Source organism: Pleurodeles waltl, chromosome 2_2 (assembly GCF_031143425.1).
Source record: "Pleurodeles waltl isolate 20211129_DDA chromosome 2_2, aPleWal1.hap1.20221129, whole genome shotgun sequence".
NCBI lineage: Eukaryota > Metazoa > Chordata > Amphibia > Caudata > Salamandridae > Pleurodeles > Pleurodeles waltl.
In genome coordinates this window covers 527017197-527089285 of record NC_090439.1, presented here as the reverse complement: position 1 = coordinate 527089285, position 72089 = coordinate 527017197, and positions in this window count along the sequence as shown.

Genomic DNA, 72089 nt, shown 5'->3' with positions numbered 1-72089 from the left:
CTGCTGCCCTCAGTGAGAAGGCTATTGATCTCCTGAGATCCCTCACTGTTGGGCAGTCAACCATACTGAATGCCATACAGGGTGTTGCAGGGCATTTGCAACAAACAAATGCATACCTGAAGGGCATTCACTCTGACGTGGCGGCCCAACAGAGAGCAATCCATGCTCTGGTCTCCGCACTGATGGCAGCCATTGTCCCTGTCTCCAGCCTCCCCCTCCAACTTCCTCTACCCAGTCCCAATCCCCTCAACCCCAACCTATCCCAAGCACACCTTCAGACCAGCAATCACCCAAACCAACACACAGAAGTGGCTCAGGCAAACACAAGCACCACACTTCATCTCACAGGCACTCACACAAACACCATCCCCATGCAGACACATCAACATACACTGCCTCCACTGTGTCCCCCTCTTCCTTCTCATCCGCCCCCCTACCAGTAGCATCTCCACTCACATCTGCATGCACTACATCCTCATCTACTACCTTCATCACCAGCACGCCTATCACTACACGCCCCTCACTGTCAGTCACCACCCCCACATCCATGCACACGTCACCTGTGTCCTCTCCCACTGTGTCTGTGACCCCTCCTCCCAAAGTACACAAACGCAAGCACACACCCACCCAACAGCCATCCACCTCACAACAGCATCCAGCTCATGCTCCTGTACCCAAACACAGCAGACCGACACCTCCTACAACCACTCCCTCTTCCTCCACTCCCAAACCTTCACCCTCTTCCCACCCCAGTGTCCCTAAAAATCCTTTCCTCGCCAACATTGACCTCTTCCCTACCCCTCCCCCCTGTCCTTCACCTCAGGCCAGGGTGGCCAGAACCCAGCCCAGCACCTCAGCCACCCAGTTCAAGGCCGCTGTGGTTTCTGCAGCTACGAGAGCCTCCAAGGAGGCACCCGTCAGCCCAGCAAGTGTGCCACCAACACCTGCCAAGAAGGGTTCATCACATGGCAAGGGCAAGAAGAGGACAGCATCCAGCAAGGCAAAGGAGGCACAACCAGCCAGCAAGGCCAAGTCAAAGACTCCAGCTGGCAGAAGCAAGGAGGCACCACCATCTGCCAAGGGCAGGAAGGGGCACAGAACACCAGCCATGGCACTTCAGCCGTCCGAGGTTGCAGGTGAAGGCATGGAGGCTACCACCACAACCGCCAGTATCACCACCTGCACCGCGGTCAGCACCGCCACCTTCACCGCCGCAAGCATCACCACTGCCAGCAGCAGCAGCCCCAGTGTGCAGCCATCCAAGACTGCAGGTGAATGCCTGGAGGATACCACCACCACTGCCAGCACCGCCGCTTGCAGCGCAACTGCGATTCACTGAGCATCCATCACTGCTGGAGATCTGTGTGTAGTGGTGACTACATGGGCTGCAGTGTGTCCTGGCCCCTGCAAAAGCTGTTGTTGTGACACCCAGGTGAGAGACTGTGACCTTGAACTTCAAAACCTCTGCATCACAGGGCGCAATGCCTCCTTCAGAACCAGTGGAAGAAGGCATTCACTCAGCCCCTCCTTGCCAGGATGAAGCACACTGGCCACAATGCCCCCTCCAGAACCAGTGGAAGAAGGCATTCACTCAGCCTCTGCTTGCCAGGATGAAGCACACTGGGCATAAGCCCCCCTCCAGAACCAGTGGAAGAAGGCATCCACTTGAGAGACTGTGGCTTTGCACTCCTCAGGACCAATAAGTGGGCAAACCACCCACTAGAGGGACTGTGGCTTTGCACTCCCCAGGACCAAGCAATGGGCAAACCACCCACTTGAGAGACTGTGGCTTTGCACTCCCCAGGGCCAAGCAGTGGTCAAACCACCCACTTGAGAGACTGTGGCCTTGCACTCCCCAGGACCAAGCAGTGAAAATGTAGCCCCCTCCAGGAGCAGCGGCGTTCTACCATCTTCCGCCTGAAGTGCCTCCCCATTTCCCATCCCCCTGAGGTGCCTGTGTGTTTTTGACCTGATACTCCTGCACTGTTCTCTCCGTATTGAGGCAGGAGTCAAGTGTGGCCTTGGCCTATGTGTTTTGGCCCAGTGGACCACGGACAATTTTTGAGTGGGCATTGTCCCGCCTTTTGTATATATTGTATATATTGTACATACTGTTTTTTCTTTATGAATGTATTTCTAAGTATTACTAATATTACACTCCTTTAACTCCATTCCTTTTGTCCTTGCGTTATTCCAGAGGGTTACGTGGTGTATATGTAATGATGTTGCATGTGTTTGTGTGTATAGTGTTGTGAGTGCGGGTGGGGATGGGGGTGTTGCGTTTTGCGTGTGTGTGTCACTCTCTTTTTCCTCCCCCCCCTTGTGTGCTACGTGCAGTACTCACCGTGGTCATTGTCGCCAGCCTTCATGTTGATGGTGTATGAGAAGATACACCAGCATGGGGAACACCTGCAGCTCGGGCTCCATGGCGTTGTGGTTCTTCCTTGAGTGTCGAGAGGTGAGTCGTTTCCCTTCAGATTACTGTTTCCGCTGGGCTTTTGATGGCGTTGGTACCGCCCTGGAAAAGCTGGCTGATGGGCGGGTTGTAATGGAGAGGGCGGTACATTGTCATGCGTCTGGATGTTAGTGGTTACCGCCACGGTGTCTGTTGCTACCGCCATGGTGGTCAGAGTGTTAAAGTGGCTCAATGTGTTGCCAGTTTCCGCCGTGGTCGTGATTCCATTTTTTTTACCACCCTCCTGTTGGCGGTGTTACCGCCACTTTAACACCAACCGCCAGGGTTGTAATGAGGGCCTTAGGTTTAAAAAAGTTTCACCACCATTCCGATTTTCAAAAGTCTCAAGATGGTACTTTTTCTAAATCACTTTCAAAGATGAATTGGCAACAGTTTATTCATCTGTGGACTACTGTATCCTCTTCGGACAGAGATGCAAGATGTGCCCATTCAAGTGAAGCATACTTTCTGTTCAGGATTGTCTTTTTCATTTTTTTTTTGGCAAAAGGTAATTCACTACCATTGTTCTCTGAAATGATTTAAATTATCTCTGTTTCTTCACTGTTTGCCTCTTATCTTTCTTTCTCCCATTGTCTTTCCTTGCATGTTCTCTTCACCGCCTTAAGCCGCTTGTCTCCTTGATGTAATCTCTCAATTCTTGTTACTTCACATTACTACTGCTGAAACATCTTCGCTCACAGTTAAACAGAATCTTCATCCTCACTTTCATTAACACTTTTACCCACTTCATCATTTTCAATATTCACTTCTCTAACTTCCTCCCCCCTCTGAATGCACGCTTCCAACTTGAGTTTGACTCTGTGAATCAGTAATTGTTTTCACCACCTCTTCATCTGATGTTGTAGAAAATTGGTTTACTGGTTGGAGGGGTGAAACCCTACTCAAGCAGCAGCCACAATCTCCATTAGGGTTAAACACAAGCAGACACCAAATTAACCTGTGCTTAATCCTCTGGTTGCTTGGTACAAAGCAAAAAGGCTTCACTTAGAGGTAAAGTGTGAAGTAATTATGCAGCACAACAAACAGTAATAGAGTGAAAACACAACTCAAGGAAAATCCAACACCAATTTAGAAAAAATAGAGTAAACTTTAGTGAATTATTTGAGACTGAAGTGATAAAAAAATCCGATCAGTGGAACTGGAGATATGCACTTTCAACGTTTTAGGTAAAATATAGTGCCTGAAGGCCAACTGCAATCTACATCAAGTCATGCGACTCAGGATACAGGCTTCAGGCACCAAATGGTTAGGAAAAGAAAATGCTAACATTTTAGAAGTGTCATTTTCAATTGTGACCTAAAATCTGACTTTACAATTAAACATGGTTTTAAATTATGAAAACTTAAACACCAAACTCAACATTCCAACTTCCTCCCAATTGAAAGTTGGCACTTATGAAATGCTATTAGGTACACAATGGTATCGTATGGGAGAGGTTGTCCTTGCAGTAGTGAAAAATGAATTTAGGTGTTTTTCACTACTAGGACAAGTCAAAGTTAAAATTACATGTCCAACCTTTTAAATACACTACACCCTGCCCCTGGGGTTGATTAGGGCCCTCCCTAGGGATGACATATATTTAAAAAGGAAGGTTTGGGACTGGATTTTTTTTTATTTTGCTGGGTCAAAACTGCAGTTTAGAACTTCACACACAAGCTAGAGTGACAAGCCTGAGACATCTTTCAGAGACTACATAAGTGCTTCAGACCCACCAGTAGCATTTACAGACCCTTCGCAGAGGTAGTACCACTTTACTAGGGGCTTCCAAGTAAGTTAAATGTGCCAATTAGGTGAAAGCCAATGTTACCATTTTCATAGGGGGAGAAGAAGCACTTTAGCATTGGTTTGCAGTGGTAAGGTGCACAGAGTACTAAAGCCAGTAAAAACAAAGCTAGCAAAAACAGGAGGATTCAAGGCAAAATGTTGGGGGACAACTACGCTAAGGATGTAAGGTCCAACAGCTGTATTTACTCTTCTCGTGTGAACTACATGGATCCACTGCAAAATTGCAGCACAATTTACAGCAGTGTTAGTCACAAGCATGACTTGATGTGACTCTTTTCAATGGTGCTCTTTGCAGCTTTTGTGAACATGCAGTCTCCTGGTTGCAGTGGATGGCACTGAGCTTCTTGTGTTGTGCTGTTGCCAAATTCAAAGACAGATTTCAACACATCAGCAAGACATTTTCTGTAATCTAATACATCAGGTATTGACACTAATGTTGCTGAAAGAATACAAGAAATCCTCATTGCTCTGCTCATTGATATTTCTGGGGCACTTCTAATGATCATGAGAACAAGGGGAAGAGCATCAATCCATTTCAGACTGTTGCAGGCACACCCTTTAGCCAGCTTGTTTTTGATGGCTCTGGTTCGCATAGGTTCTCATTTTGGTAATTAGGCTACTGGATTTGGGAAACAGGATCACATGGATTGTGGCTACTAAGTAGAATTCCACACCACATGACGCCTTTTGGCCGAGACCAGGTTCTCCAACTAACGAGCAGCGCCTCATCTCGAGCCGAGATGATTGTAGCAACCGGGCGCATGACAAGAAGACTCCTCAGGGGAATCGTGGTCGATCAGATCCCATCCCTTTCTCTCAGTTACCAAAAGTCTCATGTAGGCAAAGACGACAGAGGCAGTGTATAGTTCAATAGGAATTTATTGAAGTAACTGCATCTTAGATAAAAAGGCATGTATTGCAATAACTAGGATGATGAAACACAATGAAAGCAAACAGATTACTAACAGAGTAAAACACAAGAATAATATTCTCAAACTGTCATTAGGAGTGATGCTTATATTTCTCCTACCTACACTATTTCTGAGCACAGCGTAATAAGCCTAATCTGCCTTTTGGGTTTCCCCCCTTGGGGTACACATCCCTCATTCCTGGAGTAGAAGCCTGTGGTCTAGAGAGACACCGTCCCCATGTGGTTCAGGGGTCCGGCCGTCTGGGCAAGTGGCTGCAGCAAAGCAATCAGCATATAGTCATGGTCATCTGGCTGGAATTTCCCTCTACCGTGTCTAGAACAAAGGGGTGTTTTTATAATAAAACAGCTGACATTCTAAGAAAAGGTCCCCATGTATGAGTGTGTGTTTTCTGTGAATGTTGGAGACACAGCATACCACGTTTGTCGGCAACCCTATCTAACTGCAGCATTGGAAAAAGCACAAAGTGAAATAAATGTCCTTCTAAGAATGTGATGCTTTTCCTAGGCGAAAGTACAATGAAATAAAGAAAATACAACAAACAATGCTATTGCTAGAAAAATAAAGCAATTCTGAATAGAATGTAACAGGGCTGAAGTGCACAGCGGCAGGCCTAGTTATCTTAAAACCAACATGTCTAAAACATGGCTAACAGCTATACAACACCTTCCACTTGCCGGTCAAATGTGGTTTAAAAAGCTTAAGAAAAAGACAAAAAAAGAATAACTATTATGCTAAAAAAACCTCATATTTAAATAGTGACAAGTTAAGAGACACAGAGGCAGGAAAAGGACAATTATAATCAAGCCGAATTCAAGAGTCAGTGTCACTTTGGAAATCACCAATTACATCTGGGACAATTGAAGGCAAGAGATGTTCTTCTTCGGCAGGTGGTAAACTATCCAGATCATATCCAAGGAAAACCACAGAGCACTTGTGTTCCAAAGCCTGAGCAACAGCTGAGGCAGCAGCAATCGTTGTCATGCCCTCCACAGAGTTAAGAATCACGGAATCCATAAAAGGCAACTCATAAACAGCTTCCTGAGGCAAACGCACACTCAACGCGCTTGTCTGATAATGAGGCCTCATCGATAACATCAACAGTTCAGCGTCCAATGACAGTAAGCACTGCGTAGAAAGACAGACTTTCAGTGCACATTTGAAAAGGCACCGAAGGCATCGAAACACGGGCTGCACACAATCCAAAACTGGTCAGAATGACAAAGACCAGTCACACTCCAGTTGTTGCAGGAGTGGTGCCCTGAAATACTGCATCATGCGTTCATGACACAGTTGTGCAGGCAGTAGCGTTTTCAGTACTCCTTGCTGTGATGGACAGCCATTCTGCAGAAAAAGTAGCAACAGCAAAATGCCACCTATTATAGCCAAAGTAATCAGAAATCCCCCGAAAACACTTGAAAATATAGAATGTATGGCTGATGGTATTAAGCCAAAATAGAGGAGAAAGTGTGAACAAAACCAGAACCAACAGCCTTTAAAAAGTGGGCAATTCCAGTAGGACTGGATGCGTTAAATATTCATCCCACGAGTTCACCAAAGTGTCTCAGAAAGTTTGTAGTTAAAAGGGACTGAATCCCTGCCAATGACCTTGCAACCTGAAGCGCATAGGTCTTGCGTGCAGATGTAAGCGCTGCATGTTTTTGAAACAATAAAGCCTTTAGACTGCTCAACTTGACAAAATTCACATCAGAAATAGCAATATGAGGCCAAACCTCTGCTAGTCCTTGAAACTGCATAAGGGGAAAAAGGACATTCCCGCAACACGTAACAATTTGGGATACAGAAATGATGTAGGCCATTATGACTCACATCCCACAACAGCTCTCACTGTTAAGGAGCACATAGCTGCCATTGGAGAGCACCTGGAACACAGGTCTAATCAAGGGGACTGGGACTCCCTTCAGATAACAAGCTAAATTTGCTGCGGAGGCATTCAATTCCTCATGCAAGGACAGCTGTTTACGAACCATGAATTGCTCACAGAAGTCTTGCATTCTCTACCGCTAAGAAAGACCTCTTTCATGCCATTGAAACATTTGTAGGAGAAAGGAAGCTCCCACACTTCGTGTATATAACTATTTACCAGCCTTTCATATCTGCTCACTGGAGTGGGTTTCAAAAAGGATGGAAATTGAAACGTTGAAATGGGCACATTTATAACCCCATGTATTAGCCTTTCAGCAGATGGTATTTCAGCCACAGTAAAAGGCGACTTTTCTAATTTCTCAATATTTAATATGACACATGTTGCTTCCTTCTTAGCCATTATTTGTTGTTGTCGTGTTAAGTTAAATGTGGAAAAAATCTGTTTTGTTCTCACATGTTGCTAGGGAATGTGACCTGCTTTCAATGTTTACAGTGTCAAACCTAATTGCATAATAGATCTGACTTTGTCCATGTTGCAAAATGATACATCACTCTGTACTACATCAATTGCAGAGTATACAATATAATTTAAGGTGTAAATGTGTTCGGACAAGGTGTTAATCCCATTATCTACAACAGCTAATGCTTTCTGTAATTTTTCCTGATCTATTTGCCTTAACTGGGCAGTGGCCTCTTGTTGGGAAAGCTTCCATATTTCATTAAACGCAGCATATAAGAAATGTTTTCTGCATTGTCTTCTGGGGCCTAACAGTAAATCCTGTAAATCTGTGTTATTGGACAGGATACTTACATGTTCTTTGACAGCATCTAGTGAGGAGACTTTCATCCATTGCTGGCAAAGTTTCCCTACAATATGGGGGTCATTATGACCCCGGTGGTCAGTGGAAATGTGGCAGAAGTACGGGCAACAGGCTGGCAGTATATACAGCTACATTATGACAGTGGCCGGTTGGCTGAAGCCAACCCGCCAATATACCACACCGACCTCCATGGTGGTAGCAGCCGCTGGGCTGGAGATAACAATCTCCAACCCGGTGGCCGCTACTATACAGCCGGCGGCATTTTGACCATGCCTACCCCATGGTTTTCGTGTTGTTCGTTACACCACTAAAACCATGGCGGTAGGCCCTACCAGTGACAGGAAATTCCTTCCCTGTCACTGGTAGGAGGCCCACCCACCCCCCTAACACTCCCTAGACAACTCCCAACCTCCCTCCATCCACGCTCCCCCCTTTCAATCTACCCATTGCATGCACACACGCAGGCATACACCACACATTCACACACTCATCCATTCATTCACGCCCACATACGTACACACATTCACACTGACACGCAGACACGCATTCACATTTCCATTCATACATGCATTCTCACAAATGCACACACACATGCAAACAACACTACACACACATTCGCAGTCACACACACACTCACACATTCATGCACACCTTACAACCCCACCCCCACCCACAACACCCCACATCCCCCTCCCCTGTCTGAAAACTGACTTACCTGCATCCAGGGGTCTTCCGGCAGGGGACGGGGTACTGTCACCGCCAGCAGAGCCCGCCAGCAGAACACCGCCAGGCTGTATTATTTTACGTAATACGGCTGGTGGCGGTCTACTGGCGTGGCGCTGCTGATGGTAGCAGCACCACCTTAACACAGTCCACCAGCATGGCCACAGCCGGATTTCCGCCCTTCTTGTGGTGGATATCCGGCTGTGGTCATATTATGGCGCACAGATGTTAGCTGCGGCAACGGTCTTTTGGCTGCCTTCACCGTGGCAGTAGGCGGCATTTACTGCCATTGTCATAATTAGGACCTATATGTTGTCACTATACCCAAGTGTTTTGAGGACACATAGGCCCTCATTACAACCATGCCGGTCGGTCATAAAGAGGCGGTAGTAGCGCCAACAGTCCGGCAGTAACCAAAATGGAATTATGACCACGGCGAAAACCGCTCAGACAGACAGCCACTTTAACACACCGACTGCCACGGCGGAATCAACAAGCACCATGGCAGTAACCACCAACAGCCAGGCGGAAGACAATGTACCGCCCACACTATTATGACTGGCTTACCCGCCACCTTTTCCGGGGGGGGTACCAACAACATCAAAAGCCTGGCAGAAACACAGCACAGAAGTCAAAGGACTCACCTGTGGAGACTCAGGGAACAACCACGACGTCATGGAGCCTCAGCTGCAAATATTTCCGATGCTCGTCTACCTTCTGCTGCATTATGAAAATCAACACCGGCGAAGACGACCACGGTAAGTGCTGCCGCCCAACACACAAGGGAGGGGGGAGAAAAAAGAGAGTGACACACACACGCAGCATGCAACACCCCCACCCCAACACCATACACACATACAGCTGCACAAACATTACATATTCACCCCGTATACCTCAGGAATAACGCAAGGACAAAATGATTTGAAGAAAGTGAGTGTAATATGATATACTATGAATAAGTGCATCAAAATACAAATGTATGCACATTTTTACAAATGTAGGGACACTGTGTAGGAAAGTACCATCTTGTCTGGCATGTTACCCCCATTTTTACTTGTGTGTCAGTTTGTTTTTGCCTGTCTCACTGGGATCCTGCTAGCCAGGACCCCAGTGTTCACAGTTTGTGGCCTGAATGTGTTCCCTGTGTGGTGCCTAACTGTCTCACTGAGGCTCTGCTAACCAGAACCTCAGTGCTTATGTTCTCTCTGTCTTTAAAATTGTCACTGCATGCTAGTGACCATTTTTATCAATTCTACTTGGCACACTGGAACACCCTTATAATTCCCTAGTATATGGTACTTAGGTACCCAGTGTATTTGGGGTTCCAGAAGATCCCTATGGGCTGCAGCATTTCTTTTGCCGCCCATAGGGAGCTCAGACAATTCATACACAGGACTGCGACTGCAGCCTGAGTGAAATAACATCCACATTATTTCACATCCATTTTACACTGCACTTAAGTAACTTATAAGTCACCTATATGTCTAATTCTCACTTAGTGAAGGTTAGGTACAAAGTTACTAAGTGTAAGGGCACCCTGGCATTAGCCGAGGTGCCCCCACATAGTTCAGGGCAATTTCCCTGGACTTTGTGAGTGCGGGGACACCATTACACGTGTGCACTACATATAGGTCAATACCTATATGCAGCTTCACAATGGTAAATCTGAATATGGCCATGTAACATGTCTAAGATCATGGAATTGTCCCCCATGCCAAATCTGGTATGGGGTGGCAAGCTAATGCATCCCCGGAGCTCCAGCATGGACCCCAGGTACTGCCAAACCAGATCTCTGGGGTTTTCACTGCAGCTACCGCTGCTGCCAAACCACAGACAGGCTTCTGCCCTCCTGGGGTCTGGGCAGCCCAGTCCCAGGGAGGCAGAACAAAGGAATTCCTCTGAGAGAGGGTGTTACACCCTCTCCCTTTGGAAATAGGTGTTAAGGGCCTGAGAGGAGTAGCCTCTCCTGGCCTCTGAGAATGCTATGAAGGGCACAGATGGTGCCCTCCTTGTGTAAAGCAGTCTACACCGGTTCAGGGATCCCCCAGCCCCTGCACTGGTGCAAAACTGGACAAAGGAAAGGGAAGTGACCATTCCCCTGTCCATCACCACCCCAGGGGTGGTGCCCAGAGCTCCTCCAGTGTGTCCTAGACCTCTGCCATCTTGAATGCAGAGGTGTGAGGGCATAGTGGAGGCCTCTGAGTGGCTGGTGCCAGCAGGTGACGTCAGAGACCCCTCCTGATAGGTGCTTACCTGACTAGGTGGCCAATCCTCCTCTGAGGGCTATTTAGGGTCTCTCCTGTGGGCTTCTCTTCAGATAATGAATGCAAGAGCTCACTAGAGTTCCTCTGCATCTCTCTCTTTGACTTCTGCCAAGGATCGACCGCTGACTGCTCCAGGATGCCTGCAAAACTGCAACAAAGTAGCAAGAAGACTACCAGCAACATTGTAGCGCCTAATCCTGCTGGCTTTCTCAACTGTTTCCTGGTGGTGTATGCTCTGGGGGCTGTCTGCCTTCATCCTGCACTGGAAGCCAAGAAGAAATCTCCTGTGGGTCGACGGAATCTTCCCCATGCTAACGCAGGTACCAAACTTCTGCTTCACTGGTCCTCTGGGTCCCATCTCATCTTGACCAGCATGGTCCCTGGAACACAGGAGCTGGATCCAAGTGACCCCGACAGTCCAGTGGTCCATCTATCCAAATTTGGTAGGGGTAAGTCCTTGCCTCCCCACACCAGACAATAATCCTGTGTACTGCGTGAACTGCAGCTGCTAGGGCTTCTGTGCACTTTTGCAAGGAATCCTTCATGCACAGCACAGCCCAGGTCCCCAGCACTCTGTCCTGCATTTTTCAACTCGCTGAGTTGAACATCGGCTTCGTAGGACCCTCCTTTGTAGTGTTGAGATGACTGCCATGCTCAGTTTTCTTGAACCCATGTTCAAGTTCTTCTGCGGGTGTTGCCTTCTTCTGCGGGAGCTCTCTTTTTGCTGAGCTCCCCCTTCTGTGCACTTTTGCAAGGAATCCTTCATGCACAGCCCAGGTCCCCAGCACTCTGTCCTGCATTGCTCAACTCGCTGAGTTGAACACCGGCTTCGTAGGACCCTCCTTTGTAGTGTTGAGATGACTGCCATGCTCAGTTTTCTTGAACCCATGTTCAAGTTCTTCTGCGGGTGTTGCCTTCTTCTGCGGGAGCTCTCTTTTTGCTGAGCGCCCCCTCTGTCTCCTTCTCCAAGGGACGACCTCCTGGTCCTTCCTGGCCCAGGCAGCAACCATTTTCTTTAACTGCAACCCTTGCAGATATCAAGGCTTGTTTGCAGGTCTGTCTGCGTGGAAATGTCTCTGCATCCTCCAGCACACCGTGGGACATCTTCTGTGTCAAAGGAGAAGTTCCTGGCATCTTCCGTTGTTGCAGATGTTCAGCATCTTCCACCTGGAGGCAGCCATTTTGCACCTTCATCCGGGGTTTAGTAGGCTCCTGCCCCCCCTGGACACTTGTGTGACTCTTGGACTTGGTCCCCTTCCTTTGCAGGTCCTCAGATCCAGGAATCCGTCTTCAGTGCTTTGCAGTCAGTTGTTGTCTTTGCAGAATCCCCTATCTCGACTTTACCGTCTTTCTGGGGTAGTAGGGTAACTTTACTCCTACTTTTCACGGTCTTGGGGTGGGGTATCTTGGACACCCTTAGTGTTTTCTTACACTCCCAGCGACCCTCTACACACTATAGTAGGCCTGGGGTCAATTTGTGGTTCGCATTCCACTTTTGGAGTATATGGTTTGTGTTGCCCCTAGGCCTATTGTCTCCTATTGCATTCTATTGTGTTCTACAGTATTTGCACTACTGTGAGATCATCGTGGCATGCTGTATGTTGCACAACCTTGCCTTATGTCGCCAAGTGCCTTTTCTGCAGGAGGATGAGGCCAGAGATGGGCATGTGGCAGCAGTGGACCCTGTGGACAGTAAAGATGAGGAGGCAGAGGATGAGGATGAGGACAATAGAAGCACAATAATATGACAATACTTCCAATGACACACAGATAAGACACTGCAACTTCACTTTTCATTCACAGTTTTGGCATTGTCACTGGCAGGCTGATTTTCCCACTTCTATGGCCTTTTACTGTACACTTTGGCATCCCTATTTGCAGATATTTGTTCCCCACTCCTGGTGTGTTGACTGCAGCCAACCACAGGTCATTCCTATGTATGCATTACTGTACAGTTGTATTGCAGTGTTTAAAGCTTTTTAAATGAATACATATTTAAATCATTTGACAGACTCCATACTTGCATTTTTTGAAATGGTATTTATTTCAGTGCTAATAAGTAGAGTGGGATGTGCAAAATGCTGGGGTGATGATGGAGGAAAGTCCAGGATAGAGTCCAGTCTATTTGTATCACAGGTGCAGTGTCCAAGGGGACATAGGGAGGGGAACAATGGCAGTTCAAGGTGGACAGAGTAACAGAGTGGGACGCAAGGGTGAGACTCAGGAGAGTCTTATTTCCTGGCGGGGGTCTTGGCAATAGTCTCTGCTTTCTTCCTGGATTGCCGGGATCGTTTGCAGGGTGGTTCTCCTTCTGCAGGGGGAGGACTGCTGCTGGCCTGTTGTTCCTGTGGCGGGGCCTCCTGTCCACTAGCGGCAGCGGTGTGACTAGTGGTAGGGGCACAGAGGTGTGCCACTGCCTCCCTCATAGTGTTGGCCATGTCTGCCAGCACCCCTGCAATGGTGACCAGGGTGGTGCTGATGTCCTTCAAGTCCTCCCTGATCCCCAGGTACTGTCCCTCCTGCAGCCGCTGGTTCTCCTGCATCTTGTCCAGTATCTGGCCCATCGTCTCCTGGGAATGGTGGTATGCTCCCAGGATCTTAGTGAGTGCCTCCTGGAGAGTCGTTTCCCTGGGCCTGTACTCCCCCTGTCACACAGCAGTCCTCCCAGCTTCCCTGTTGTCCTATGCCTCTGTCCCCTGAACCGTGTGCCCACTGCCACTGACCCCGTTCCCTGATCGTCCTGTGTTTGTGGGGTGGCCTATGGTCTCTATAGTGGTGGACACACTGCTGATTGACGTGTCCTGGGGACAGAGGTATGGGCCCGCAGGGTGGGCACTGTGCTGGTGTTTCCTAAGGGGGAGGCTCTGTGGTGGTATGGGACTGTGCCAGGGTTACCGACTTTCCGGAGATCCCTGATGGGCCAGGTTGGTCATCCAGATCCAGGCGTCCAGAGCTCCTGTAAGCACTGTGGATCTCTTCTGGAGGGGGGGCTGGATGTTGCTGGCACCTCCTCTCCAGTGACGTTGGCCGGGGGACCTGTGGCGATGTAAATGCAGTGCTATTGTTTCTGCGTGTGACATCTTGTGAATGGATGTGTTGCCCTCTATGGATGTTAGTGCCCTGGCAGCTTTGCCTTGTGTGAGTGGTTATTTTGCGGGCTTGCTGTTTCCCTCTAGTGTGCATGCTTTAGTGATGGGTATCCATGCAGGTCTGTGAGGGGGGTCCATACATTGGTGTTGCATGCAGGGCTTAGTACTGGGAGGGGTGGGTTGTGATGGTGGGGTGTATGGGACGTAGTGGAGTGATGGGAGTGAGGGTAAGGGTGGGGGTATGTGATGGCATGCAGGTGGTTGGGGTGATAGTAGTAGAGAGTTGGCTTACCAGAGTCCAGTCCTCCTCCTACTCCGGCCAGGCCCTCAGAATGCATGATTGCCAAGACTTGCTCCTCCCATGTTGTTACTTGTGGGGGAGGAGGTGGGGATCCACCACCAGTCCTCTGTACAGGTATTTGGTGTCTTGCAACCATGGAACGCACCTTCCCTCGTAGGTCGTTCTACCTCTTCCTAATGTTATCTCTTGTTCTGGGGTGCTGTCCCACGGCTTTGACCCTGTCCATGATTCTCCGCCATAGCTCCATCTTCCTAGCAATGGATGTCTGCTGCACCTGTGATCCGAATAACTGTGGCTCTACCCGGATGATTTCTTCCACTGTGACCTTTAGCTCCTCCTCTGAGAACCTGGGGTGTCGTTGTGGTGCCATGGGTGTAGTGTGAGTGGTGTGGGTGAGGGTGTGTGGGGTGATGTGTTGGGGTGTGTGATGTAAGGTGCGTGGAAGGTGTAAAGGTGGTAGTGTTGTGTGGCAGTGATCTTGTCTGTGGTCTTGCTACATCTCTTGTGGCACTTGTTTGTATTCGTAAAGGGTTGTGAGTGTGTCTTTTAAAGTGGTGTGTGTATGGCTGTCAGGTGTGTGTTATTTGAATTGTCCAATGTAGTATTGTTTTGTATATGTGTGTGTATTTTGAGCGCAGCAGTATGTATCGCCAATGGTTTGCCGCCATTGAATGTCCATCGGTGTGATTCGTGGGTCATAATGTTGTGGGTGTAGTTCTGTTGGCGTAACAGTGTGGGTTTTGCTACCACCAGTTTATCATTGACCTTTGGGCTGGCGGACTTGTGTGCGTGGCTGTATAGTGACGGATTGCTATGTGTGTGTCATAATATGGGTAGCGGTAATCCGCTGAGGCAGAGGTATGTTGGCGGCAGTCTTCATGGTGGTAAGCGGTACTTACCACCACTGTCATAATGAGGGCCATCGTGAGGGTCTGACCTATTCATTCTAAACTCCCTGAGGAGTTAACAATACGAGTGTGGCACCCATTTGTGTCTACAGGCCATAATAACCACCCACCAGGACTCAAAAATGATGCATTAAATGTACCATTCTGGACCCATTCATTGAGCTGATCTTCGGATGCATTTATATATTTTTGCCATTTGTAAAATTTAGAAGGGGTGGGAATGCCACTCCTGGTGTGATCACATCTGTCATGGAAAGTTTAAATACATATGGTATTTGAATAACCTCAGTAGGCCCATATACATAGAATGATATTTTGTCCCAAACAATCCCATCAGGAATTGGTATGGCTGTAATGTTCACTAGAGACAAGTCTCTGCGAATTGTGTGTGATGAAAAATGTGGTTTTAGAACTTCATCCACCAGTTCAACTGTAGAGCGTTCAGGAAGAAAATGAACCTGCATCAGAAGAAAGAAAACTATAACAAACCCAATCCAAAGAAGAAAGGTGAGTAAAGTCAATAAGACCCATAGATAAATCCATGGACAAATGAAATAGTTAATTTTAAGCCAATCTTTCAGCTTACATGCTCTTGAAAGTTCTGTTGCAGTAGAGGCAGATGAGTCTGATGAAAAGTCATCAGCGTCAAAGAAGTAACCATTATCTGTACAAACAAATGCTGGAGGTGTGTTTTGAAGAGGTGAAGCTGCTAAAGATTTCCTCAGTGGTGTGTAGTAAATTAATACATCCATTTGTGTAGAACTTGTAGAACATTGGTCCGTATTGGCAGAAATCAATGTAGAAGTGGATGTCAGTGGAACCAATGCAAGCTAATTTTCCACCCTCCCCAAATTAGGAGAGGTATTATTGTTGCTGTGAAAGACTTGTAGGGGAACATCCTGGTCTGTAGTGGGAGGGATTCAGGCACTACTCAGGAGTCCTCTAGGTCTGCTGCGCGGGTCTGCCACATGGTGTAATTTGACATTTTCAATGGAGACAAAGCGATTTTCTTTAGAGCCAGGCAGCAGTGGTAAAATCACAGTTCTGGTACCGTGTATTCCCAGGACTGGAACCAGTGCATGGTAAGAAGGACCAAATACGTTATTCACAGCAATCCTTTCACGCACTAGATCCCCAAGTTTAGGAATCCAGCTAGTGGAAGTTACTGGTACATCCCTGATTCCAAGGGAAGCAGCATTGGCAGATGTATTGTCATCACTGAACTTTTGGAAGTCCTGCAAGACAGTTACATGTTAATTTTTGTCATAGGGTGTATCCGCCACCTCCACACCAGGACCATCAAGATCTGGAACATACATTCTAGTTCCTAACAGGTGTTTGTATGATGTATGCACCCCAGGGACCTTCCAGGCAGATTGTTAAGTGCTCTCTGGACTCCATATATGTGTGTAAGCCAGCTACGACCTGTGCCTAATACTCTAGCTATTAAGGATTGTTATAAATCTCAGTTTTGTCACTCCATGACACTATTTCCCTCAGGATGAAATGGAGACGAGTAATGCAGTTGGACCCCTAACTAAGCCATGGTGTCCCTGAAAGCCCTTGAGGCAAAAGTAGGGCTGTGGTCCGAATGGAAAACCGCAATAGCATATGTACCGATAAAGACTCGCAAATCTTTAGTAACAGTTTGAGTGTAAGCTGAGCGTTGTGGCTAAACCCAAAGACATTTGGATCATGAGTCGACTGGAATATATTTGTATGCCCTATCTGGTGTCAGGGGACCACAATGGTCCAAGAACACACATTGTAATGGTTTGTTCGTAATTAGGAGGGGTATCTGTAGTGAGCGCTTCACGTGGACCCTTTCATTTGCTGGCAGATGTCACAACAAAGGACATATTGCTAGGTCTTTTTGTATAGACTTGGCTACCAATATCGCCATTGTAATATTGAAATTGTAGCTGCCACATCTACATGGGCAGAAGCAACACCCTCATGTGCTGCTTTTACTAACACAGGTCTTAGTTATTTATTAGGAATTATCTAAACTCCCACACCTGGTATTGTTACTTGTGCATTTAACAAGCCTGCCATCTGGTATGAATATATAGCAGGACATGCTTTAGGAAAAGGCATGCTGTCAGCTGAAGCTGCTACGGCTGCCAGTGTTTCATCATCCATTCTCAGCTTGGAACGAGTTTCTGCAGCAACAGAAGCCATAGCTACTGCTGATTTGGCTGCTTCATAAGCCAAAGTATTGCTTTGTACGTGTATTCCAACATGCTGATGTCCTTGTGTATGTACAACATGGATGTTAGGTAGCGTTTCCTTCAGATCCGCTACTTTCCCCCACAGAAGTCTGTGTTTAACGGTGTTGCCTTTTGAATCTCTGAACCCATTTTGGCGCCAGTAATGCAGAAATTCATTGAAGGAATGGACACAATACTACGAATCACAGCCAATCAACGTCATCTGCTCAGGATCCGTATGTTCCAGTACCATCACCAGAGCATTGAGCTCTGCAAGTGTGCAGTACAATCTCCTAGAGGTTGGGTGTAGGTATTTTGTGGATGGAACTTGACACCCTTCATGTAACCCCTCATGACTGTGCAAGCAGCAGAGTATTGATGTTTTGTTGCTATCGCTGGTTGGGCTGAACCATCAGTATACAGAATTTTATGATATTGTTCAATATGTAATGTATTTACTGGAACTGGATACTCAAGTTCATATTGTAAGAATTCTTGGGTCTGTAATTTGTAGTCAAAAACATAATAAATATCAGTGGCTGTCAGAGACGTTTTCCATTGAATCCAACATGGATGTTGTGCTTTGGCGTTAGGAACGCTTGCTTTGGTAACAGCTTCTAGGGCTTGAATGTGGGAGACAACAATAATGCACTTCCCTTGGGTCAGGCGTCTCACTTTGAGGACCGCTATTTGGACAGCAGTGAGGATTTTCTCAGTGGGAGCAAAGCATTGTTCATATGTGGATTATAAGTGTGATTTATATGCAATTGGGATGGTCTCACCCTCATCCAATGTCACATAGGTGAAACCAATGGCACGAGCAATCACTCTGATGACCAAATGTTTTTTATTTTCCCTTTTAAGCAAATGTTTTGCTTCAAGCATGTCTTTTTGCAAAGCTTTCAGAATGCATGTGTGTTTGACTGTCCAACATTTACCAGTAAAATCTAGATGTATTAAGTCATAAAATGGTTTGATGTGTTCTGTATAATCTGGAATGTATGTTCTGCCATAGTTTAAAAAGCCCAACATTGATTGAAGCTTTTTTATTGTGTTTGGAGGTCGCAGTTGTGCACATTTTTACAAAAATGTGGGCGCCAGGCTCCTACCTTCATCTGACAATTTATATCTCAGAAACAGGACACTGAGGAAGGCTATTTTCAGTTTTTTTAAGTTGAATTTGTAGCCGATTTCAGGAAATCCTACAACAAAGTGGGCTACCTGTCTTAATGTTGCATTAGGTTGTCGTCGGTGAGATAAATGTCATCCATATATATGACAACGCCTCAGGGTCAATGTCGTGTAACACAGATGTTACACGAGCTGAGAACAGCCGTGGGCTGTTCTTGTACCTCTGTGAAAGTCGGCAGAATTTTTTCTGAGAGTCAAAGGCGCTAACACTAGTTAGGTCCCTACTTTCAGGTGCTATATTTTGACAGACGAACCCATTGTATATATCCAGGGTCATTTTGTATTTTCTACGCACTATATTGTTCATAAGTGCTGTGCTATGTGCATTTTGCATAGCAAATGTTTTTGTGTGACTATTTAAATATCTGTAGTCTAAGACTATTCTATAGGAATGGTCGGGTTTAGCAAATGGAAATAATGGATTATTCATGGATGTGTCTGAGGGTTCAATGACACCCTGGTACTCCAATTGATTAAGGATTTCCATCTTGGGTGCTTTAGCATCATATTTTATAGGGTATTGAGGTTTCGGTTGGAATTTTATTGGTATTACGTGGTAGGGGGAGTTTTTGCCCCATCTACGTGATTGCGATAAAATGTAGGTGCCTGTGGCAATGCCCAATCAAACATGCATTTCAACGAGCTTTCTGGGAACAAGGGGACAGATTTTTCAACCACATCCTCTCCATAAGGGAGATTGCAGGTTAATTCTGGTGGCCAATCGTTTTCAGCCAGCAGAATATTATAAACAGAAATAACGCGGCCCAAAAAGATAGCATCAATTATGCGTTCAATGTCCATTCCTAACTGAATAGTTACTCTGTACACTCTATTGGGTGGGGAGACACTCATGCCTGCAGGCTCAAGTTGTAAGAAGTCATCAGTTGCTTTCACCTCCAGATGCTCTTTAAGATCCTTGCAAACTATTGTGACCTCTGCTGGACTGTGGAGCAGTGCCAATGCCCACTTCTTGTTCTTCAGTAAAGCCCTCTTTTTGAGTGGCATGTTGAATTGTAACTGCTGCCACCTTTTTCTTTTCAAATTGAGGTTTTTGTTGAGGTAGTTTCTCTTATTTTTTAACTGAAACTTCAGACGAGCGCTGTGAGTCCTTTTTCGGTTTCACGTACTCAGTTCACTGCTCACCTCTCTCAGTGCGTTTTTCAAGTGAGTCCTGAAAGGACCGTGATTGGCATGTATCATTATATTGCTATCTGTTAAGTTTTTTTATAGTATCCCTGTTTCTAAGGTTGTACCTATTTTGTGGGGTCTCCAGATGCGGGGATTCTCCCCTTTCTTTTTTAGGTGCTTGTTGTTTTTATCCCAGCATTTTTTGGAACCTTCAGGCGCTTGCTTGGTAGTATCTTTATTGGATCTGCCTTGAAATTGTGGTTTCGGTCTGGCTCCCAGACTATCTCAACCAATACTAGAATAGGTCTCTGTGAAAATATTTGGTAGCTCTCGTTCTTGATCCTGTGGAGGAACATCTCAGAGCCGCAAGCGCACTGCTAGTGCAACTGTTTCCCCTTTCAGATGACTTCATATAATTGAAGATACTGTGGCAAAATTGCCCATTAATTGCATCCCCAAATCCAGAGCCGGATAAGCAGTCCCGTATTCATCTTTAATACCTCGGGAAGATTGGCAAGTGTTGGTGTACAAGCACATAGTGAGAATTCTATGTTGATCCTGAGGTCCTGTATGAGGAAAAACTGCTTCCAGTGCATTTATTTTGTGAGCTAACCAAAACTGAATTTTCTCCTGTTTGGTGGGTACTTTACCCATGCTTGAATTTATAGTCGCAGGGTTAATGCCTGGTCTGACTACATGTTGTTGCACTGAAGCAGCACGGGCTGGGTTAGTATTTAATGTTTGCTTAATAAACTGTACTAATAATCTGTGAATTGTCGTAAGCTCTATAAATAAGCAGCAAACCTCAGCTACAGCTAAGGTTGCTGCATCCGGGTGTGGCGTATATGTGGCCAATAAAGGCCAGGTCGTGCCATCATTGCTCAGAGGACCTAACCTAACATGTAATATTGTATGTGGTAGGGCACCATCAAGCCAATTGTTATGGTCTTGATAAGATAAAGGTATTGCTAAATGTGCATAAGCTCTGTATTGCGTTGGTATGTTTGCAGGTGTATAGTGGTGAAGTGTATTTGTGTTCCCATCTACTGATGGAAAGGTGACCCAAGAATAAAATAATTGTGTTCTATAGGCTGGATGAGCCTCAACAACAAATGTAACTGGACCCCCCTTGGCCATTTGGCCATTTGCCAATAAATGTACAGTAAGGGGTGGTCGCATATTTACTGCAATTGCTACCCGTTGGGGGTTCGCCATTTTAACTGTAGATGTATGTTCAGAGATAAGGACACCCAGTCGGGATTGGTCCTTTTAAGGTTCAAGCTTGAACAACCTAGTGCTCAAGATAGGTACTACCTATATAGCTGAGGAGGAAACCCTCAATACCACAAACGTCTCTGTGTATACAATAGTATTGAGGTGTCTCTGGTCTTAAATACGACAGAGCTACTTTGGAGGATCTGAATATTAGTGCCTGACCAAACATTGGTGGCACCATGTCCCGTAGGTTCTCATTTTCTCACATGGATTGAGGCTACTAAGTGGAATTCCACACCACCACTTTTGGCCGAATCCGGGTTTTCAAGCTAACTAGCAGCACCTCATCTCGAGCCGAGATGATTGTGCCAACCGGGCGCATAACAAGATGACTCCTCAGGGGAATCATGGTTGGTCAGATCCCATCCCTTTCTCTCAGTTACCAAAAGTATCATGTAGGCAAAGACACAGAGGCAGAGTATAGTTCAATAGGAATTTATTGAAGTAACTGCATCTTAGATAAAAAAGCATGTATTTCAATAATTAGGATGATGAAACACAATAAAAGCAAACAGGTTACTAACAGAGTAAAACACAAGAATAATTCTAACATACTGTCATTGGAAGTGATGCTTATATTTCTCCTACTTAGACTGTGTCTGAGTACAGTGTAATAAGCCTAATCTGCTGTTTGGGTTTCCCCCCTGGGGTACACCATCCCACATACCTGGAGTAAGAAGCATGTGGTCTAGAGAGACACCGTCCCCATGTGGTTCAGTGGTCTGGACGTCTAGGCAAGTAGCTGCAGCAAAGCAATCAGCAATCAGCATACAGTCATGGTCATCTGACTAGAATCTCCCTCTACCGTGTCTAGGACAAAGGGGTGTTTTTATAATAAAACAGCTGATAATCTAAGAAAAGGTCCCCACGTCTGAGTGTGTGTTTTTTGTGAACGTTGGAGACACAGCATACCACGTTTGTCAGCAACCCTATCTAACTGCAGCCTTGGAAAATGCACAAAGTGAAATAAATGTCCTACTAAGAATGTGATGCTTTTCCTAGGCGAAAGTACAATGAGATAAGGAAAATAAAACAGCACTGCAAATATTGTTATTGCTAGAAAAATAAAGCAATGCTGAATAGAATGTAACAGGGTTAAAGTGCACAGCGGCAGGCCTAGTTAGCTTAAAACCAACGTGTCTAACACATGGCTAAGATAGGTACACAACAGCTCCATTCATTTCTCTGGAATAATTTCATATGATTTGAGACACTGACTTTAGTGGAACTTTTGCTCAATCTGAAGAGCTATACAAATAAATGTAAGGATCTCATCTTTAAAATGAGTTCCAAGATCTGTCTCAGTAGACACTGGTTGGCAACCAAAATGTAAAATTAACCCTCTCAACAAGAGTTTGGCAACTGTCATGCTATTACATCTCCGATTTGGGCAGGCATCAACCAATTTAGAAAAGAAAGGGACAATCACAAAAACATATTTAAGCCTACTGTAAACATGTGGTCTTGTTGAAGTCCAGGAAATTACCCCTCTGATTTGCTGATTTGATTCATAATGACCATGGTTCTCTTCCACTGATTATTTTTCTGGCAAATTGCACATCTATGACATAAATCTTCTGCAACGCTTCTGAATTTTGAATTGAACCACTACTTTGTGAAAGCCCTGGACATCTTACCCCTACCTACAAGCATTTGGCCATGCATGTAGTGAGCCATGGAATGTAACAATGAACCCGGGAGTACATATTTATATTCAGGATTAATCCACACATCATTAAAGTTCTTTTTGCAGCCAGCAAATTCCCATTTTGTCTTTCATCTCCTGATACCTCTTCCTGAAGATCCCTCAATTCATTTAAGGTGGACTGTATTGAGTTAATAAAAAACAATTCACAGGGTTTGCATTCTCATTGGTATTTATACTATGTCCAACCTGTTCTGAATATTGCACTGTGATTTGCTCATTTAATCTCACATTTGCATTTCCAAGTGCACAACGCTTTGCCACTTGGTCAGCATATGTGTTTCCTATAATGACTATTTCATCACTTTCCTTGTGGGCTGTATATTTGACCACAGCAATTTCTCGTATTTGGTGTATTGCTTCTAAAAGATCAAGAATATAGAAACCATTCCTGAAGGGAAAACCAGAAGATGTCATAAAACTCCTTTGTCACCACAGCTGCTCAAGATCATGAACCACTCCAAATCTATAATGGCTGTCTGTATAAATTGTCACATTCAGATCATCTGCAAGACAGCAAGCCCTTGCCAGTGCAACCAACACTCCCACTTGTGCTGCAGTTACATTAGGCAAGTATGTTCAGCAATTCCAAAGATGAAACCAACTGCATAAGAAACGTTTAGTGCTCCCAGATGGTCTCTCAGACAAGAAAAAGGTCAGATCTGTCATTTCAAGAGCAATATCTTTAATATCTAGTCATGGATACCCAAGGGTAGGTCGCTCCCCCTGCTGCTGCAGCTCCTCCAGGTTCCTGAGTTCCTGAGACCCACCTCACAGTAAGTACCCCGAACCTCCCAGCCCCTCGCTCTGCCCTGCGCTACTCACCCTCTCTCCTGCTTCTTTTCTTCTTTTCTTCTTCTCTGTTCTTCTGTTCTTCCTCCTCGCTCCTCGTCTGTAATCTTCTTCTGTACTCTTCTTTCCCCTTCTTCACTCTACTTCTCTTCTTCCTCATCTTCTTCTGTGGTCTTCTGCCCTCTGTTCTTCATTTTCTGTATCTTCTTCTGTATCTTCTTCTGTGTTCTTCTGTGTTATTCTGTGTTCTTATGTGTTCTTCTGGTCTTCCTTTCTTCTCTCCTTCCGGTCTTCTGATATTCCTTTCTTCTCTCCTTCCGGTCTTCTGTTCTTCTGTTCTTCTTGTCTTCTTGTCTTCTGTTGTTCTTGTCTTCTGTTCTTCTTGTCTTCTGACTTCGGCTCTTCTGCCTCCTCCGTCCTCTTCTCCCCGCGCCTGCCCTCCTGCTCCTGCCTCATCCCCCTCCCCCACTCGCATCCCCCTCCCTATCTCCCCTATCTAACCCGTTCACTATCTACCTCCTCCACTCCTCCTATCTACCTATTTCTCTATCTCTCTATCCCACTATCTAACTCCTTCACTCTCCACCTCCTCCTATCTTCCTATCTCTCTATCTATTTCCCTATCTATCGATTTCCCTATCTATTTTCTCTATCTATTTCTCTATCTCTCCCCCCTCCCTCACCCCATCTATTACCTATCTTCCTATCCTCTCACTCTACCTCTCACCCTCACCCACCTCTACAACCACCCCTCCCCTATCTTCTCAACCCTACTCCTATCTTTCTCCCTTATCTCCTAAACCTCCTAACACTCACCCCCCTCCACCCTTAAACCCCCCTCCCCCAGCTCTTCTCACTCTACCTGTCCCCCCCCTCCCTCGCTCTTTCCCGCCGCGACCTCCTGCACGCCCCCGCCCCCCAGCTTCCATTCGCCCACTCCTGACCCCACCCCCCCCCACCTCATATGGCGGCCGCTGCGCGACAGTGGTAGCGACCCTTGACCCAAGGGTAGGTCGATCCCCCTGCCGCTGCAGCTCCTCCAGGTTCCTGAGTTCCTGAGACCCACCTCACAGTAAGTACCCCCCACCTCCCAGCCCCTCGCTCTGCCCTGCGCTACTCACCCTCTCTCCTGCTTCTTTTCTTCTTTTCTTCTTCTCTGTTCTTCTGTTCTTCCTCCTCGCTCCTCGTCTGTAATCTTCTTCTGTACTCTTCTTTCCCCGTCTTCACTCTACTTCTCTTCTTCCTCATCTTCTTCTGTGGTCTTCTGCCCTCTGTTCTTCGTTTTCTGCATCTTCTTCTGTATCTTCTTCTGTGTTCTTCTGTGTTCTTCTGTGTTCTTCTGGTCTTCCTTTCTTCTCTCCTTCCGGTCTTCTGATCTTCCTTTCTTCTCTCCTTCCGGTCTTCTGTTCTTCTGTTCTTCTGTTCTTCTTGTCTTCTTGTCTTCTGTTCTTCTGTTCTTCTTGTCTTCTTGTCTTCTGTTCTTCTTGTCTTCTGACTTCGGCTCTTCTGCCTCCTCCGTCCTCTTCTCCCCGCGCCTGCCCTCCTGCTCCTGCCTCATCCCCCTCCCCCACTCGCATCCCCCTCTCTATCTCCCCTATCTAACCCGTTCACTATCTACCTCCCCCACTCCTCCTATCTACCTATCTCTCTATCTCTCTATCCCACTATCTAACTCCCTCACTCTCCACCTCCTCCTATCTTCCTATCTCTCTATCTATTTCCCTATCTATCGATTTCCCTATCTATTTTCTCTATCTATTTCTCTATCTCTCCCCCCCTCTCGCCCCCTCTATTACCTATCTTCCTATCCTCTCCCTCTACCTCTCACCCACCTCTACAACCCACCCTCCCCTATCTTCTCAACCCTACTCCTATCTTTCTCCCTTATCTCCTAAACCTCCTAACACTCACCCCCCTCCACCCTTAAACCCCCCTCCCCCAGCTCTTCTCACTCTACCTGTCCCCCCTCCCTCGCGCTTTCCCGCCGCGACCTCCTGCACGCCCCCGCCCTCCAGCTCCCATTCGCCCCCACCTGACCCCTCCCCCCCTCCTACCTCATATGGCGGCCGCTGTGCCACAGTGGTAGCGACCCTTGACCCAAGGGTAGGTCGCTCCCCCTGCCGCTGCAGCTCCTCCAGGTTCCTGAGTTCCTGAGACCCACCTCACAGTAAGTACCCCCAACCTCCCAGCCCCTCGCTCTGCCCTGCGCTACTCACCCTCTCTCCTGCTCCTGCTTCTTTTCTTCTTTTCTTCTTCTCTGTTCTTCTGTTATTCCTCCTTGCTCCTCGTCTGTAATCTTCTTCTGTACTCTTCTTTCCCCCGTCTTCACTCTACTTCTCTTCTTCCTCATCTTCTTCTGTGGTCTTCTGCCCTCTGTTCTTCGTTTTCTGTATCTTCTTCTGTATCTTCTTCTGTGTTCTTCTGTGTTCTTCTGTGTTCTTCTGGTCTTCCTTTCTTCTCTCCTTCCGGTCTTCTGATCTTCCTTTCTTCTCTCCTTCCGGTCTTCTGTTCTTCTGTTCTTCTGTTCTTCTTGTCTTCTGTTCTTCTGTTCTTCTTGTCTTCTTGTCTTCTGTTCTTCTTGTCTTCTGTTTTTCTTGTCTTCTGACTTCGGCTCTTCTGCCTCCTCCGTCCTCTTCTCCCCGCGCCTGCCCTCCTGCTCCTGCCTCATCCCCCTCCCCCACTCGCATCCCCCTCTCTATCTCCCCTATCTAACCTGTTCACTATCTACCTCCCCCGCTCCTCCTATCTACCTATCTCTCTATCTCTCTATCCCACTATCTAACTCCCTCACTCTCCACCTCCTCCTATCTTCCTATCTCTCTATCTATTTCCCTATCTATCTATTTCCCTATCTATTTTCTCTATCTATTTCTCTATCTCTCCCCCCCTCCCTCACCCCCTCTATTACCTATCTTCCTATCCTCTCACTCTACCTCTCACCCTCACCCACCTCTACATCCCTCCCTCCCCTAACTTCTCAACCCTACTCCTATCTTTCTCCCTTATCTCCTAAACCTCCTAACACTCATCCCCCTCCACCCTTAAACCCCCCTCCCCCAGCTCTTCTCACTCTACCTGTCCCCCCCTCCCTCGCGCTTTCCCGCCGCGACCTCCTGCACGCCCCCGCCCCCCAGCTCCCATTCGCCCCCACCTGACCCCTCCCCCCTCCTACCTCCTATGGCGGCCGCTGCGCGACAGTGGTAGCGACCCTTGACCCAAGGGTAGGTCGCTCCCCCTGCCGCTGCAGCTCCTCCAGGTTCCTGAGTTCCTGAGACCCACCTCACAGTAAGTACCCCCCACCTCCCAGCCCCTCGCTCTGCCCTGCGCTACTCACCCTCTCTCCTGCTCCTGCTTCTTTTCTTCTTTTCTTCTTCTCTGTTCTTCTGTTCTTCCTCCTCGCTCCTCGTCTGTAATCTTCTTCTGTACTCTTCTTTCCCCCGTCTTCACTCTACTTCTCTTCTTCCTCATCTTCTTCTGTGGTCTTCTGCCCTCTGTTCTTCATTTTCTGTATCTTCTTCTGTATCTTCTTCTGTGTTCTTCTGTGTTCTTCTGTGTTCTTCTGGTCTTCCTTTCTTCTCTCCTTCCGGTCTTCTGATCTTCCTTTCTTCTCTCCTTCCGGTCTTCTGTTCTTCTGTTCTTCTTTTCTTCTTGTCTTCTTGTCTTCTGTTCTTCTGTTCTTCTTGTCTTCTTGTCTTCTGTTCTTCTTGTCTTCTGTTCTTCTTGTCTTCTGACTTCGGCTCTTCTGCCTCCTCCGTCCTCTTCTCCCCGCGCCTGCCCTCCTGCTCCTGCCTCATCCCCCTCCCCCACTCGCATCCCCCTCTCTATCTCCCCTATCTAACGCGTTCACTATCTACCTTCCCCACTCCTCCTATATACCTATCTCTCTATCTCTCTATCCCACTATCTAACTCCCTCACTCTCCACCTCCTCCTATCTTCCTATCTCTCTATCTATTTCCCTATCTATCGATTTCCCTATCTATTTTCTCTATCTATTTCTCTATCTCTCCCCCTCCCTCACCCCCTCTATTACCTATCTTCCTATCCTCTCACTCTACCTCTCACCCTCACCCACCTCTACAACCCCCCCTCCCATATCTTCTCAACCCTACTCCTATCTTTCTCCCTTATCTCCTAAACCTCCTAACACTCACCCCCCTCCACCCTTAAACCCCCCTCCCCCAGCTCTTCTCACTCTACCTGTCCCCCCCTCCCTCGTGCTTTCCCGCCGCGACCTCCTGCACGCCCCGCCCCCCAGCTCCTATTCGCCCCCACCTGACCCCTCCCCCCCCTCCTACCTCATATGGCGGTCGCTGCGCGCCCGCGCCGCTGGCGCGCCAGAGGCAAGCCCATCTGCGCCCGTCCGCGCCTGTCCCGCGCCTGTCCCGCGCCCAGCGCCACGACCCCTGGTCCCCAGCTCTCCCAAGCCCCGCTGGCCCGCTACGACCCCACCACCCTCCACGCCCTCAACCCAGGACGCTCCAACACTTGCTTCCAAGCTCACCCCAAACGCACCCATGGACCCTTCGCCTGCAACTCCTGCAAACGCACCTTCCACCACGCAACAACCATGACCACCAGCCCACGCGCCATCAACCACCTCAAGTGCATCCTAGTCAACGCTCGCTCCGTCCACAAACACGCCGTTGAACTCTGGGACCTCCTGGACTCCATAGCACCGGACGTCACCTTCATCACGGAGACCTGGATGAACGCCTCCTCGGCCCCTGACATCGCCACTGCCATCCCCGAAGGCTACAAGATCTCCAGAAAAGACTGCACCAACCAGGTAGGAGGAGGTATCGCCATCGTCTTCAAAGACTCCATCAGCGTCACCACCTCCACCGAAGACACCCCTCTCGCCGCTGAACACCTGCATTTTCAGATTCGCACCGATCCGAGGACCACCCTCAGAGGATCCCTCATCTACCGTCCTCCCGGGCCACGCGCCCCTTTCAGCGACGCCATCGCCGACTTCATCTCCCCGCACGCCCTCGCCTCGCCGGACTACATCCTCCTAGGTGACCTCAACTTCCATCTGGAACAAAACAACGACCCCAACACCACCACCCTGCTCGACAACCTCGACAACCTCGACCTCAAACAACTGGTGAATACCTCCACCCACATCGCCGGACACACGCTTGACCCCATCTTCTCCGCCAGCAAACACGTCTTCTTCAGCCACGCCTCCGCCCTACACTGGACCGACCACAGCTGCGTCCACTTCACATTCCGACGCGAGACCCGCCACCTCCTCACCCAACCCATCCCTCGTCGACAGTTGAACAAGATCCCCGAAGAGCAACTCTTCTCCGCACTCGCCGCCAACCAACCCACCCTCACCACTGACCCAACGACGCAGCCCTCAACCTCACAAACTGGATCTCCAACTGCGCAGACATCCTTGCTCCCCTCAAACGCACGCATCGACAGACCAACACCAAAAAACCTCTCTGGTTCTCTGACACCCTCAAAGAATCAAAGAAAACTTGTCGCGCCCTTGAGAATGCCTGGCGCAAGGACCGCACCGCTGACAACATGACCGCCCTCAAGAACGCTACCCGCGAACACCACCACCTGATCCGCGCCGCCAAAAGGAACTTTTTCACCGACAGACTGGACAAAAACAGACACAACAGCAGAGAACTCTTCAGCATTGTCAAGGAGTTCTCCAACCCCAGCGCCAACGCCAACGCCGTCACACCCTCACAGGATCTGTGCGAATCCCTCGCCACTTTCTTCCATCGCAAGATTAGCGACCTCCACGACAGCTTCGGACACCAGACCCAACCAAACACCACCGAACCGGCATACACGGCCATCACCCTCAACAACTGGTCCCACATCAACACGGAAGAAACCAAATCCATCATGAACTCTATCCACTCCGGCGCCCCTTCGGACCCCTGCCCGCACTTCATCTTTAACAAAGCCAACAACATCATCGCCCCGCACCTCCAGACCGTCATCAACTCTTCTTTTTCTTCTGCTACCTTCCCCGAATGCTGGAAACACGCCGAAGTCAACGCCCTACTAAAGAAACCTACGGCTGACCCGAGCGACCTGAAAAACTTCCGCCCCATCTCTCTTCTGCCTTTCCCAGCCAAAGTAATAGAGAAGTCCTTCAACAAACAGCTGACTACCTTTCTGGAAGACAACAACCTGCTCGACCCCTCACAAACCGGATTCCGAACCAACCACAGCACTGAAACCGCCCTCATCTCAGTCACTGACGACATCAGAACCCTGATGGACAACGGTGAAACAGTCGCCCTCATTCTGCTCGACCTCTCGGCTGCCTTTGACACCGTCTGTCACCGCACCCTAATCACCCGCCTCCGCTCCACCGGAATCCAAGGCCAGGCCCTGGACTGGACTGGATCGCCTCCTTCACCTCAAACCGTTCCCAAAGAGTTTACCTCCCTCCGTTTCGCTCAGAACCCACCGAGATCATCTGCGGCGTACCCCAAGGCTCATCACTCAGCCCGACACTCTTCAATGTCTACATGAGCCCCCTCGCCAACATCGTACGCAAGCACAACATCATCATCACCTCCTACGCCGACGACACGCAACTTATACTCTCCCTCACCAAGGACCCCGCCAGCGCCAAGACCAACCTACAAGAGGGTATGAAGGACGTCGCAGATTGGATGAGGCGCAGCCGCCTAAAGCTGAACTCTGAAAAAACGGAAGTCCTCATCCTCGGCAACACCCCGTCCGCCTGGGACGACTCCTGGTGGCCCACGGCCCTTGGCACCGCACCGACCCCCACAGACCACGCCCGCAACCTCGGCTTCATCTTGGACCCTCTTCTCACCATGACCAAGCAAGTCAACGCCGTGTCCTCCGCCTGCTTCCTCACCCTCTGCATGCTCCGCAAGATTTTCTGCTGGATCCCCGCCGACACCAGAAAAACCGTGACCCACGCCCTCGTCACGAGCCACCTGGACTACGGCAACACCCTCTACGGGACCACAGCCAAACTCCAAAATCGCCTGCAACGCATTCAAAACACCTCGGCCCGCCTCATCCTCGACATACCCCGCAGCAGCCACATCTCCGCACACCTGAGACACCTGCACTGGCTCCCAGTCAGCAAAAGGATCACCTTCCGACTTCTCACCCACGCACACAAAGCCCTCCACGACAAGGGACCGGAATACCTCAACAGACGCCTCAGCTTCTACGTCCCCACCCGCCTCCTCCGCTCCTCTGGCCTCGCACTCGCTGCTGTCCCTCGCATCCGCCGCTCCACGGCGGGTGGGAGATCTTTCTCCTTCCTGGCGGCCAAGACCTGGAACTCCCTCCCCACCAGCCTCAGGACCACCCAGCACCACTCCGCTTTCCGGAGACTCCTAAAGACCTGGCTGTTCGAGCAGCGATAACCCCCCCTTTTTCCCCTAGCGCCTTGAGACCCGCACGGGTGAGTAGCGCGCTTTATAAATGTTAATGATTTGATTTGATTTGATGGATTAGTATATAATTCTGTAACATGGACACAACTATGATCTGGATTCTCCTCCTCACCATCTTCATTGTCTCATGGATCAATGACACAATATCGATACACACAATATTGATCCACCAAATATTGGAAAATAAATATAATAAAATATTTTCAGATTCTTACATCTAACTGAGAAAACCACAAATATCAACAACAAAAATAAAAGGTTTTTACCAATATCGACAAAAAAAATGTTGGAAACAAAATATTGTAACCTTTGAAAAAACATAAAAGTAGTCAAAAATATATATTTCCAGAATATCGACTACATTAATATCTCCAATATCTAAATTATAATTACAAAACATAAAAATAATAGCTTTTTACATCACAGGAAATATGATAAAAAATAAACAACATCTAAACATATTTTACCAACTTAATAATCAAATAACATTACTAAAATGAATATAAATCACCCAAATAAAAACAAAACTACATGTATTATAAAATAAGTGAAAAATAAAAAATAAAAATAATGTTTGTAATAACTACAAACATTTAAACAAAATATATATATATATATATATATATATATATATATATATATATATATATATATATATATATATATGTGTGTGTCAAAGAACCGGTCCGGCATTCCCGGTTACTTCCACCAACCAGGGTATGGCTCCACTTGTGAATATATATATATATATGTAGCCAAAACCCAAAGTTACAGGACATTACAGTTGGGCTCACATTTTAATCACACAAAACCATAGAAATTCAGTAGTTATAGTTATGGTTATGGTTATCTTAAGTAACTATAATTCATGCCCTATGTGTCCCTGCCATGGACAGTTTTCTCATCAATAAATTTACTGCGAATGTTGCGTAATATTATCAATTATGTCATAGAAGATGTTATGTGTGATATAATATGTGGTGTAAATAGCAGCGCATGATGAGGATACAAGTTACAGTTACCTAAGGGCCCCCCTTTCTAGCTGATTTTCGGCCTGAGGAGCCATGGCCTGACCATTATCAAGAGGGGGAGGAGGAATGCGCAGCCCCCCTCCCAGGCTGATTTTAGCCCCAGGGAACCCATCCCCCAGGGCACAGATACTTGTACCTGGGCACCCTGGCCCCACCCAGAGAACCCATTGTGCATTGATGGGGACTGTGGGGGAAGCTTGAATGTTAGTGACCTGTTTGCTTTTATTGTGTAGTCCCAGTCGGATCCCCACCTCCTGCAGGTACCAACATTGCTCTGGCATGCAGGGAGCTGCAGAAAATGCAGCACCCTGTGTGCTGAAGCAATCCTTTCATGTTTTTCCCTATCCGCATGACAGCAGGTAGCGAAACAGCTGAAACTCTGCTCCCAGCGAGTGGGAGCAGTTTTCCTACTTCAGCTTGCTGGGAGCAGAGTCAGTGTTTGCTCTGGCTTGGCGGGAACTGTCAGAGCTCCCGCCAAGCAAAAGCAAGCTACTATCTCCTGAGAGTTGGCATCCTGGGAGATAGCAGGAGCCTGCCTGGGATTAGTGGTCCCCAGGTCCATTTATTAGGTTCAGGAGTGGGGCTGTGTGGTCTCCCTCCTCTCTTTTGCATGGGCCAGCCCCCAGGAGGTGGTGGACTCTGGGGCCCAGGGGCTCTGTGTTGCCTTTCTTTGTAAATACGGTATTTATGCCCTGGGAAGGTGGTCATCCTCAGGGTTCAAGAGAGCTACAGGAGGGGGACGGCTGCACAGCTCCCACCATATTACATTTCAATCCCCAGGGCGGTGGTGGTCTCTGGGGCTTAAACGAGCCAATTGAGGGGTCTGCATGGCCCCACTCCAATGTATGGAAAAGGCCCTGAGGAGGTGGTGGTCCCTGGGGATAAAAATAGCTGTAGGAGAGGGCCCGATGTGCAAGCTTCTTTTTTTTATCCTTGCATACCCCTGGGACCTGGCCCACTGAGGGAGTAAAGTGTAAACAAGCGTGGAACACCACACTTGGTTTGTTTGACTTTTTGCTGGATTCACAGATCCTTCACAAATTTCCACCCCAAAATGTTTTTAAATGCTTTTTCTTGTGGGGGGGGGGGGAGCTAGGGGGTCAGTGTACTTTTTCCGTGCCCCCCCCACTTCCTTTTTTTCAACTTTTTTGGGACTCGGCTGAGTAAGAGTTCCAAAATGGCTGCCAACACTTCCTGGTCGAAATATTGGCAGCCAATCAGATCTTTGGAATCCACTGAGCTTCAGTGTCCTTAGATACAAATTTATTTTTCCTATAATCACTCAAAAAGTACTGAACAGATTTACACCAAATCACATACAACAAACTTTCTATACCAAGAGCTAGCTTTCTGTCAAATTTGGTGAAATTCTGTCTGGCTGTTCAGGCTGTAGTCATGTTCAAAATCCCTATGGGAAATGTGCATGGGAAAATGTGCTTTGGGACTGCCCCTTTTTCTCGGCCCCTGCTTGATACACTACCTGAAACTTTCCAAAGAGAAGCTGAAGTGAGTGCCAAACTAGTTTTGAAAATTTGGGGAATATTTGTGAAATAACGCCAAAGTTATTGACAAAACAAAAAAAGCTTTTCCTATGGAGAGTAGGTCCTAACTATAACTACGTACTGGCAATATCTATCTATCTATCTATCTATCTATCTATCTATCTATCTATCTATCTATCTATCTATCTATCTATCTATCTATCTATCTATCTATCTATCTATCTATCTATCTATCTATCTATCTATCTATCTATCTATCTATCTATCCATATATCTATCTATCTATCTATCTATCTATCTATCTATCTATCTATCTATCTATCTATCTATCTATCTATCTATCTATCTATCTATCTATCTATCTTTCTATCTATCTATCTATCTATCTATCTATCTATCTATCTATCTATCTCTCGCTCTCTATACATGTATATATTTAAGAGTGCTTTTGCAAAATCTCAATCAGTCAAAAACAGGAACCATGTGACTATAGTAAAATCAAGAAAGATTTATTAAACGTGACAGAAGGACAGCTGACTCCAAGGCCAAGGGCCTAACTATGAGTTTGACGGGTGGGATAACCCGTCCACCAGACTCTCGACTAGGTGACTGCCGCCATAGTGATGACCACCCCACCTGACCTATTAGGAGCTTCCCGCTAGGCTGATTGGTGGAAACCAAGGGTTCCTCCCTTCAGCCTAGTGGGAAACAGGCAGCAGCTTTGTCTCCGGCTCCAAATCGAGCTGGTGGCAATGCTGTCACCTGCAGGGTGCACCACTACCCTCACAAAGTTAACTGTCTGCACAGCAAACAGTGAACATTGCGAAGGTGCTGGTCAGGGGGACCCCTCCAGTTCCCATGCCAAGTGCATGGGCTGTGCAGCCTCCCCCATGTGGCCCACTGCACCTGTTCTCCACCAGCCTTTTCATGGCCGTGAAACCTCCATGAAAAGGCTGGTGGAGAATGAGGTTGTAATCCCCAGGGCGGTGCTGCTGCCCTGGGGAATTGCGACTTCCACCTGCCATCAACCCATCGGGATCACTGATCCTGGCGGAGATGGCTGATACCAGTTGGGGACTTTTCGAGATTGAGAAATATGTTAGTCAAATAGTAGGTGTCTCGATTCAATGATAGAACATTAATGCTGAGCTAGCATGCTGTGGTATATCATGAGTGCTGCCTCTAGAGCAAGCCTTGCATGTTGCGTTCCAAGCTTACATTTATAAAATGTGGAAAAAAAATATTCATCACATGCTTCAACAACAGACAGTGTTATCATTGAGTATCATAGGGCTGAACAAGACAAGATGGATTCCATATCATATTACAAAAGTTGAGATTTCACATATATATATATATATATATATATATATATATATATATATATATATTACATACTGGGAGTTATAGTTAGGACCCTGTTTTCCATTGAAAACACATTTTTTCACTTGCCCATTTCATTGGTGCCATTTGACGAATCTTCACACATTTTTTTTAAAATGTGTTCCTAAGAATCTTATTGCACATGGGAAGTTTCAGGGTGATCCATCAAGCGGTGGCCAAGAAAAATGGATGGAGGGGTTTTAAAAAGTGTGTTTCCCATTATAATTCTCATATGGATTTTAGACACAACTACAGCTGGAACCCCTGGGTGGAACTATACCAAATTAGGCAGAAATGTAGCTCTTGGTCCAGAAAGAGTGCTTTTTGTTACTTGGTGTAAATCTGTTCAGTTTGTGAGATATTAAAAGAAAAAGAAATATAGATATCTAGAGGCAAAGGATTTGTGAATAACAAGCTTGTGCAGAGAAATACAGAGCTCTTATTGACTGTCAATACTTCAACCGGAAAGAGTTGGCAGCTAGAAAAAAAGATATAAAAAAAGAAAAGGGGCCAAGATAAGGACACCCTGACACCTTAGTTTTGGTGCTGCAGAGCAAAAAAACATTTCTAAAAAAGGTTTGCTGAGAGTCGCAGCAGGTCTAGTAAACAAATGTAAAAAACCAAGGGCAGACTTCCACGCTTGTTTTAATGGATCCTCCTGGTGGGCCAGGACCTGGAATGTGTTAAAAATGAGGAGGGGGAGCATGGGCCCCCCTTCCAGGGCTGCCAGCTCCCTGGGGCTCATATTACATTCGTTGCAAGGGGGCCAACCTTCCTGGTGAGCATCACATCCCCGGGGCAAAATGCTTTTATTGAAGTAGTGAGGTCTTGTAGACCCCCTCGTGGCCCTAAGGACTGCCACCTCCCCAGGACCAACTTTGAATAATATGTAGGTGGGGTCACCTGGCCTCCCTGCAGCCCCGTGGACCACCACCTCCCTGTGGACAAACATACAATAAAATATGGGGGGACTGTCCAGCCCCCTGCAGCACCAGGAACCTCCCTCTCCCTGGGGAGAAACATACAATGAAATTCAGGGGGCTACCCAGCCCGATCCACAGCCACAGGGACTGCCACCTCCCTCTGGACAAACCTAGAGTGAAATGCGGGGGCTGCCTGGCTACCCCACAGCCTCAGGGACCACAACCTCCCGGGGACAAACATACAATGAAATGTAAGGGGGCTGCCTTCCTTCCCCACAGCCCAGAGGATGGCCACACCCCTGGAACCAAACATGCAATGAAATGAGGGGGACCATCTGGCCCCCTGCATACCTAGGGACCGCCACCTCCAAGGGACTAACATATAATGAAATGTGGGGGGGCTACCCCACCCCAAGGCCCTGGGCACCACCATGTTCTCGGGGCAAACATAGAATGAAATTCTATGCTAATGCTAATTGCCCCACAAATTATGGCACTCATGACATATTTGATAACTTCATTGATAATATCAATGTAATATTTGCAGTTAAATATTTGGCGCGAAACAAATGTGCATGATGGGGGAGCAAACTAACCCCCCTAATGGATTATTTTGAAGACTGCATCACTCTAGACACTGACACGATTTCAAATACCATGGTGGAATGCCTATGACAGCATCATGGCACAGGAAGCCAAAACGAACAATGCTGTAGAAGGATAGCACAATAACTTTCAGTCTACACTAGGTAGAACCCAATCCACACTATATAAAATTATAGAAGCTCTACAAAAAGAACAAAGCTACCAAGAGGAAAACGCCTTGATGGATTGTTTTGATTGCAGGAAGGTGCCCCATCCTGCACAGAAACAATGCTGTCTACGACACAGGCATCCTTGCACCGTGGGGCAAGGATGCCTGTGTCGGCACTAGGCAGCCCATTGGCACCAGTGCAGGGAGGAAGGAAAAAAATGTGCTGTATCTTGAACATATGGCACATTTCTGCCCTTTTCCTGTGGCTCAGGGCAGTGCAGCAAGGACACTTGGCTTTTAAATAAGCCCCTCTATCTAGATCTAGGAATACACACTAGTGAATGACAAAACATCAAATACAAGTAAATGTACCAAAAAAAAACGTCCACAGCAACACCCATTACATGCCCCTTCCAAGTACATGCTGTGTGGGAAGGGGCGTTATTTACAAGACGGCGTTAAACCACAAAAAGTGGCTTAACGCCACCTTGTAAAAACAGCGCTTTGCTTAGCGCCACAGGAATGTCACTAAAAATTACGCTCTTGTGGCACTAAGGGCCTATAAATACAGCCCCAAAGAAGTCACATTTACAATTCCGACTCCAATCTAAACCATTTTGGGGAAGACTTTCCACACAAAAATGGTCACAGTTACTATTCCCGCTCCAATCTAAATCATTTTAGGGAAAGTGTTGGTCACTAAAGTGCTCACATATACAATTCCCACTCCAATGTAAACCATTTTGGGGAAGGTGCTGGGCACTAAAGGAGTCATATTTACTATTCCCACTCCACTCTAAACCATTTTGTAGAAAATGTTGGACACTAAATGGGTCACATTTACTATTCCCACTCCAAACTAAACCATTTTTGGGGAAGGTGTTGGACACTAAAGGGGTTACATTTATTATTCCCACTCAAAACGACACCAATTTGGGGAAAGTGTTGGACGTTAAAGGGGTGATATTTACAAGTCCCAGTCCAATGTACACCATTTTGCAGAGGTGTTGGGCACTAAACATATTCTACTCTCAATCTAATCAAAACCATGGAGGAGTAGGTAGTAGATGCATAGTTACGTACAAATACATACTTGTAAGGAAATGCCTCCTTGGCATGGTTACCCCCTGACTTTTTGCCTTTGCTGATGCTAAGTTTTGATTTGAAAGTGTGCTGAGGCCTGCTAACCAGGCCCCAGCACCAGTGTTCTTTCCCTAACCTGTACTTTTGTTTCCACAATTGGCACACCCTGGCATCCAGGTACGTCCCTTGTAACTGGTACCCCTGGTACCAAGGGCCCTGATGCCAGGGAAGGTCTCTAAGGGATGCAGCATGTCTTATGCCACCCTGGGGACCCCTCACTTAGCACAGACATACTGCTTGCCAGCTTGTGTGTGCTGGTGAGGACAAAACAAGTAAGTCGACATGGCACTCCCCTCAGGGTGCCATGCCAACCTCACACTGCCTATGCAGTATAAATAAGTCACCCCTGTAGCCGGCCTTACAGCCCTAAGGCAGGGTGCACTATACCATAGGTGAGGGCACCAGTGCATGAGCACTGTGCCCCTAAGTGTCTAAGCAAAACCCTAGACATTGTAAGTGCAGGGTAGCCATAAGAGTATATGGTCTGGGAGTCTGTCATACACGAACTCCACAGCACCATAATGGCTACACTGAAAACTGGGAAGTTTGGTATCAAACTACTCAGCACAATAAATGCACACTGATGCCAGTGTACATTTTATTGTAACATACACCCCAGAGGGCACCTTAGAGGTGCCCCCTGAAACCTTAACCAACTACCCGTGTAGGCTGACTGGTTTTAGCAGCCTGCCACACTTGAGACATGTTGCTGGCCACATGGGGAGAGTGCCTTTGTCACTCTGTGGCTAGTAACAAAGCCTGTACTGGGTGGAGATGCTTATCACCTCCCCCCTTGCAGGAACTGTAACACCTGGTGGTGAGCCTCAAAGGCTCACCCCCTTTGTTACAGCACCCCAGGGCATTCCAGCTAGTGGAGTTGCCCGCCCCCTCCGGCCACAGCCCCACTTTTGGCGGCAAGGCCGGAGGAGATAATGAGACAAACAAGGAGGAGTCACTGGCCAGTCAGGACAGCCCCTAAGGCAACCTGAGCTGAGGTGACTCTTACTTTTAGAAATCCTCCATCTTGCAGGTGGAGGATTCCCCCAATAGGGATAGGAATGTGGCCCCCTCCCCTTGGGAGGAGGCACAAAGAGGGTGTAGCCACCCTCAGGGCTAGTAGCCATCGGCTACTGCCCTCCCAGACCTAAACACACCCCTAAATTCTGTATTTAGGGGCTCCCCAGAACCTAGGAACTCAGATTCCTGCCACCTAAGAAGAAGAGGACTGCTAAGCTGAAAAACCCTGCAGAGAAGACGGAGACACCTACTGCTTTGGCCCCAGCTCTACCGGCCTGTCTCCCCCCTTCTAAAGACACTGCTCCAGCGACGCTCTCCCCAGGGACCAGCAACCCCTGAATCCTCAGAGGACTGCTCTGCTCTAGAAGGACCAAGAAATTCCAGAGAACAGCGGCCCTGTTCACCCAAGACTGCAACTTTGTTTCAAAGGAGCAACTTTAAAACAACTGCGTTTCCCGCCGGAAGCGTGAGACTTGCTACTCGGCACCCGACGCCCCCGGCTCGACTTGTGGAGAAACAACACTTCAGGGAGGAATTCCCGGCAACTGCGAGACCATGAGTAGCCAGAGTTGCCCCCCCTGAACCCCCACAGCGACGCCTGCAGAGGGAATCCCGAGGCTCCCCATGACTCCCAGATCCCGACGCATGGTAAAGACTCTGCACCCGCAGCCCCCAGGACCTGAAAGATCGGAACTCCAGTGCAGGAGTGACCCCCAGGAGGCCCTCTCCCTTGCCCAGGTGGTGGCTACCCCTAGGAGCCCCCCCCTTGCCTGCCTGCATCGCTGAAGAGACCCCTTGGTCTCCCATTGATTTCAATTGAAAACCCGACATGTGTTTGCACACTGCAGCCGGCCGCCCCGTGCTGCTGAGGGTGTACTTTCTGTGCTAACTTGTGTCCCCCCGGTGCCCTACAAAACCCCCCTGGTCTGCCCTCCGAAGACGCGGGTACTTACCTGCTGACAGACTGGAACCGGGGCACCCCCTTCTCCATTGAAGCCTATGCGTTTTGGGCACCACTTTGACCTCTGCACCTGACTGGCCCTGAGCTGCTGGTGTGGTAACTTTGGGGTTGCTCTGAACCCACAACAGTGGGCTACTTTGGACCCAAACTTGAACCCCGTAGGTGGTTTACTTACCTGCAAAAACTAACTAACTCTTACTCCCCCCAGGAACTGTTGAAAATTGCACTGTCTAGTTTTAAAATAGCTATGTGTGATTTACTTGAAAACTGTGTATGCTATTTTGATTATTCAAAGTTCCTAAAGTACCTACCTGCAATACCTTTCATTTGAAGTATTACATGTAAATCTTGCAAGGGTTATCCCATACTACGGATGCATTCAACGTTTACAGTCCTTTCTGTCTTGGAAGATTACCTTTTCCCTACACTACAAGGGACAGCCCTATACTCTGCTGGATTACTCTTCTTTTTTGCCTTGAAAAAGTCCGTGTGGACGAAACACATGTTGGCTGTTTCTGAACTCTGATATGCCTTTTCTCTAACATGTGGACATGACTATCTTTGAGCACTAATTGGATTTTCCCAACATAAAGGATTAAAGTATTTCCTGCAACTTTACTCATCTCTGACTTATTATTTTGAAGTGCCCTGGTTGCTTTTTTGTCTTGGATTTTGCACTTTACAGCACGTGACATAGGTTTTTTTTTCCGCCCGTGTTTGTGCATCTCGAAACCCATGGTGGTTGGGTTTCCGTACCAGGCTGGCACCCTTCCCAGGACTTTACATATGATATGTGTACTTTTGAGCTCCCTGCGTCGGATGTGCGATGATTAGCATCAACCACCTTTTTTTGGTAATGTTGACATTTTAAATACATATTTACATTGTACAATTCATTTTTTTTTTTTTAATTTTCCACATTTTTAATTAACTGAAAATACTTATAAAATGTAAATTAAATACACAATTCCCTTTTCAGTTTTCTTATTTATCAATGCATTTTAAATTAATAATGCTTTTGTTTTAAATAACTGATTTATTTTATAATAAAACAATCATTTTATTTATTTGATACATTTGATTTGATACATTTGTTTTAATTTTGATAAACTTTATACCCAAGCACCACTTTGGTTGACCATGACTTTCACCACCGCCAGGATGTTGGGGTCCATGATCCTGGTGGTGGTCTCCTGGTGGGTCGACCAACAGGATCGTAATCCGGTGTTTGGACTGCAGTCAGACTGCCACAGTGGGTATGGCGGTCCTATGTACTGTTGTACTTGTAATCAGGCCCATAATATCGATTCCTGCTGGCCCATTATGGTAGAGGGCCTTTTGGACTATACAGGCAGCCTTAAACATAATAGGTTTTCTTATAGTAAGACAATGGAGGGCCTGTAGTCCTTTGTTCACTGACTGTCTTTTCAGTATATGCAGTGTAAGTCTGGCCAGCGAGTTCTGCACCAATTGCAGCTTAGCTTGGATGCCCTTGTTCACATCCAGTTACAGGGCATTACAATACTCGACTCTAGTCATAACTAATGCAAGGGCCACTTGTTTCCAAGGTGAGAGGGGAAGGAGAGGGAAGATCTTCCTCAGCATTCTGATCATCCAGAAACACAATGCCACAATACGGTTGACCTGCAAATCTAACAAGAGCTTACTGTCGAACATCACCCCATGACTCTTAACCCTCTCTGTTGCTTTAGGATGGGTACCCAGTGATTCAGGCCACCAATTCAAATTCCAGATGGAGGATTGCAATCCAAAGAGCAAAACCTCAGTTGTTTCCCCATTGAGCTTAAGATAATTCTTCTCTATCCACCCAGCTATAGCTGTCATACAATGATTTGAAATTCTTAGCAACAGCTTCCGTATCCTTGGTAATTGACATGATGAGCTAGGTGTCATTGGCATAGAACACTACCTGTATCCCACAAGAATGAATGCTCTTGCCAAGGGGGGAAACATACATGTTAAAGAGGGTAGGGCTTAAAGATGAGCCCTGCAATACCCCATAGGGTAAGGAAAACAGACACAATAAAATTGGTTCACCTCTAACCTATGGGATCTGTCCTTGAGAAGGAAGACAGCAGCTGCAGGGCCATACCTGAAACCCCCAGATTTTGAAGTCGGTTGACTAGCAGATAGGTGGAGATGGTGTTAAAGGTAACAGACAGATCCTACAAGATCAACGCTGTGACTTGCCCCGCATCCACATGCTGCCTTACACTGTCAGTGACCACCACCAATGCCTTTTCAGTACTGTGATCTTTCCAGCCACTGGCTGGATTGGCTGTGACCAATCCAGCCAGTTCTGTTCTTCCACAAACACCAGACTGTTCATATGTCTTTTCAAAATCTTAACAGGAACTGGGAGTACAGAAATAGGTCCAAAATATTTGAGGTCAGTGGAGTCTAAACTGGACTTCTTCAAAAGAGGCTTCACAACAACTTACATCCAAGCTTGAGGGTGACATCCTATGGAGATAGCCTTATTCATTAGAGACGTGAAAAGATGAGCAACCAAACTAGCTATAAGATGAAGTATTTTAGGATTACATGGTTCCAGAGGGGAGCCAGACTTATGGCCTCATTACAAGTTTGGCGCTCTGTGGACCGCCTTGGCGGCATTGCCGTTCTGACCACCGTTGCAGTATTATGAGTCATGCGGACCTATGAAGCACAGACTGCTATGGTCCCGCTGGTACCACCAAGCAGCACTAGACTACAGCAGTCACAAGACAGCACAAACAGGCTAGCGGAGCCTATGCTTCTGCCACACACATTATGAGGTTGCACACCTCCAATATGAATGTGGCAGTCAAAACCACCACGTCTTGGCAGGTGGAAACGGGGAGTATAAAGGGAGACACTCACCTGCAGGCAGCCTCACACTTCCTGAGCCACCATGGAGCCCATCACACATGACCTGCCACTGTTGTTGATCATCGTTGGAGCACAAATTCCACGCTGCTGTGGGTGCAACAAACCAGAAGTGCACATACCTACCTGTGTCATTATGCTCAACAAATATTTGTTGCAACATCATCCACATCATATGGGGGTCACGCTACGGGCACCAAGTACACTTGCCATTGTGTCCCTCATCAGAATACAACACAAAGAAGGACACATGCACAGTAACAATATGCCCCCGTTGGGCAGGTCACTCAAACTGCACTGCAACACTACACAAACACACAAATCTTCTCACCTCAGTACACTGTGAAGTGTAAACAAAATTGTCTCGCATAACACCAACATTACATCTACAAATGCAACTCACACACTTCCATTCCTCACATGCCCTGGACTGTCGCCACATTCAACAAACATATGTATGGGTGTTGCATGGAAAACAAACACCAGTCGCAGTAAACAGCCCTGCAGTGGACACACACATCACACACACTGCAACACAATGGAAGGGCAAGGTATGCACAGTAAACAGAGAGACAAATATACAAAGATCAGTGTGCAAACAATACCTGCACAATAGGGATGGGGTAATCAGAAACACTCAGAGAAGGAGGATGCGCGGGGACACATATCACTTTGCACATGCCCATAAAACAACATTTGCACAGGAACTAGTCCTTCTGGTATCTCTGGAACAAACCATTTTGGACCTAAATGATATGCCTATCTTCACAGTGTGGAAGTGCAAGTCAACAAATCACATACAACTGCATGGGACATACCTCTACATGAAGTAGCAGCAAGGTACACACAGCTAAATGTACACATGCACAGTCAAATGCAAACACAGGAAACACAATTGAACACACTCTGGTGCTCATTTCGACTTCAGCCCTCTTTTCCGAAGACCGTCATGTAAGCGGGTGCGGAAAGACCGCCAGTGATGGTGATCTGAAGACGGCCGTATTATGAGTCACCTGCCCAACACTGCTAAAAAACAGACAAAAATCCAACACCGTCAGCCTGATTGACGGCGGGAAAGAGGCGTTTCTACCACCACCACTGCCACACCAAAAGCATTCCGCCCTCCAAATAACGAATCACAAATCAGCATTGCGGTCTTAGCACAGTGGCAATCCATTGGCAATCCAAACCTCTGTGGATAAAAACGCACCTCCACCAGAACAGTGCACAACCTTGGACAATACCAATACCCCACACCTGATATACATGCACACACCGCATGCACCTCACCACAGCACTACATAACACGCACCCACACACACCCATAATCCTTTGCACCTGACATAGCGAAGCAAGACCAAACTGACAGAAGGCACTGCACCTAGAAACCACAGGCAACATCACACTGAACACGCATCATACAACACACAGCATCAAGCGCAACAAAACACGCACATCAACACTGCACACTGCACACAACAAACCACATGCACATCCCAGCACTCAACCTCACATCCAGCATCCCTGCACATCACATACCTCATCACCCACAACACAACCACCATGGCACCATAAAAAAAACACGATTCACAGATGAGGAGTTGAGGGTCATGATCAACAAAATCATCAGAGTGGAGCTGCAACTGTTTGGAGCACAGGTCCAATAGATATCCATAGCCTAGAAAAAGGACTTATGGCAGAGGATCCTTGTCAGGGTAAATGCAGTGGGAAACCATCCACGCACAAGCAAAAACTTCAGGAAGAGGTGGAACCACTTATTGGGGAAGGTATGGGCCATGGCATCACAACACCAAATCGCCGTCATGAAGACTGTTGGTGAGCCTCCCCCACCCCCCCCCAGAGTTATCATCATGGGAGGAGAAGGTCTTGGTCATTCTACACCCAGAGGGGCTGACCGGAATACCAGGAGGATTGGACTCTGGTAAGTCAACAGCACTCCCCGGACACCATGTACCCCTGCACAGCATGTACCCTCACCACCCTGTCACCACCTCACACCACCCTCACATGCACAAAACCATCACGGACCCAATACCCTCCCTTGCATGCCACACGTCCCTACTAACAACATTCCCTCATAGGCCCAGCTAGTGCATGGATTCCCCACACTGCAGCAAGTAGTACAACTACCACAATGCATCACTCCCTACCCTTGTATGACTGTAAAATCTACATCTGAGCACCTGCACACAAAAACCATGTCACTCCCCTTCACCAACAAGAAATTGGAATGCACATCAGCACATGGCAATGACAGTAGGCAAGACCAATACCAACAATAGCAAACAAACAAAAAATTATGGACGGAATGCAGAACCAAGACTTGGCCTGGAAGTTTGGGCTGGACTGTTCCCTTGGGGAACAGGGTCAAGACTGATTTACTTACGACTGGGTCCAAACTGGGTTGGCATGGCAAGCAAAAACACTGATGGACTAAACCCAGATCTGTGACTGGGGGTGAATGTTTGATTTGGTCTTCATTCCACTATTCACCTGTTGTTTTTGCAATACCAACTATATAGCAAAACTGTACCATAACAACTTACAAACAGTAGTCAAGAAACTGTCAATGCCATTACTGCTCACTAAATCCAGACAATAATGGCAAATGATGGCAAACAACCATGTGTACCACCTGAACAATACCATCATGTTACACAATACCTCTCGTTACACAGGTATCCCAAGTACTGCCACACAGCAGAGGATGTCAGAGACAGAAAGCCCAGCCCTGGAAGTAGGTCCAATAGAGGAGGAATTCCCTGGATATCTGGATAGGGATGACGTACCTGGCCCATCAGGCATGACTGGTCAGTCCACCACCAACAGCCTTACCCTGCCAACAAGTGAATCCCCCTCCCCTGAGGCATCCATTACACAGCAGAGCCCACCTTCCCAAACCTTTGTCCCAGGGATTGATCAATCATCAGTGTGCCCCACAGTACAGGGCTATTAGTCAACTTTCCAAACCTAAGACAATGAAGGTCCTGGTGTCAGTGGGAGGGGGCACACTGCACCAGAGGCACAGGGGTTAAGGGCCAGTGGCAGGGCAATCATGGGCCAAGGGAGGAGGCAGTTACAGGATATGACTGGCCAGGAGGCCGTCTCCAGAGTCCTGGGAGCCTACCAGCAATCCCAGGACAAGATGGGCCAGATACTCACCACCTTGCTGGAGAACCAAAGGCTGCAGAGTGAATACTACCAGGAGGACATGCAGCAGTGGCAGGCACACAATGCAATCATGGTCTCCATGTTAGGGGTATTCAAAGAACTCAATACCATCCTGAGGACGTCCTCCACCCAACAGCAGGCCCCATCCAGTAGTCACACAACACCTGAGCACTCTACATCTGCGCCTGCTACTGGAATGGAGGCCCAGCAAGAGGACCCACAGGTCACCAGCACCCCTGCAGCTGAGTACCCCCTGTAAGAGGTCGACCATCCAGATGTCCTACAGGACCTGAGGCCAAGACCAAACCCCCCATCAGGAAGTGATCCCTCTCCTGAACTGTCATCCTGGTGTGCCACTGACATACCCTGTTGATTGTCCAATGCCAAATTCCCATCATCCCAAGGCTTATGGATACAGGACCTGTGGAGCAGACAGCTGGCCTACCCACTCTGATGATCACAGAAACCATGCCCCCAATCCTCAGAACTGTGATGTGAAACACTCAATAAACACCAATCAGTACAAGTAATGGTGCATGTGTCTTCATTGTTTGAAGTGGCATATCTGTTAGCAAGCAACAATCAAATACACATATCTGGACTACAAGAATATCAGAGTGACAGATGTAGCAGGAATCTCCAGGAGGTATGTAAGTAGATCCATTTGGTAGTAACATCCAAGGGTGCCAACACGCATTTTAGAAAGTAGATTGCAAACAGACATGTGACCGGAAGAGGGACAAAACAAGAGATAAGGTTCAATGTTGTAAACCATGTAGGGTACATCTGTACATCAACAGCAGTATATCACGTACACAGGGTGATTGCTGCAGCGGGAATGATACCACATATGTATAGGTCATGATTGTCAGTCATACACATGTGTAGTAATGGTGTGATTCCCTATAGGTGACATCTTCTACAGAACACCACCTTGCGTAGACAGAAACAGGTATTTGCCAGAAAGCAGCTGACAATACAACATGATAGGCCTACAGAACAGGACAAGTCAGATAAGTGTACCTTACATTTACCTGACTATTCTGACCTAGGACCAATATACTTGGGTAGATCTATAGGGATGAATTGTGATGGCACCAGCATTAATCACATGCAATTGGCAGCAATGCATTTCCACTTCTCATGTTAAGTCAGTAACCTTTTAGGTTTGGAAACCAAGATGGAAGGCAGAAGTCTTCACACACACATTGATGCATGCAAACTTTCCGAATAAACTTGCATCTCAAATACATGGTCCAAGTGCACATAACATTTAAATCACACATACCTGAGAATCATTAAAAGTAGTGGCGAATCAGGTCAGTCCTGTTGTCATCTGCCTCCTCCTCGTCTGCCTCCTCTTCAGTGTCAGGGTCGCCAGCCTCAGCCACAGCTACTGCACCAATGTCCACCTCCTCCAACAGTGAGATGTGCCTTATGAGGGCCAGATTGTACAGCATGCAACATGCAACAATGATCTTACAGACTTTCCCTGACCAGTACTATAGGACACCACCGGACACATGAAGGCAACGAAATCTAGCTTTCAAGAGGCTGAAAGTCCTCTCTATCAACCGCCTCGTCCGGCCGTGTGCCTCATTGAACCTATCCTCCCCATCTGTAGTTGAATATTTAACAAGTGTCAGGAGCCAGGGCAGGTTGGGGTATCGGGAGTCACCAGTGTGGAAATGGAAACAAAACAATAAGAAACATTGATGGGCATGGTGCAGACTGTGTAGGGAAGTAGAACAAACGTCTGACATGGACAGCAGTACACATACCTATGAGCCAGGCCTTTTCTCAATCTAGCCTTAACATCAATGCAGGGACACTGCTGTTCGTCAGGACGTAGGAATCATATACAGAACCAGGGTATTTTGCTGTCATATGTGATATGTACTTGTCTGCACGATACACCATTTGTACATTGAGCGAATATGTACTCTTCTGGTTTCTGTACACCTGTTTATTGGCCCTCGGAGGTACCAAGGCAATGTGATTCCTATCAATTGCCCCTATTACATGTGGGACATTTGAAATGTTATAAAAGGCTGCCTTAACAGTGTTCAATTCTGGATGTTGTGGGAACCTTAGGTACCTGTTCATATGCTTGAGTAGGGCATCCAGCACATCATGTAACACCATACTGAACTTGGGCTGTGATATCCATGAAGCCAGTCCCACAGTCACCTGAAATGAGCCACTGGCCACAAAATGCAGGACTGCCAACACCTGTACTGTTAGAGGGATGGCATGGGGATTTCTTAAGGCTGGCAGGAGGTCTGGCTCCAACTGGGCAACCAGTTCCCTGATGGACACATGGTTCAGTCGATAGGTCATCATGATGTGCCACTCTTCCATTGGTTTCAAGATCTACTAGGGGCCGGTAAACGGGTGCATTCCTCATCACTCCAATTTGGCGGTATCTATGCAGGGAGACAAACAACAATCTGGATCTTACAATGTAGTGACCCATGTATGACATATGACAATCAGGAAGTAATGGTCATGTCAGTTGTCTGTCATGTTGTGGAAAGACACATTTCTCTACATATCATTCCTAGCCAGACATCATGGCAATACATCATAATGATGCAGTGGGAACCCAGGACAATTATGTAACTATGTAAAATGGCATGCAGAGGACAGATGGAAGTAACCTTATTCCACCGGCGGGAGTTGTCATGGCGGAAGGCGGTCGGAACTGCTGTGCAAATCCTCATTGGTTAACATTGATGTCTATGGGAAAATGGGCCCAATGACGATTACCACCGCCGTTGACAGTCGGGACTGCTGCGGTTATGACTGCCATTTTGTGTGTCCAGCTCACTTGACTCCTGGCAGTCAGACAAGGAAGACCTCCACTTCATGTGCTGGTGTATCCTATATCTTGGAGCCACGATAACACACACTACAGGGGATAGGGCCCCAGCCTTCAGTGCTGAGGAGCTGGATAAATTGGTGGAAGGGGTCCTAACCCTGTATGGGCGGTTGTATGGGGCTCCAGAGCAACAGATCAGTACAACGTTGGTTAACTTGCATTTCGGGTGGTGTTTGATGGCGAATGTGTGTGAACATTGACATGTGATGTCTGAATTGGGGAATTGCAGGCACATGATGTATGTAGTGCCTGGAGTATTGGCTATGTGCATGGGCCATGTATGCTGTTTGTCGCCAAATGTTGCAGCTGTATAGGTATGATCTACATTATGTTCTTGATTTTCTCAATGTTTCACATGCAGGTCAGCGTCCACCAAAAGAAAGGGTTATGGAAAGCCATCGCTGAACAAGTACAGACCCTGGGGGTCCATAGCTAGTGGAGCACCCACTGCAGGAAGCGGTGGGAGGACCTGAGATGCTGGGCACAGAAGACCACAGAGGCCAAGCTGGGGATGGTCTCCCAACGTGAAAGGGGTGCCTGTTGGACCCTGACCCCTAATGACCGCATACTGGCGGTTGCCTACCCAGAGTTGGATGGGCGCTTGAGGACAGCACAACAGCCACAATGGGGTAAGTGCAGACCGTTAGGTGACTTCTGTATGGTTGTCTACTGTGTCCCTTACTGGTATTGACAATGACTGATGGAATTTGGGGAGTATACAGTCCTTGTTATCACTCCAATCATGTTGCACTGTAGTACGTTAGCTATGTAAAGCCATGCAGGAAAAAAATGTGGTGGTACTGTACCACATATTCTACTGTACATGTAAGTTACTCCCATGTTGAGGCATCTTACTGCCTTCATGCTCTATCCTTGAGGATACTGTACTCTCCCAAAGTGATCTTGTTGGCACTGTATTTGGTTAATGACAAGTATGTGTAGTGTACATTGAAAGTGGTATCATTGCTATATGACTGGACATCTGTGCAGAATGTATTTCACACATACCTGTCATATTGTTTGTGTACACAGTACCTCTAAAGTCAGGTGTGTTTCATCCTGTAATGACTGACATGTAGGTGAGTATGTTCATGGATTAAATTGATAGATAACTGAGTTGGACAGTTGACAGGCATGTAGGATGTTCAATCATGTGCCTAGGCTGAAGAGGTGAGGCAATAGGTGATAAGTTTGGTTATGACTTCCAGGACTCTATTGTTCATAACTGTATTATGGCCTCTTCTTTGTCACAACAGGGGAATTAGGTATCTTGTTAGTATGTGTACTAGATGGGTATGTATTTACCCTTTCCTCCCTTTCTTTCTCTCCCACCCTCCTTCTCTGTCCACCTCTGTCTGCATGTGTGCATTAGCATCATCTGGTGAAAGAGGAAAGGCACCGGCAAGTGGGGAAGCTGCAGTCCATGGGACCCAGGAGGCTGGCACCAGTGGAGCTGAGGGGACCAGTGGGACAGACGGCAAGGGGAGCACCACAGGGGAGACTGGAGCTACTACAACATCTTCTTCAGACTCCTCTGCCGATAATGGCTCCTTGGCAGTGGCGACCCATCTGGGACCACCCCAGCACCATCCTTGTCCGCCACCTTCCCTACCAGCATCGCCCTTCCAGTAGCTCTCCACCCAGTTACCTATGCCCGTTCACCCAGGAGGGGGGCATCTCCTTCGCCGCAAGCACTTCATCCCCTGCGCCAGTCAGCTCTGCTGCCCTCAATGATGAGGCTATTGATCTCCTGAAGTCCATCTCTGTGGGGCAGACAACCATTGTGAATGTCATCCAGGGACTGGCATCCCAGATGCAGCAGTCAGATGTCTACCCGGAAGGCATTCATGGTGCCTTATCTGGCCTACAGAGATCGTTTCAGGCTTTGGCCTCCTCGTTGACGGCAGACAGTTTGTGCTAGGCGTACCTATGGTTGTTGTCTTCGTCGCTGGTCCTGAAGGTGTATGACAAGATACAACTCTGGGAAGACTTGTAGTTCATTTGCCGTGGCGGCCGTCGACGCGTCTGTGTACCGGGAGGTGAGTGACCCCTTTTATACTTTCTGTTTTTGCCAGGCTATTCATGGCGGTCGGCCTGCCCCAGAAATCCTGGCAGTCTGGTGACTCGTAATATGGTGGGCAGTTCATTGGTTCCCGCCAGCCTGAAGATGGATACTGCCACCGGCGGCGGTCCGACTGCAGTGGCAATACTGGCGGTAAGTGGGCTGTGTTGCGTTTGGTTCACTACCGTAGTCGTAATATGGCAGTCTGCACCACCAGCCTGGTGGTGGTCTCACCGCCAGCATGGCAGTCCGGTTTCTGCCAAACTCGAAATGAGGCCCTCTATGTCTGTACAAACAAAATTCAAGCTGCCACACATTATATGAATCCAAAATCCAATTCTAGGGGACAAGTCTAACACCATACATGCTGACATTGGACAACACAAGATGAAATACTTACCATACCAAACAGTATACAATGCCATGACATAACCATTACAATTACACCAACATATCCATAAAGGCAGCATATACCTTTGTCTTGGGGGACACCAGCACTACCCACAAACAACAGCAAATGGATCAGCAAGCAAGCTGAAACACACACAACTGTAGGCAGACAACACAAGTTACTCAGGAACAACATAAAGGTAGAAAAAGAATTGCAGGACAAATGTATACCCCCCAAAAAACAACTGTCTGGGTTAATTAAATGTAAATTTTGTAAAGTCCAAGGCAATTGGCCAGTCCTTATGTGTCTGCACAGGCACTTCATGGTGCTGTTACATGATTCCTAACTGCCAGGTAACCTCCACAGGAAGTGGCCAGGCAGGTACCTCACGGATCATCTGGGGGGGCAGTTTTGAGAGGTGTGGGTTTGGTCTTGGGTTTGGGTGGTGGGACTGCTTCTTGTGAGGAATGGTCTTCTTCTTGGGGAGAGGGATATGGGTGCTTGCAGGGGAGAGCATGTGTGACAGGGGAAGACTTGGTGGTGGAAGGGAGGGGTTGGGAGGTGGGTCAAGGCCTTTTGCGTTTGGGACAGTGTCTGCAGGTATGCTGGATGTGGTGCATGCCTATGCGTCTGTTTGGGTGGTCTCTGTGGGTATGGTGGCTGTGGTGGATGTCTGTCTGTTGAGGTGGTATCTGCAGGTATGCTGGGTGTGGTGGGTGTGTCACTGACTGTTGTGGTGGTGTCTGTGGGTATGCTTGATGTGTGTGGGCATGTCTGGGGAAGTGGTGACTGAAGTTGTGTCTGTGGGTGTCCATTTGCTTGCATGGTGGTGTGTTTTGTGGGTGATTGTGTCTGTGTGCTACTTTTGTGTATTGAGGTGGGATCGTGCAGATCGGACTATGTGCTTCGGGTAGGTAGAGGAATGGGGGAATTGAATTGGGAAGAGGGAGGTGGAGGGGGTATGGAAGGTGGAGTGTGACTGGCTGCCATCAGTGTGGAGGCCAGAGTCTGAAAAGATCTCTATAGGCCAGACATTGCAACACAAATGCCTTCCAGGAATGCATTTGTCTGCTGGAGTTGTGTTGACCAATCCCTGAATGGCATTCACAATGGCTGCCTGACCAACAGAGATACGTCTCAGGAGTTCAATAGCCTCCTCACTGAGAGCAGCAGGGGTAACGGGGGCTGGGGCAGAGGTGCCTGCAGCAAAGATGACGCCCACCCCCTTGGGTGAGCGGGCATGACCAACTGGGAGGGGAGCAACAGGAAGGGTGGTGATAGAAAGGGGGGGTGGCAGACAAAGATGGTACAGGGATATGCCCCAATGGGTCCACCACCACTAGGGAGTGTCCACTAGAGGAAGATTCCGATGATGAATATGATGTTCAGTCTACCTGTGGCACTCCCATCACCCTCTGGGCCGCTGGGTTCCTCTGTGTCCATGGTGTCTTGACCCGAGGTCCTGTGGCCAGGTGTGTTCCCACTCACCTGTTCCCTGTCTCCTTTACTTGGAAGTGCTGGTGCTGCAAATACATAGATAAATAGGGTTATCACATGTCCATGATCACACTTGAATAACAGCTGTGATTAGCAAACTTTACCATGATGTCAAGTAGGCCCCTGTAACAAACTCCACGAAAGGGGCCCATACATGTGCCGTACCATATGCATGCATGCCTTCTGAAGTGTCAACAGTTGCTCACACGAAAATCAAGATGTCAGTCAACTATAGTTGCATGGCTGAATGTGTGCACTCACAGTACCCATTGAACTAGTAGGAGACCTCTTCACGGTCAATCAATCAATCAATCAAGAATTTGTATAGCGCGCTACTCACCCGGAGGGTCTCAAGGCGCTGGGGGAGGGGGGACCCCTACTGCTCGAACAGCCAGGTCTTGAGTTGCTTCCTGAAGGAGAGGTGGTGTTGGGTCAGACGGAGGTGGATGGGGAGGGAGTTCCAAGTCTTGGCTGCCAGGTAGGAGAAGGATCTTTCTCCCATGGTGGCTTTTTTAATGCGTGGCACGGCGGCGAGGGCGTGGCTGGTCGATCGTAGCTGGCGGGTGGGAGTGTAGAAGGTCAGGCGGTTGTTGAGGTACCTGGGGCCCAGGTCGTGGAGGGCCTTGTGTGCGTGGGTGAGGAGGCGGAACGTGATTCTCTTGCTGACGGGGAGCCAGTGCAAGTCTCTCAGGTGTCCGGAGATGTGGCTGTGTCGGGGGATGTCAAGGATGAGGCGTGCGGAGGCGTTCTGAATGCGTTGGAGTCTTTTCTGTAGTTTGGCTGTGGTTCCGGTGTAGAGGGTGTTGTTACCGTAGTCCAGTCGGCTGGTGACGAGTGCCTGGGTGACCGTCTTCCTGGTTTCGGTGGGGATCCATCGGAAGATCTTTCGGAGCATGCGTAGGATGTTGAAGCATGATGATGAGACGGCGTTGACTTGTCTGGTCATCGAGAGGGAGGAGTCCAGGATGAAGCCCAGGTTGCATGCGTGGTCCGTTGGTTTGGGTGCGCTGCCCAGGGCAGGGGGCCACCAGGAGTCGTCCCAGGCAGAGGGTGATGATCCAAGGATGAGGACTTCCGTCTTGTCTGAGTTCAGTTTCAGGCGGCTGTTCATCATCCACTCGGCTACGTCTTTCATCCCTTCGTGCAGGTTGGTTCTGGCGGTGGCTGGGTCGTTGGTGAGGGAGAGGATCAGCTGGGTGTCGTCGGCGTAGGAGATGATGTTGAGGTTGTGATGGCGTGCAATGGCTGCGAGGGGGCTCATGTAGACGTTGAAGAGGGTGGGGCTGAGTGATGATCCCTGTGGTACGCCGCAGATGACTTCGGTGGCCTCGGATCTGAACGGGGGGAGGCGGACTCTCTGGGTTCTTCCGGCGAGGAACGAGATGATCCACTCTAGTACCTTCTCTTGAATTCCGATGTTGCTGAGGCGCTGCACTAGGGTGCGGTGGCAGACAGTGTCGAACGCTGCGGAGAGGTCCAGGAGGATGAGGGCCGCTGTTTCCCCGTTGTCGAGCAGGGCTCGGATGTCGTCAGTGGCTGCGATGAGGGCGGTCTCGATGCTGTGGTTGGCTCGGAAGCCGGACTGTGAGTGGTTGAGGGATCCATTAGTCTCGAGGAAGGAGGCAAGCTGTCTGTTGACGGTCTTCTCGATGACTTTGTCAGGAAACGGGAGGAGCGAGATGGGGCGGTAGTTCTTGAGGTCGGTGGGGTCTGCTGATGGTTTCTTCAGAAGGGCGCTGAGTTCGGCATGCTTCCAGCTCTCCGGGTAGGTGGCGGTGTTGAAGGAGCAATTGATGATGTCCCGGAGATGGGGTGCGATGACGGAGTCGGCCTTGTTGAAGACGTGGTGGGGGCATGGGTCGGTTGGTGATCCGGAATGGGTGGTGTTCATCGTATGGATGGTGTCTTCGGTGCTGACCGGGGTCCAGACGCGGAGGGTGGTGTTGGGGGGTGTCGGTTTGGTGGTTGGGTGCGTGGTCTGTGCGCCGAAGCTGTTGTGTATGTCGGCGATCTTGCGGTGAAAGAACGAGGCGAGTGAGTCGCAGAGGTCTTGTGAGGGGGTGATGTCGTTGTTTCCGGCGCTGGGGTTGGAGAGCTCTTTGACGATGCTGAAGAGTTCCTTGCTGTTGTGTGCGTTGTTGTCTAGTCGTTCTTTGAATGCTGTCTTCTTGGTGGTGTGGATCAGCTGGTGGTGTTTACGGGAGGTGTACTTGAGGGCAGTCATGTTGTCTGTAGTTGGGTTTTTTCGCCAGGCTTTTTCGAGGGTGCGGCAGTTGTTCTTGGAGTTCTTGAGGTCGTTGTTGAACCAGGAGGCTTTCTTGCTGTTGGGCCTGATGGGATGGGTTTTCAGAGGTGCGAGGTTGTTAGCGCAGTTGGTGATCCACTTTGTGAGGTTGTTGGCTGCTTGGTTGGGGTCCGCTGAGCTGGCGGGAGGGTTCTGGCTCAGTGATGTGGAGAGCTGGTCGGTGGTGATCTTGTTCCAGCTCCTGCGGGGAGCCTGTTGTGGGTGGTGGTGAGTCGTGGTTTTTCTGAAGCTGAAGTGGACGCAGCTGTGGTCTGTCCAGTGGAGTCCGGTGGAGTGGCTGAAGGAGATGTACTTGCTGGAGGAGAAGACTGGGTCAAGCGTGTGTCCGGCGTAGTGGGTGGGGGTGTTCACCAGTTGCTTGAGTCCGAGGTTGGCGAGGTTGTCCAGCAGGGTGGTGGTGTTGTTGCCATTGTTGTTCCCCAGGTGGAAGTTGAGGTCCCCTAGGAGGATGTAGTCAGCGGAGGGGAGAGCGTGTGGGCTGATGAAGTCTGCGATGTCTTCGCTGAATTGTGTGCGGGGTCCTGGGGGTCTGTAGATGAGGGTGCCTCTGAGTGTGGTCTTGGGGTCGGTGTGAATCTGGAAGTGGAGATGTTCGGCAGCTGTGAGGGTGTCGTCGGAGTTGGTCGTGATGCGGATGGTGTTCTTGTGGACAATGGCGATGCCTCCTCCTGTCTGGTTGACGCGGTCCCTCCGGGTGATCTTGTATCCGTCCGGGATGGCGATGTCGATGTCGAGCGCTGAGGAGGCGTTCATCCAGGTTTCTGTGAGGAAGGCGACGTCTGGAGATGTGGTGTCGAGCAGGTTCCAGAGTTCCATGGCGTGTCTGTGGATGGAGCGGGTGTTGAGCAGGATGCACTTCAGGTGGTTGCTGCTGGTGCTTGGTTTGGCGGGCGCGGTGCAGGTCTGGATGCAGAGAACTTGCAGGATTGGCAGGTGAAGGGTCCATGGGTGCGTCTTGGGGCGGCATGGCAGCACCCGGGGATCCGGCCGGTGTTGAGTTTGAGGAGGGTGGCGGCGCTGTAGGTCTTGCGGGTGGGCTGGCCTCTGCGGGGGCCAGGGGGTCTGGCGCTGGGCGCGGGCCAGGTGCAGACGGGCTTGCCTTAGGTGCGCATTCGGCGCGCCAGCGGCGCGCCCGCTGCGCGGCCTCCATAAGAGTGGGAGAGGGAGGGAGGAGCAGCTGGGAGGTGGGAGCGGGGCGGCCAATGGGGAGCGAGGGGGGCGGAGCTACGGGACGCGGCGGCAGGACGCGGCGGCGGGAAACAGGGGGAGACGCTGGGCGCAGGGACCCAGAAACAGGACCAGACTGGGCAAAAGAAGGTGAGGATAGCGAAAAAGGCGGCAACAGGACACAGGTATGGAGCAGCGGTCAGCGGTCACACAGGGGCTGCGTGGCGGTGAGGGGAGCGACCTGCCTGGTGAACAGGGTCAGAGGTCGCTCTCTCTACCGCTGCGCGGCCTCCATAAGAGTGGGAGAGGGAGGGAGGAGCAGCTGGGAGGTGGGAGCGGGGCGGCCAATGGGAGCGAGGGGGGCGGAGCTACGGGACGCGGCGGCGGGAAACGGCGGCGGGAAACAGGGGGAGACGCTGGGCGCAGGGACCCAGAAACAGGACCAGACTGGGCAAAAGAAGGTGAGGATAGCGAAAAAGGCGGCAACAGGACACAGGTATGGAGCAGCGGTCAGCGGTCACACAGGGGCTGCGTGGCGGTGAGGGGAGCGACCTGCCTGGTGAACAGGGTCAGAGGTCGCTGAACAGGGTCAGAGGTCAGAGGTCGCTCAAAGCTTTGCTCAATGGAGCAGACCGCAGTTCCTGTTGTCGTACAATAGTAGGCCAATGTCAACTGCATTCCCACAGATCCCACACAAAGTCATGCAGACACCTATTTGTCACATACATAATGACCCAAAAATAATACATGATGCTCCAAAATCCTGCCATGTTGCTGACAAAAGTACAATAGCCTGGAGAAGGTGACATAGAAATACTCATGTCACACTGGAAGCAGTTCCACAATGCACACTTCACCAACTGATATTTGTTCCAATAGAGTCACTGAGGTAGTACTAATGCTGCTCAGATAGGCCATACCCGTGGATTGCTCATAAACACTGTAGATATGATGTGCAAAATGTCAGGAAGAGATGTCCCCAAAATCCACAACACAATGAATCAGCAAGCCCCAGGGTAATCACCACTAATGCCTGGCACCCTTACAGTGAGATACTCTGAGTGCATCAGTAGTCACCATTAGTCCCTTGGATGTTGGAGAGGCCCTGAGATTTGAAAGTACTTGCTGAAGGCCCTCAACATTTTGCCCAATTGAAAGCTACATCATTGTCTCCATCATGGTCATGCAGACCCAGATGTATGTCTGTGGATGAAGGCTTGTACCCAAACACATGTGATTTCAACATAACTTCAAGTCACTCCTTGATACATGCCAACAATTGGGTTACAAACCTTACCCATTACACATGTGCAGTGTACTTTGCTACATGCTGCCACATTAATGGCATAGAAATACACATTGTGGCTCAAAACTCTAGGCCTAACTGTCATGGCCGTCATTGCTACTGCAGTGCATGCTATGACGCATGACAGAATGTAGCAGCCAATAAACAATGGTGTCACAGTTCTGTATGTGGCACAACAGGAAATGTATCCCATTGCAAATGCCTCATTCCACACACAGGTTGCTATGCACATGTATGTGAGGGAATACAGACGTCATTCCATCAACATGGGTAGACCACGCATGAAACAGCAGTTTACAAATGTTTTGCTATTGAGAAAGGGACACATGCTGACATGTAGGCAAAAGGAATGTTGGCAACAGTGATCGCACATAAATCATGTCAATGGACATTCTCCACTTACCAAGGGAAAATATTGATCTGTAGCTGCCCCCCGAGAACAATGTATGCTCTGTCACATGTACGATGGCCATCTTCACATTACAGACAGTGAGGCACCAGCACCCTTCATAAGCTGAAGACAACTAGCCTTTGGGTGGCAGATGACAATATACTCCTTTACCCAGACACATGGCTGAGGGCAGTGATCTGTCACTTCCTTACCTTTGGCCTGTAACTTTGAGGAGTAGTGGTATGTTGCATAGAATTTACACACACTACAACAACAAACAGCACTTGATTGATCACTGTACACAGCCATATGTTGTCCTTGGAGAGCAAGTTGCTTGTGGATTGTACTGAGTTGTGTCCTGGGTCCCTAGGTCTAGAGGCAAGGCACATCAGTATACAACACACGACATGTTACACAATCACTCATCAACTGGGTTACACATGGCTCATCCCTAATTGTCAGGGGGAGCTGTCACAACCTAACACATTCACTTGGCAATGTGGCAGGCAGGAATATGCCCTGTACTCACCCCTTGTGGCTGCTGTGCTGTCCTCAAATGCCCATCAGGTTCTGGGCAGGCCACTGCCAGAAGACAGGCCATTAGTGGATTCATGGTCCGATGGCCACCCTACCCACGTTGGGAGGACAGTCCCAGCTGGACCTTTGTGATTTTTCAGGCCCAACATTTCAAATCCTCCCACCTTTTCCTGCAGTGGGTGCTCCGCCAGCTGTGGATTCCAGGGTATGCACCTTCATGGCAACGGCTCTCCATAGCTCCTTCTTTTGATGGCCATTGACCTGCATGGGTGCAAAAGACAAATCAAGAGATTATAATCACGTTTCATCACAAATGGTTGAGTCACATACCTTTCTATTTGTCAATACTCGCAATGTGTGAAACACACAAGCCAATAAGTACAGGGACATGACTTCAGGCATATGTATTTTCATCTGCAGACTAACCCATTACCCTGCTCATGGCCTACAATGACTAAGCAAGCTTAGTACTGACATCAGGTAGCCCGTGGTCTAGCAACTTGTACTGTGATGTGAGCCACTATGAAACACTACACACCTGTGTGGCTTCTGAAGGGTAAACTCCTTATGATTAATGGACCAATACATTCATACTCTGTGAGAATGACTCACTGCATGCAGTCTCTACAGGCAACTGCCAGAGTAACCACTTCAGCATTACACATTAGTAACAATCAAGGGGCTGGCGTGGTAGGTACAAAAAGTGTCTTCCTTGTTCATGTGTGGACATCTGGCCTAACAAATGCAGACTCATGCTACTTCAGGGGGTGGGGCTCTGTGCTACGTACTTTTACCACAGAACACTCTTTTGGACATATGCGTCCATCCTACAGAGATGGCATCCAACAAACAAATGCGTGCATTGTACAGTTTCTGATATGTGACCACGCTAATGAGTCACATATCATGGCCTCCCAGGAATCAACACACTGTCTGCACTGTGGGGCTGTCAGTTATGCAACACACCTGTACTGAACAAATATGACTTGTGTGAAGGTGACAACAGAGCTATGAGAGGAAGGGACATGTCATGAGTCTAAGACACACATTGCCAAAGATGCTAAATGCACATGTGGACTAGATTAATGATCTACCTCTGAACCCATTCCTAATCTAGTCAAAGAAATGAGCAATTTAGGGCATGTTTGTCACCAGACCCTCACATTGGCCACATGAAAGGATCTGCTGGAGTACAGGGAGTGGGCACAGTGCCACAGATGTTTAGACACAGTGACTCTCCAACACCCTAGACTAGGTGCTGTACTGGGAAATACATTTGACAGTCCCTGGTCTCTACAGACTGACCTGATAGAACCTACATGACACTTCATTCCCATCATTTCCATGCATGACAGTACATCATGTAGCCAACAGCAATTTGTCATGTGGTGTGTGTGGCAACCAGAAAGGCAGAGTGACTCATGAAATGCCTTCCACACAACAGTTTAGCAAAGGCAGATGTGGGTTGAAAGATCTGTGGCATTATACACCTTGCTCACACAACTCTCAACTGACTCAAACAACATGCATACACAGCTCATGCTGTCATGCACATACATGTTGCCTGACATTTACAACAATCATGAGGAAAGAGATGTCAGTGGATGGCAGTAATATCTCCTTACAGAGTTATGTGCATCCAACACAAGGAGGATCTAGGACCCCAAAAACCTCACACAACACAATGTGATTAAACCTAACATATGGCACTGGCCACCAATAGATGCACATTATCTGTCTCATTGATGCCACACAAACCGCAACAACAGGCACACAAGTAGATTAACGGGCATATATGGGCACATTCTAGCCTGTGAGAAGGGAAAGGATGGTGAAGTACCTATAAAATTGCGCACATGAGGTACTTACCTGCTCGTCTTGTGAGCCATAGAGCTGTCCATACATGGGGTAGGACCTCATTAACTAGTCTCTCCAGCTCCTCTGGAGAGAAGGCATAGGCCCTGTCACCTGCTGGATGTGGCATAATTGCTACCAGAGGTGCCATACAGCAGATCAGGTCATGGAGGTGTTTCTGGCAGCAATGGCAGGAGTCAAGTGAGTGAATCTGCAGAACATGGCAGTCACGTCTGACACGTATGCGGTCCTCACCGTTGGGGACACAGCCATTGGCCCGTGACTGCTAATGGCAACAACATTAGCCTATGGCCTATGGCTGTGTCCACCATGGTTGCAACCGTGTTCCTAATATCTAGTGGTGTAGGTCAGGCAGATGCCATTTTGGCAGCCTGAAATGCTGGGTGAGAATCCTGAAATGCAATGTGAGGATGACAGTGGTGAAGAGGAAGAAGCTGACTTGCGGGAAGATCTCAACAGCTACTTTTCATGAGTATAAGTATGTCATGTGGTGTAATGAATGTGACTGTACAATGAACTGTAGTTTGATAATGTGTGGAGTTGAGTGTTTCAGCAACAACTAGGGAGCTAATAGTCTGCAATATTCAGCCAAAGGCTGCTTGAAGAGTTACCCTTGGACATATCCCCACCTTGATGATGTTGCTTTGTTTGTGTCAGTCCCATTGCAATGTAATTACATTTCCAGTAGCTTGCTTTGTGATTTGTGTAAAAGGTATGCTTTCAAACCTATACTCCTTGTTATTTCTTTGTACAGTTACCATCACCATGACATCCTCATGTGGGCATTTCAGAGTTGTGACATTGGCAGGTATCTGATGCTGTTCTGACATACAAAGTGGACATGGATTGTTACAGGTAATGTAGGTCACAACTATGCCAAGATGCTTTCACAGTGATTGGGTGCAAGGTCAGAAGTGCACAGTAGACTTGTTTTGTGTCCTTTGTTGGGCAGTTTACATCACGTGTGTCATCATGTGGGCATGAAACATGTAGCCATCAATTGCGAGCAGGGCATTCACCCTTTACAGTGGCTAAACACTTTTGTTGTATGACCTGTATGTAGCTGTAGAGGTGTTTCATTGTTTCAGGCCACCGTGCTTGTGCCACATATGTTTGTGTCATACCACCGGATGCATGGTCATTGGATTATGACGGGCCTGTGACCAGGGACTGTTGTACTGCCATATGTCTGTATCTTGGATTATGCAATTTTGGATTACTTTGGTGTGGTATGTGATAAGGCTCAAGCTGCTGACATCATCCAGTTTAATGTTTGCCTATTCTACATGACAATGTAGGACAAATCCCTTCCTTCCCTTGTCTGGGGAGCCCTGTACCCAGGAATATATACTTTGACTCGGTATGAGTCACCCATTTTTCTGTCACAAGGGTCCAGACATATGGACAGCCTATGCGATATACGCTGGAATATAATGTTTGTTGTGACCAGACACTTGTACTGATGTGTTTGTGTGTAATGGTTATAACCCTGAGAAGGACACTGTGTACCTGTAAGATATCCCTCCTTGTACAAGTAGTTTGTGTCATCATCTCTACGAAGCAAAATGTTGAAATTAAGCAAGAAGATAATTAGTTTGTGATGGGTGAATTTCTTGCAGTGCTGATGAAGTAAATCAAATTTGGCCACAAACGAAGAATAATAAAGTGAAGGTGTCAGTCATGGCGAATGAAATAACTGGGGTAGATGCCACACCACTTGGAGTCCAGAGTACCCATCCCATTGGAACTGGTGTGTAGTTCACAATCAGTCAACAGAGTGAATGTATAGCTCACAAAGGAGTTCCTTTAGAAAGAGGTCACTTGATGGCGGTGGCAGGTGGCTTGCCGTCCGCACCTCCTGGATTCTTTGCCGGATGTTCCTGATTGTGTGGTGGTGTGGAGGGGTCTGCTGCTACAGAGGCAGGGGTGCCTGGGGCTTAATCCTCTGGCAGGGCGTCCCTTCCAGTGGCTGGCACTGATGAAGAGCCTGATGTTGACGCACCAAAGGAAATGGTAGAGTGGCATTGTAGAGCCCTGCTCAGAGTGTTGTTGATGTCCCTCAGCACCCCAGTTAGGGAGGCCATGTTGGTATTGTGAGCCTCCCACAGGTCACTCATATCCCTATGGATGTCCCTCTGTAGCTGCAGTATTTCCCAGAGTTCGGTCAAGACCTGGCCCAGCACACCTTGGGACTCTCGATAGACCCCCAAGATATGGCTAATGGTGTCCTGGCCAAGTGCAGCCCCAGTGCCCTCTCCCTGATGGCCCACAACATCCCTCCCATGCACCCTACCCCAATGGCTTTGTGCCCTTGCCACAGGGTGCCCTCTCCCACTGGGTTCTGGACCCTCATTGTTGGAAGTGTTGCATTGGAACTCAGGATCCAGGACTGGGGGAATGAGATGGTAGGCACTGTGCTTGAAACACAGGTTGGGGGCAAATGGTTGCCTGTGATGTAGAGGCAACTGGGCTAGGAGGTGTTGATGTTGACACAGTGAGACTCACTGTTGGTGACTGACCAAGTTGCCCAGATGGACCAGAACCGTCTTCCACATCCAGGTGTCCAGGACTGTCTTCTTCACTGAGAGCTTCATCCAGGGGGTTAATGACAGTCTCTTCTGTGTCCTCTGTGTGCCGAGTGGAAGCTCAACTTGTTGATGTGAAAGATACAATGTTACTGGTTGTATTGTGTCATCTGCCTCCAACAATGAAGTGTTACACTAAGCATAGACTTTGTAGAAATGTATTTTGTAGTTAATCTTATTGTGGCACGTAGACACGATATTGGTTGTTTTGACCTGACATTTGCGAAGCATGCCGATTCCATCTAAGTCAAGTAGCTGCTAAAATGTGCAGATCATTAGTCCTTGGGAGGATGGCCTGAGTATGCCATCTTGCCACCAGTGCAGGTAAAACAGTGGCTCAGCAAGATAAGTCTTTGGCCATTTTGAGGTCTAGCTGATTGTTATGCAGGCAAACCGAGAACTTGGTAGTATATGTGACTGGCGTCGTCATGTGCTGTCAATACCATTCTGGTGATGCATCTTGAGGCCTTTGGGAGCATTGTTTCACACACTGGGAAAGGTGTCCTTCCTGTCCTCATTAGTTTCATCTTGGGTTAGCAGCTCAAGATGGAAGTAGGTAGCCAGACACACCTCTCAGTTGAGCATGATCTATACCTTGGACCCTCCCAGGTGAGTAAGCTTTAATTGAGATTTAGCAGGCAGGGCTATTTGGACTAGGGGCCACTGTTCTGGTATTTGGAGTTACTGAAACAGTGCCTCCTCACAGTTGCAGTTAGGTCTTTTTGTACCACACACACTTGACCAATGGTATCCTCCCATGTGAGTAAACTTCAATTGAGAGTTCATAAGTAGATAGATTTGACCAAGTGAACTTTGTTATTGTGGTTGGAGTTAGGGACAAAGGGCCTATTGGGTTTTTCATTCTGGTCACTTCTTCCTCATCCCACTACCATACAAATGTTATCCTCCCTGATGAATAAACTTAATTTGAGACACAGGGGTCTTTGGACATGAGAACACAGGGTTTGTGTTTGGAGTTGGAGAGACGAAGCCTCCTTGCCTTAGCAGTCATGTCACTCCTTCTACTTCATACACTTGATCAATGTCATTCCCACAGGCGAGTACACTTAATTTGTGAGTTTGGAAAGAAGGGTATTTGGAGAACTGAACACTGGACTGGTGTTTTGAGTTAGTGAAACAGTGCCTCCTGGCCTTAGCAGTCATGTAACTCCCTGTACTACACACTCTAAACAAATATCATCCTCCCAGGTGAGTACAATTCAATGGAGAGTTAAGACATGGGGGGCTTTGGAGAAGAGAACACCGGGCTGGTGTTTGGAGTTAGAAAAACAGTGCCTCCTGGGAGTTGCAGTCAGGTCACTCTCACTACTCCCCAATACTTGACAAATGTTATCCCCCTAGGTGAGTACACTTCATTTGGGAATTGACAAACAGTGATCTTTGGACAAGAGAACACTGGGCTGGTGGTTGGAGTTACTGAAACAGGGCCTGCTGGGAGTTACATTCAGGTCACTCTCACTACTCTCCAATACTTGACAAAAGGTACCCCCCAGGTGAGTAAACTTAATTTGGGAGTGAGTTGCCAAACAGGAATCTTTGGACAAGAGAACACTGTGCTGGTGTTTGAAGTTACAGGACTAGTGCCTGCAGGGAGTTGCAGTCATGTAAGTCACAAACTCTACAAATATGATCCTCCCAGGTGAGTACACTTCAATAGAGAGTTGAGACACAGGGGTCTTTGGAGTTACAGATACAGGGCCTCCTGGGAGTTGCAGTCATGTCACTCTCTCTAGTACACCCACTATACAAAAATTATGCCCCCAAGTATGTACACTTCATTTATGAGTTCCCTCACAGGAGTCTTTGGAGAAGAGGGTACTGGACTGGTGGGTGTAGTGACAGTAAGAGAGCCTCCTGTGAGTTGCAGTCATGTAAATCCCTGTGCTACACATACTATACAAATAGTGCCCTCCCAGGTGAGTCCACTTCAATTAGTGGTTGGTTTTAGAGACACAGGGGCTTCCTGGTCTCAGTATTCATGTCACTCCCTCTACTTCCCACATTTGACAAATAGTATTCTCCCAGCTGAATAAACTTAAATTGTGAGTTGCCAGGCACTGGTCTTTAGACAAGTGACCACTGTTCTGATGTTTGAAGTTACTGAAGCAGTGTCTCTTATTCATTGCACTCAGGAACCTCTCTCTAGTATTCACACATGACCAATGTTATCCCCCAGGTAAGTGCACTTCAATTGAGAGTTCAGTAACAGATGTATTATAGCATGTGACCACTGTGCTGGTGTTTGTAGTTACAAGATTAGTGCCTGCTGAGAGTTGTAGTAATGGCAGTGCATGTACTACACACACTATATAAATGTTATCTCCCTAAGTGTGTACCCTTAACTTGTTATGAACATAATTGAGCAATGGCCACTGGTCTGGTATTTGGAGTTATAGGACAGTGCCTCCTGGGAACTGGATTCATGTCAGTTCCTGTACTACACATACTATACAAATGTCATCCTCCCAAGTGAATATACTTCAAATGTGAGTTTCACAATAGAGGTCTTTGGAGGTCAACACTGGGCTGGGGAGTTGAGTAACAGTAAATGAGGCAAAATGTGAGCTATGAGCATGCATGACATAGCATTTTGGTGATATTTGTAGTGTTGTGACTTACCAGACCCCACTCCCCCAAGTATTGCTGTCAAACCTTGAGGAAACACAATGGCCAAAACCTTCTCCTCCTAGGGAAATATATTTAATGGGGCACTGTGAGGGCCACCACCAGTCTTCTTGGCCTGCAGCTGGTACCTGGAGACCATGGAATGGACCTTGCCCCTGAAGACATTCCACCTCTTAATAATGTCCTCCCTTGTGCACAGAGTGGTGCCTACAGAATTTACTCTGTTGAAGATCCTGTCCCATGTTTCCATTTTGCTACTGAGAGGAGTATGCCGGAATTGTGCTCCAAACAACTGTGACTCTACTCTTATGATTTCATCCACCATGACTCTTAACTCATCTTTTGATAAACTGGGATTCTTTAAAAGTGCTATGGTGTTAAAAAAAGAAACAGGTGACTTACTAAAGAGGGGAAGTGCAAAAAGTGTGACTGAACAAAAGTGTGTGCAGGTTCTTGTATGGAATGGTGAACAAATGGTGCCTAGTATCTATACTGTGTGGTAAATAAGTATCTCTGGCTTGTGTGTGTTGCAGTGTAAATGCAAAGGATTGTGGTGTGTCAGGGGGTGTGTTTTATAATGTGCTTTGCAGGTGTGTCCAGTGTGGCAATGTCTGTCAGCTATGTCATTTTCAAGTTCATCCAATGTGCTGATGTGTATTACTTTGGTGACTGCGGGCCACTGTGGTTCAGACCACCATTGGTTGATTATCATGGGACTTAACCATGGCGACTGTGTGCTTGTAATATGGTCAGTGGTTGGTCACAGCGCTAGAGGTTGGACCACCTGTTTCCAGGCCCCCGCACAACTGCCAGTCTGCATTTTTTGGTTGGCGGTCCTGCCTGTATAACTCGTAATAGGCCGGCTGAAAAACCACCAACATGGCGGTCTTTTCAGGACCGCCAACATGGCTGTCAGACTGCCAAACTCTTATTGAGGCCCTTAGTATTCAGAAGGTGCTGCTCCATGTGTTCTGAAGTAAGAAGGGGAAATACCGATTGTGTCTTTGCTGTTGGTTCCCTAATTTCGAAGGAGGGAAGAACCTCAATCTGCAGATCACAGCAGAAACCCATTGACCTCTATGTGGATGTTATTAATGCATCCAGTTCCTTTTAAATTTTTGTGCTTTTTGCTTGAAAGAAGTCAGCAAGCTAATTACATAATTATTAAGAGCCTGCAACTATAGAAATGGCTGAAGGGAGGATAATTGCTATACCATCTTGAAGAGATCTTTAAGTGAACTCGTAGCCTAAATTATTTTAGTGCAGTATTTAGATTTTTCTTCCATGAGGGCTTTTGTATATTCTCTGACCAATGCCTTATAGGCATACCTTTCCTGCTCATCATAGTTCTTCCTCCAGGAACACTCCTGGTGACGGCACACCTGCCTGAGTACCCTCAGCCTGTCTGTGAACCAGGGGCCTGATGGAGCCCTTCTCCTCCGCTCAACCACCCATATGGAGGCTACCATCTCCACTGCCTCATCAAGCCACACATAAAGATTCTCTGCCCCCTATCAACATCCTCCTGCATTTCAAGGGACATGCTAGCCAAAGCAATCCTAAGAGATTCCGCTGATACCCTCTTCCAATTCCTCCCACCATGTAGGAGTACCGTAGAGAGTCCCTTGTATTATATTGAATGATTAATGTGCATATTAATAAAAAATCACAAATAAAATCAAATTTAAAAACACACATTTTAAAAATCTCCCCACCCTTATCACCCTTAAAACTAAACATCTTGCTACTATAACACAACATACAAATTAATTTAAAACATTATTAGCACTTTTAAAAAATAATCACAGTTTACATAAATAAATTGGGATAATAAACTTACTAATCAAACAAATTAACAAAAAACTAAATGGTGTTCCATGCCCCAAATCTCTGCAACCTATTTATTTCCCATAGCCAAGTCCATTCCAAAGGGGTGTTTCCTTAGTAACCTTCTATGCCCATCCCAATGTTCTTGTTGCCCTATCCCAAGACATGAAAGTAACCTGTGTTGCTGTTGGCAATCCTTGGGTTCCTTCCCTCTATAAAGGTAATGTACATATGTTCTCTTTTCTAACAAGGCACATTTGATCCTGAATGTTGGATGATCTTGGTGAGCAAAGATCCAGTCATTGATGTTGATCAAGTGGGCCGCCCAGTAGTATCCCTCAAAACCAGGGAGTGCCAGTGCCACCCATTGTATTGGGAATGCTGAGGGCTCTGAGTGATATCCTTGGGTGGCCCCCATCCCACAGCAGGGTCCTCAAGTCACAAAGAATTTTGGTAAATATCAGCCTGGGAATTGGATAAGTGCTCTGCAACATGTATAAACATCCCGATATTGTTGACACAATGTTTTGGTATCACAATATTTTTTATTCTTTATTTTGTCCAAAGACCATTGTCTTCATTGCTGTCTGAAACCGATAGCAGTGTTGCAGCATTCAGAGAATTTCACCAGCTCACTGGGATATTTTCATCTGCCAGTATGATTTGCTCATACTTGTGAGATAGCTGTTTGTCAGATACTGAGTTCTGGTAGTGGGACACCAGAATTTCAATCGAATGTGGAACAAACACAATGAGTCTATCTTCCAGCGCAATCCCTTTACTTTGTTCAATTGTAATGCAAACAGCTGGAACCACCCTTCAGTCAACTAGGAAGAGAGAGCTACAACTACTAGATCTAACATCAGAAAAATAAGCAGCAGGCCTCATAATCCCTTATGCTTTCAAATCAATATTGAAAGTGAGCACCCACCCTTCTCATGGCAGTTAAAGAAAGAATATTTCATAATCAGTAATTTCAAACGTAGGTGCACTACACAAATTTTCTTTTTAATCTTGGAAGATTTGTCATAAAGTTGTAACAGATTCTTGATGTCACCATGAGTAAGCCTTATTAAAGGTTTCATAGTCAGGGAAAGTTTGAAATTCACTTATGACAGTAGCTTACTACTCCCAGGAACATCCTTGCCAAACTCTGGGTGGTTGGAAGTTTCATTGTCAGGATTGCAGAAACACATTCTTTTCAGACTTTCTTTACTCCTTTTTCAATGTGATGACCAGGATAAATCATGTGCCTTCTGTAGTACAGTATCTCTGCTGGTGAAACCTTGTGACCATTGTCAGCAAAATGATTCAAAATTGCAACTGTATCTAGCTTATCATCTTCTTTTGTCATTGATGCCACAAGTAGGACATCAAGGTATTGGAATAAGACTGAATTACTGGGTAACTGCAAATTATCCATATACTTCTGTAAGACCTAACTGTAAAAAGGGAGGGACTTTCGGCATAACACTATGGAATTCTACCCTAAATGAGGGCTTCATTTTGGAACACACATGGAAAAAAGATATTGACTATTTGCATGCAGAGGAATGAAGAAGAACGCATGGTATATATCAATGACTGTGTAGCATTCTGAATCAAAAGGAACCTGAAAAAATATTACAGCAGGATTTATTAAGACCGAACAACATAGAATAACTATTTGATTTATCTTCCAAAAGATCCTGCACTATCCTCGACTTACCACTCAAGGAGATTTGCACCGCCAAGACGCTAGAGGTCGGGAAAGTAGCGGTTCCACCACCAGCACTGCCTGCCTGACACAAATTGGCCCACCGGATTACAAGCCACAAATCACCACAGTGGTTCTTCCATGGTGGTAAACCATTGGTGGTGCGAACCCCTGTGGTCAGAACCCACCACTTTCAGAACACAATACCACATTGGACAGTTTGAATACCCCACACCTGACACACATCTACTCACCTGACACATCTACTCACAGCGCTATATAGCGCACTCAATGCAACCCACAATCCTTTGCAACAAAAATGACTTACACATACCCCAAGAGCAGGCAATCACAGAAAGAGAGCAGCCTCACACCATAGTAACACAGACCACATGCATCACACACGACACAACAGCACAAAACATAACACACAGAACCAGCACTCACTAATCATGACAAACAAAGAGATAACCAAACACACTTTCTATATTTCACTCAGTGTCTCACTCAATCCACAGGAACCCATGCCAGTGCCACCATGGAAAGGATACCAGAGACTGCCAGCCCTCCTCATGATGAAGGCCCCAGTGAGGACAGCACGCCTGCATGTCTTGACAGTGACCACCTACCTGGCCTATCTGGGGCACCTGGTCAGTCTATGACTCCCTGCCTCACCCTGCCCACATCAAACTCCCCCTCATCCCTGAGGTGCCTGACTATCCCCTTGATGCCCCATCCTTGCATACAGCTGGGTCCAAACTGGAATGGCATGGTGAGCAAAAAAACGGATGGATTAAACCCAGACCTGTGACTGGGGATGAATTTTTGATTTGTTCAACATTATGTCCATCAACTGTTCTTTTTGCATTTGTCAGCCCAAGTGTGAAGGGTATGCCCAGACGTGGGCCCCATGCTTACTATGCCACCAGATTCAGGCTAGCCTGGCTGAAGAGGGATGATACCCCGAAACCAGTCCCAGGATGCTTGTTTCTGGTCCAGGGAGGACCTGGCCTGGCTGTTCAGGTTGGACTGTTCCCATGGGGAACAGGGTCAAGACTGATTTGCATACGGCTGGGTCCAAACTAGAATGGCATGGTGAGTAAAAAACTGATGGATTAAACCTAGATCTGTGACTGGAGGTGAATGTTTGATTTGGTCTTTATTCTGTCCATCAACTGTTTTTTTTGCATCTATCCTGTGGAGGCCATATAGCAGTCAGGAGTCATGTAGGAGCACACTGAAGTGCTTCTGTGCATTGTGCCCATTGTTCTACGGACTGGCCTATGGCCTTTTAATTTATATATAGTTAAATAATTATTTGCATTTTTACAATCTAATATATCTGGGCCAACCAGTTGTTGGTCGCATGGTCACATATTTGTCCTGCCTTTCTTTCAACATATCTGCTTTGCTTTTGTTGTGAGTAACTTTTGTGTGGGTGTTGGTTGTGCTACTAGTTGTGTATGGGCAGCATGTGTGGGTGTGGCCTTGACATTTGTCCAACAGTAATGGCTGTGTATTGTTTGTAGGACATGTTTGTGTTTGGGACATGCATGTATTTGATGTGTTGTGTATTATTTGTGTTGATGTCTTATTCGTGGTGTTGCGTGCCCTTGTGTGGTTGTACTGTGTGCGTGCATGTGTGTGGTGATTGTATATCAAAAGCGTTGTGTGGTGTGTTTGTGTGATCTGATATTTGCTTTGTTTTATGGTTGTGCGATTGTGTGTGTTGGTTGTAAGGTGTTGTTGCGTGTTGTTGTATGTATGTAATATCAGTTGGAGGTGTGTATTGTGGTTGCTTGATGATGCATTTGGGGTGTTGCGGCTATGGTGTAGTTGTGTGAACTGCTGGTGTTGTGCTTTGTTGTGTTCAACTGTGCGGTTGCTGTGTGTCTGCAGGTTGCTGTGTGTTTTGGTAGTGTGTGTTGGCCGTGGTGTGTGTAGTATGTGTGCATGTGTGTATATGGCTGTGTGTGAATGTGCGAATCACTGTGAGGGTACATGTGTGTGTCGGACTCACTGCCTGTTCTGGATGTGTATGTTGGGTGTGCCTAGGTAAATTCAAAATTTACAACCGTGACACGTAGATGTGAGTATTTGCGGTTGTTGTCGTTGTCGCTCGTTCCGGAGTTATTAGGCGAGCAGGAGCAGTGGGAAAATGTGCAGTTCAGATTCCATGGCAGCTGCATATGGGTGTGGCTTCCTGAAGGTGAGTGTCTCCTTTTATTGAGTTGGTTTCTGCCAGGGTTTCGGTGATGGCGCGACTGCGGTGGAAATCTTGGTGGTGTGCAGCCTCGCAATCTGTCCTGCGGGAACGTGCTCTCCGCCGCCCTGAAGGTGCCTAGCGCCGTCCGTAGCGGGTTGACCGCAGTGGTTGTGCCGGCAGTTAATTGGCTATATTCACTTGGAAAGACCACCATGTTCATAATTTGGCAGTCTTCTCTGCTGGCCTGTTGGTATTACAACCGCCGCCGCCAACATGGCTGTCCTGTGACCGCCAAACTTGTAATGACTCCTTATGTCTTAAACCGAGAGGGACATCAGCTTTTGTTATTATTGAAAACTGCTGAACTCTTGAGTCTTGTGATTTAAAAAAAAACCAGAATCATCATCTTGGGTTTAAATTTTAGCTCCAATCTCTGTGCAGTAAAATACACAGTTCATCTTGCAAAGCAAGTCCATGCCAAGCAAATTACCAGGACTCACATCACATCATATTAACTGATGATTGTTCTCCATTGATCCTATTTTAACTGGGACATTTACTGTAACCTGATGCACAATCTGTTAACTGCTAATGCATTCATTGCGGACTTCTTTTTCCTGAGACGGGCAGGTTTAAATCATCTCCAGAATTAACTTTAGAGTGGGTAGCACCAGTATGGTCAAGAACAATACATGGTGGTTTATTCACCTCAGTATCTATATATGGACTATTCTAGTTTACCTCTGGAACTGCACCAGGCTTGCACCTCTCTACTCTACTCAGGCTCCGTAACTGTGAATTCGTCCCCAGTCAAAACAGAGGAACCTCATTATTCAGAATGAAAGGATTAATTTGCTTTAATAGATATATGGCATTTGTTTATTATGTTTTGCTATATCACTTTAGCTACAGGAATATTGGTATGGAACTGCTCTTAATTTTACACATTTACACAACAGTCAGGTGGGCTAGGGTGAAATATGGCGTCTGCATCTGGGTTGTGTTTTGCTGATTCTAG